The sequence below is a fragment of the Pinus tabuliformis genome, chromosome 1_1, assembly GCF_031772625.1.
Source record: "Pinus tabuliformis cultivar Carrire ecotype Pingquan chromosome 1_1, CPIR1, whole genome shotgun sequence".
Classification (NCBI taxonomy): domain Eukaryota; kingdom Viridiplantae; phylum Streptophyta; class Pinopsida; order Pinales; family Pinaceae; genus Pinus; species Pinus tabuliformis.
In genome coordinates, this window is record NC_142297.1 from 139,103,248 (window position 1) to 139,175,336 (window position 72,089).

Consider the following 72,089-nt stretch of genomic DNA (forward strand, 5'->3'; position numbering starts at 1 on the left):
CAGTGGCTTCTGTTGTGATATTCTTCTTGCAGGCCGCCATAATGGCCATCTTCGAGAACCGATCAACAAACACAAAAGCAAAGTCGTTTCCATGCTTAGTAGAAGGCAGGCCCGACATGTAATCCATGGAGATGGATTCCCAAGGTCGACTAGGGGTAGGCAGCGGGGTATAGAGGCCTTGCTTCTAGATGGTCGGTTTGGCAATGGCGCAGGCAGTGCATGATCTAATGTACTTCCCGACATCCTATCGAATATTCGGCCAATAGAAATACTTCTGCAGTACTGCCACCATTTTCTCGACCTCGAAATGCCCAGTAGCCCGACTGCAGTGTGCCTCCCAAAACATCTTGGCATGCTCGCTTGAAGGAACACAAAGGTGACCCAGGTGGCATAACAAGGTATCCTAGAGGTGAAAATCTGGAACATGCTAACCCTCTAAGAGTGTCTAGTATGTGTGGCCGAATTCTGGGTCACTTTTGTAGAGAAGTGGCCAATCGGAAGTCTCGTGCCCACAAGAGTTAAACATGGTCGTTAACGCCATGATCGGCGGTCGATTGAGGCAATCTGCAATATTATTGGTGCTGCCCTTCTTATACTTGATATTCAAATGGAACTGTTGTAGGTGTGTGGACCACTTCTGATGGCGATCATTTTGCAATTTCCCTTGGGTCTGTATGAACTACAGGGGTTAGTGATCTGTGTGGATGATCATTTCCTGCCCCAAAATGTAATGCTTCCATTTTTGGCAGACCTATACAATGGAATACATCTCTTTGTCATAAGTGGGATACTTTCAGACTGTGTCTGAAAGTGTCTCACTATGATATGCCACTGGATGCCCGTGTTGAGTAAGGACTGCCCCAATAGCATAGTCAGAGGCATGTGTCTTGATCACAAATGGTTGTTGCAAGTCTGGTAATGCGAACATTAGTGCCAAGTAGAGGCAATCTTTCAACTCTATGAATGCCTTCTATTGAGATTCAGACCAAAAGAATTTTTCTTTCACCCCTCCCTTGGTGACTTGACTCAAGGGCCAAGTGATATGAGAAAATCCCAACACGAACCTGTAGTAGAAGTTGGAAAGACCTAGAAAGTTGCAGAGCTCTATCAGAGTGATTGGAGATGGCCAATCTCGAATGAATTGGATTTTGGTTGAATCCACATGCACCCCCATCATCAATAATGTATCCCAGATACTGAGCCTGGGTCATGCCAAAAGTGCATTTCTCCAAATTGGCACATAACTTGTGTTGCGCATTGTTTGGAGAACCTGTCGGATGTGGTGGAGGTGCTCTTCCCAACTCTGGCTGAAGATCAGGATGTCATCCAAGTATATCACTACAAATGAGTTGGTGAATGGCCGCAAGATGTCATCCATTAGCCTCATGAAGGTTGCAGGAGCATTCGTCAATCCGAAAGGCATAACCAACCATTCGAAAAGGCCCTCCTTGGCTTTGAAGGTAGTCTTCCACACATCAGAGGGTTCGATTGATACCTGCTGATATCCTGACTTCAAATCGATCTTGCTGAAATATTTTCCCCCCTTAAATTGGTCCAGGAGGTCATCAATCCATGGGATCGGGTACCTATTACAGATAATGATCTTGTTCAGTGTCCGATAGTCAATACAGAGTCTCCAAGTCCCATCCTTCTTCTGTAACAACATGATTGGGCTCCCACAGGGCGATGAACTCGGACGGTTGTGACCTCTCTGCAACAGCTCCTGAATCTGCCTCTTGATTTCATCGTTCTCCAACACGGAGTGCTGATAGATTGGTGCATTGGGCAGCAGCGCACCTAGGGTCAGATCAATGGAGTGCTTGACCTAACAGTGCAGATGAACCCCTGCGAGGGAGGTGAAGATGTCCTCATACTCCTCCACAACCTTGTCCATCTGTAGTTTTCATGCGGAGGGGCCCTGTCTGGAGGTTGTGGCCACCGTCTTCTTCTTTCCTTAAGGGTGTATCACGAGGAAAACAAATTTCCTGGTTTTGGAAATGAGCTTACTGCATTGTTTTGTAGTAACCAAATAGATGGAAGTAGGCGGTGCTACCTCCGGTATCCCATACAACTTATTTCCCAAAGTAACAATAACAACACGGGGCCTTGATTCATACACAGCATGTCACTTCCAGAAGTATGGTTGTCCTAATAATATATCACAAACATCAAGGGGAGCAATGTCACACAATACCTCATCCATGAAGGGCTTGATGTCGTATGGAAGGTGACATTGTTTTCTTACGTGAAGATCCTATCCTTGGTGAAGTCACCGGATGGTGTATGGTTGTGGATGTGTTATGGTCTGTAAGCCCAGCCACTTCATGACCTCTGTCGAAATGAGGTTCTTTTGCCTCCCGCTGTCGACAATGAACTGTAGTGGGGAGCCCTTTACCCACATCTCGGAGTGGAAGAGATGCTCCTCCTCTGGATCTTCAGGTTCCTCCTTCTGGATCTTCGTGGTGGTAATGGTGGCATTGGGCTCCGCATCAATAATCTGCTTCCCTTTTTCATTCCCCTTGTTGGGTTCTGACTCATGCATCTGATTCTGAAACCCTTAGCTCGACCACTAGTGACTGCTTTGTCTAACACTCACTGACTGCTTTGTCTAACACTCACTTGTGTTGTGTGTGGAGCTCTTATGGAACTCACACCACTTTCCTGTGTCCTTTTTCGGCTTCGCGTCAATGTTCTTTTCTTGTAGCTTTGGTAGGTTGTCTTGGGCTGCCCCGCCTTGGCTTTGTCTTTTGTTCTATGGTTTGGGGGCACCTTTCCCTTGCTTTGGATTCGCAAATCCAAATTCTCGCTTCTTCTGTTTAAATTTTTGTTCAATCTTGACGGCATATCGATATGCCATGCCAAGCGAGGAGATGTTCAGGAATTCTATTTCTTCCTAGATGTACTTGTGCAGGAAGCTGTGGTATTTGAGTACCAAATGCTGCTCTGAATCCTTGATACCGAAATTTGTGCGAATGGTATGGAAAATATTGGTAAACTCTGGCACGTCTTGGTCCCTTCCTTGCTGCAGCATGGTCCAGTTTATGTATTGATCCTCATAGCTTCCGACAGGGTAGTACTGCTCCTTGATGGCATTCCGGAATGAATCCCAAGTGGGTGCGGCTGAAAACAGTGAGGCCGTACTTTCATCCTTCTGCTTGCAGTAGGTTTCCCACTAGTCCTTGACGTGGGGGGCAGCTTTGAGAAGAGCAAAGGTAATCTTTTCCCAACCGTAAAAATCATGAATAGAAAAATACCCTTCTAGCATATTTAACCATTTATCTATGGTGTCTGCATCTATCCGACCCTCAAATATGGGAATGTTAAAGTTAACTTGTACCTTAAATGGTGTGGCACTTCCAGAGTAGCTGCTAGAAGTAGATGTGTCACCCCTGGGTAGCCGCTGAAGGATCTAGGCAAACTTGTCCATCATCGCGTTCCTTTGTCGCTTGAGGGCCTCTTCGAGCAAGATTTTAATAGGATCTCCTGCCCCCTCGTCTTTCTTTTCATCCGCCATGGGAGGCCGTCAAGATTTGCGAGGTTGGTCTTGCAAAGGTTCGACCAGTTCAAGCCATAACTTCTTATATCCCAACCTCATTGGGGACATGCAAGGAAATATAGAGAAAGAGCGGACCGCTTTGATACCACTGATCCAGATTTAAACAGGGACACAAAAAATTACAGATATAACCATACATAAGAGATGCAGCAGAAATAATACTTCATTTCATTACTGTAAAATACTAAAATATGCTTACAAACAGAAATGGAAATAAACTAGCTAGGGCGATGGTAGCTTATCTCTGAGAAGATATGTGGCAGCTACATACCTCTTAATTGTGTTATAATTAGGTTCGAAGACCTATTTATTGTTGAAAAACAATGGAGAACCCTAAACATCCAAAAACCTAACCCTAGAAGATGAAACGCCAAACTGTGGGTCCCATTTGGGTAAATTGGTACATCAAATTACCAGGGTCATAACTTTGGCATACAATATCTGTTTGACGCACACAATATCTCATTAGAAAGATCTATCCAAAAACTACAACTTTCGGATGAGCAACATTTGTCCCTAGACCCACGTTGCTCCCAGGTTTCCCAAAAAATGTCGGTTAGGGCCTCAAAACGACTCCAGAAGTTCAGGAGCCGAAAAACTGCTAAAAATAGTAAAATTGTGCTACAATTAAGAAAACTGAAAAGCTGGAAGAAACAATGGTGGGGGTCCAAGTGGACTTGGCGGGTGGCCACCAATATCTACCTGGATCACGTTTTGAGGTAATAGTTCCCGTTTGATCGGTAACTATGTTTCTATAATTTAGGGAAAAAAGAGAAATTTCGGAAGCTTCCTCTTCCATAAGCTTCCAGAATTGATTACAATCGTTTACCTCAGATAAAACATTTAGATCCTATCCTACCCTAATTTTGATTTTCCATCCCTTATCCTTTGATCCCATCCTCCCATCAAAGGTGGATCTGAAACCTTAGATTGGTAATTGGATGAGAACTCTCAACTTACCCCACTCCTCTATATATTTACAACCTTCCATATGCAAGAGGTTGGATTTTGGAGAATGATTTTACCCTTATGTTGTTGCTGTGAGAGGTTTCATTTAATGCATTTAGGATGACTGGAGATGCACATTGTGACAAGGAAAGGACAAGTTAGCTTGGAGGAGTTCTTCTAGAAGATCAACACCTATTTATGGTTGTAAAATCCTTCCATTTATATTAATGCAAATAATTCTATGTTTTCCTATATGTGATGTTTTTATTTAATATATTTCAATACCATGTTGATCTATTGAATAAAGTATATGGATGATATTGCATAGATCTCATAGTTTCATGGCTTGTGTTATCTAACTGTGCAGGTTCTAATTTTGGCAATCAGCACTAGAATTGGGGCATTCAAGCTAAAGAAGGAGCCAAACCCACGACAGATTCTAGGTAGGCCTCATTCTGTCATCTATTTACTTTAATGAAAGCATTGGGTTCTTTGTCTCTCTGTTGTTCTTGGTTAACACCAAAACCTAGGGGAGATAATTTTTTCCAGAATTATAAATCTTGTATAACAATTTGGTGACTTCGCTAGGGAATGATGTATTCCCTTGGTGGTTCCTTTGTCCATTTTATTTGATTACCTCCTTGATAGACCTTTTCTACTTTACCCAGCCAAGAACAGACCTAGGAAGTGATTTCATTGAGTCTCTTTTGCAATTTTTGTGTCGGAATCCTCTATCCCTGGACCAACGCACCCTTTGTGCCTCTGACAAAGCATTGCACCTCACCTGGGCCCACTCTGTGCTTATGTTGCAAAGAACTGGTGCCTTTTCTGCACAAACATTGGTCCTTGTTTTTGCATAAAACTTGCTCTTGTTATTTAGTGTCTCTTTGATTAGCCTACTTCCAGTTGACCTTCCTTGAGTCTTAAGTGTCTTGTGGTCTCTCTAAAGCCTCCATTTGGTTTTCATTTGTGTTTGATTGCCTTTGGTAAGAATTTATTTTTATTTTTATTTGTTCTTATCATTTAGTTTCTTGCAAACTAATTTTGTTTGGTCATTGATCGCTTGGATGAATTATTATTTTATTCCTCATTCTAAAAAGTGCATTTGAATCAATGATTAAGCATTTTCATCTTAGTTTTCTTCATTTCAAAAATTAAGTGTGGTGAAAATATTTTATTTTTTTGCACTACCATTTAGGGTTTTAACAATGTAAAATTTGAAACAGGAACTATACCGAGTATCCCTTTTTTTGAGGTAGCAAGAAAATCATTCAATTCTGAACAGTGTTGATTTAGAATACACCTTTTTTTAGAATATTTTTGAAACTTTAAATTTTTTTATATATCAAGTATGAACATTTTTTTTAAGTGTTAATGATTTTCATGTTGATTTTGAAAAGTGTTGATGAAGCATCAACCCCTTTTTTTAGAGGGCTTATTTTTGACACTTTAAATTTTCTAATGTATTAAGTGTGGATAATTTTTTTTTTTTTAATTTTGGTAATTTTCACGTGGATTTTGAAAAGCATCAACATATTTTTAAAGGCATATTTTTGACACTTTAAATTTTCTTATGTCCTAAGTATGCACTTTTTTTAATGTTGATTATTTAACAATTTTTCAAGTTGTCTAATTCCTCGACAAAAAAATTAAAAACATTAAAACATTGAGAAAAAAAACAACACAAAAATTAAAAAAAATTAATAATACGTAAATAAAAATATATATTAAAACACAAAAAAAAAACATGGCAAAAAAACAAATATAAAATAATATATAAAAAAATGGACAAAAAAAAATAAAACAACATAGAAATGTACAAAAAAAAGAAAAAAAATTATAAATGATAAAATTAAAAAAAATATATTAAAAAATAAAAATAAAATATTTAAAAATACAAGAAAATGTTTAAAAAAAATATTTAAGACAAATAAAAATAAAAATAAACCCAAAAACAAAGGTTTAAAAAAAGCAAAAGATATTAGATAATTTAAATTAAAAAACATTAAAAGAAATTAAAAAAAAAAACACAAAAGAATAATAAAAACATTAAAAAAAATTAGAATAAAACATTCGATTTTTTTATTTTAAAAATACATTAAAAAAATTAAAAAACTTAAAATCTTGTGACCCAACCGATATAGGGGGTGAGGGATGACTCTCGGAATCAGCCCTCACCCCCTAGGTCGGTTGGGCCATGAGGGTGGGGGGTGGAGGCAAATATGCGCAACCCCCTCCAGACCCCACCCTCGCGGCCCAACCGACCTAGGGGGTGAGGGCTGATTCTGAGAGTCATCCCTCACCCCTATGTCAGTTGGGCTGTGGGGCTGGTGGGTGGAGGCGGCCGCACACAACGTCGTCCATCCAATACCCTCGTGGCCCAACTAGCCAAGGGTATGAGGGTTTTTTCTAAAAATCAACCCTCAGCTCCTGGGTTGGTTTAGCTACGAGGGTGGGGGGTGGAGGCAGTTGAATGCAGTCGCCTCCACCCCCCACCCCCGGAGCCAAACCGACCCAAGAGCTAAGGACCTATTGTAGGCCGGTTGGGCTACTGGGGTGGTAGCACCTTATTCCAAGAATCGATTGAACCCCTAACCCAATTCTCAGAATCATTTTGAGCCTGCCCAGGGGCCCAAGGGGTGCAATTTTTTTTATATAATATTATTATTTGTTTTATAAATTTATTTGGTTTTATGTTTTATTTTTTATTTTTTATTTTTTTAATGTTTTTTGTTTGTTATTTTTTTAATTTTTTAATGCTTTGATCTCAATTTCATTTTCTCTTCTTCGGGTCGGGGGATATGTTGTGGCTAAATCTTGCACCATGCAACACAAGTGCAATGGGAGGCAAGGAAAGCTCCCTAGAGACTGTCTATGGGTTGATTGTAGACCAGTGCCTAGGACATCTTAAGTAAAGGAGTGTTTGTAAGATTATAGGTAAGGGGGTTGCAACACTCCAATTTTCACGTAAATAGAAAAGGTATGAGGGGGGTTGGTTCATTCCTCCAAAGGTATAAGTTATGCATTTCAAGTATTGCCTCACACTCACAGTTCTGAGTGGTATCACATAGGACAATAGAGGTTGATTACTTCAAAGAGGATTACATCTTAATAGGCTTTGTTGAGTAAATGAGAGAGGGATATAATGCAGGTGTAGTTGGAGAGGGTAGAGCTTAGGGTTGATCGATCCCACCAGGCTGGAATATGAACTTGAGCGAGGATTGAAGTTGGCACTAGGGTTTTGCATTAGGGTTCCATGGCGAGACGTGTAGGGGGGAGCACCGCTCCCTCCTACAGTCAGGCAGTCACAGAGGGAGGCAAGGAAGCAGGAGGGAAGCACTTCAAAAAACCGTCGGAAAAGATTTCAGAAGCAAGAGGCAAGGAGACAGTTGGAAGAAACGAATTCCAGGATCAAGAAGGAAATCAACAGGAAACAAGTAAAGAAAAGGAGAAGGGAGGCAGCAGCAGAAAATTGACCTCCACGAGAACTACGGGAGTTTGTAAACCCAAATCGAGCATCATTCCCCAGGTCATACTAAGTGATCCAACGATTCAAGCGCATAGGGACCATATGAAAGAACATGCGATCATTTGCAAGTTCATGGGGTTATGGCCAACAGAGAGGGCATTACATATCTGGATTAGGAGCCATTAGAAGCCAAAGGGAGAAATACATTTTCATCTGGGTTGTAAGGGCTTCTTCACGATTTTGTTTGTGAGCCTAGAGGACAAAGACAGTGTGTTCGAAGGAGGGCTTTCCTTCTATGCTGCGGCAGGACTCTACATGCAGCCATGGATGATGAACTTTGTCCCGGAACGTGAAACATTTACATCCATACCAGTTTGGAATAGACAATACTCATTACCTCTAGATTACTAGCAACCAGATTCTTTGAAAACCATAGGCAACAAGCTGGGACATTTTCTGAAGATATCAGAGGCAACCCTTAAAGGTAAATATACCTCCTTCGCCCGAATATGTGTGGAAATGGATCTATCCGGAGCCCTTCTAGAAGCAATAATTTTAGAGGTATATGATGAAGAATGGGTGCAAACGGTGGACTATGAGTAGATACCATTCAGGTGCTGTAAATGTCATGAACGCGGCCATCTATTCAGAGACTGCCCAAGAAACAATATGGAAGGCAATGGGAAAACCTCTTTGGATAGAGATCACAAAGGTTTCACCAAGGTTGGGGGCAAAGGGAAAGGGGGTAAATGACTAGAAATGAAGATCAGTGAAGACAGATACACAAGATACAACAGCTTCAAAATCCTAGAGGAAGTAGAGGAGAACGTGGAGACAGTCCAGGACAGGGAAAACGTATTTAAGGAGCAGGATATAGAAGCTGAAATGGAGGATATCACAGCAAACAACCAGCAGAAGGAGGATCTACCAAGCTGCATGGAGATCAGTAAGGACCATGAGATGACTCCAAGTGAGGCAGGAATGGAGGACCATGAACTACAGGAGATTCTAGACAGGGAAAATCTAGATCTAGAAATATTTCTAGAACAAGGAAAGAACAAAGGAGTGGACTCCTTACCAAAAGAAGATTATGATCGAGTTCAACAACTCTTTCTATGGAGGGCACAATCGAAGGGAATGGGTGTCAAAAGAAACCACGAAAGCCAGGAGCCAAGTGGGATCAAAATGATGGAGAACTCACAGGCACAATCTCCAAAGAACTCAGGAAGGAAAAGAGGTAGGAAAAGATAGAATGAACTGCTAAACGAATGTGGAAAACTACTGATTAATTTAGGTAAGATGAAAGATCTTACCAGCTATTCCTTTACTAACCTTTCTTAATGAAGCTCACAACCTGGAATATTAGAGGTATAGGTAGTAGAAGGAAACAAAGGAATCTAAGTAACAGAATAAAAGAAGAAAAACCAGACATGGTCTTTATTCAGGAGACTAAATTCTCAATGGACAAAATAAGAGAAGTTCATAACAAATGGTTAATCAAGTATGAGTATTTAGAGTTTAAGGCAAATAACTCGGCAAGTGGGATTCTCATGCTGTGGGACCCACAAAAATTTGGAATCCTAGATTCTTCAATCTATATTTGGTGTGTAATATTGTCGGTGATAAGGAGACATACATGATAACAAATGTTTATGGACCTCAAAAGCAAGTAGATAAACTCAAGCTTCTTACCTCCTTGGAAGGTCTAAGAGCAGGACATCCCAATATGCCTTGGATAGTTGCAGGTGATTTCAATATGATAAAATCTCTTTTAGAAAAAAAAGGAGGCACTAGACAGCTAGGCAGAGACTTTGAAGGCTTCCAAGGTTTCATTATGAACATGGGACTAGTGGACATTGAGACAATTAATGGAACCTTCACTTGGAACAATAAAAGGGGAGGGGCTTCCCAGGCAGCTTCCAAAATTGATAGATTTATTGTTTCTGAGGATCTCCTCCTCACAGGACTAGCCATCACAGCTTCCATTTTTCCCTTTGGAGGTTTGGATCACTGGCCAGTTCAGCGAGAAGCTACCTTTATGGGCACTCTAAGAAACAGGCCCTTCAGATTTGTAAATGCCTAGCTCACACACCCCAAATTCACTAATAACATTGATAAATGGTGGAAAGAGGATTTGAATATTCAGGGTACTAAAATGTTCATGCTCCAGCAGAGACTGAAACATATCAAATCCAAACTTAAAGCTTGGAACAAAAAGGAATTTGGCGATATCCTCAAAGCCAGAATAGAAACTGAGCAGAAACTCCAGGAAATCAATCAGATCAATATCACAGAGGGCTTCAATGAAGAGAGGAAAAAACTAACTAACTCTTTGCAGGAAGAATGGGAGGATTGATGCTTACAAGAGGAAATTTTCTGGAGATAAAAATCTAGGATTCAATGGATCAAAGAGGGAGAAAGAAATACAAAGTTCTTCCACAAATCCACTATGGCCCACAGAGCACACAATAGAATCACAAAGATTAAAGATTCTCAGGGTATTGAGCTTGTCTCTCACAAAGACATGGAATCGAGTCTAGTACAACACTTCTTCAATATTGCAAAGGAGCCAATGGAGGATAGATCTAGGTTCATTGATCAGTTCACTCAGTATATTCCTAAGTTGGTTACCAAAGAGGACAACCACAATCTCAACAGGCCAGTCTCAGAAGAGGAGGTCAGTGAGGTGATTAAGGAAATGCAAAGTGGAAAAGCACTAGGCCCGGATGGATTCAATGTAGACTTCTTCAAAGCCTGTTGGGAAACAGTTAAACAGGACATCCTTGAGGTTGTGAAATACTTGAGAAAATCCAAAAAGGTTCTGAAAGCACTGAACACCTCCTTCAAAGCTTTAATCCCCAAAAAGGAAAATGTTATGACTCTAGATGGATTTCGACCCATATCCTTATGTAATGTGGTGTATAAAATCATCTCCAAAGTGATTGTCAATAGACTCAAGCCCCTACTACCTTCCCTAGTCTCGGAAGAGCAAACAGGCTATGTGGAAGTAAGACAAATTCTCAACAACATCATCCAAGCACATGAGGTGGTACACTCTCTCAAATGAAACAATCAAGAAGGTATGATCATTCAGTTGGACCTTGTGAAATCCTATGACAAACCTAGCTGGTCTTATATCAGAGCTATTCTAAAATCCTATGGCTTTGACCAATACTAGATAAGATGGGTTATGGCACTAGTTACCACGGCCAGTTTTTCCATTCTGCTTAATGGATCTCCTTCAAGTACCTTTACACCTTCCAGAGGGCTCAAACAAGGAGATCTGCTCTCACCTTTCCTCTTCGTCCTCATGATGGAAGGGCTAGGTAGGGCAATCAAAATGGCAAATGTTGAAGGTCGAATTCAGGGTATCAAGCTCACCCCGGATGGAGAGGCTAACACTCATCAACAATTTGTGGATGATACTATGTTGCAGGGCATACCCACAGTTAGGGAAGCAAGAGCAATCAAAAATATCCTAAACGACTTTGCTATGGCAGCAGGTATAGAGGTAAGCCTCAACAAGTCCAAAGTTTTTTTCTTTAATACTAATATTGCTATACAGAGAAACATTACCAGGATTCTTGGTTTTCAAAGGGAACAATTACCTTCCAAATATCTTGGCATTCCTCTTACTGAAAAACCTCTAAGCAAGAAAATATGGGAACAAATTTTAAATAAACTTCAGGACAAGATCAGAAAGTGGACATGCAGATCTTTAAACTCAGCAGGGTGGCTTGTGCTCACATAGGCGATACTGCAAGCCATTCCCATTTTCATGTTTGCAGCTCTCCCTGCTCCTCAAGGTATTAAGCAGCAGATAAGAAGAATACAAAAAGACTTTCTATGGGGCAGAGGGGAAGAGAAAAAGAAGTGGGCTTTAGTTGCCTAGGAAAAGCTCTGCAAGTCCAAAAGCCATGGCGGCTTGGGGCTTCATGACACAGAGACTCTCAGCAAAGTTTCGGGAGCTAAGCTTTGGTGGAGATGGATCAAGGAGCCGAATGCCCCCTAGGCCAAGCTTTGGAAACAAAAGTATGCCAAGCATTGGCAGGAGAAGGATCATATTAGAATGTCAGGACAAATCAGGGGCTCACACATTTGGAACCTTGCTTGGGAGAATAAAAGCATTGTTTAGCAACACTGTTTCTGGGAAATCCGAGCAGGGGACCGTGCTCGATTTTGGGAGGACAGCTGGCAATAGGAACCCATCCTGTACAGGAATGACCTGGCAGCCCTCAAGAGAGACACAGATAGCAAAGGTCTGTTAATGGTAAAATATTTCTGGGACCAGGGAAGGAATAATGAAAAATGGAGGAAATGGAAGGATCTAAGTTACAGTGATGAGAGTCCTTTGAAGGCCAAGGCAGATGCTCTTATCCAGAACTTAGAGCATAGACGGATTCTGGTTTCCTCCTCACCTGACCAATTAAGATGGGGGAAGAATAATGAAGGTAACTTTAACCTCAAAGAGGCAAAATAGGCAGTCACAGGATTTAACTTTGTGAATACTGATCAAGTCTGGAAGGAGCTTTGGCAAACTCCTCACTGGATGAAAATAAAGTTATTCATCTGGCTAGTGCATCAAAGAAATATCCTAACTTGGGAAAACCTCCTATAGAAAGGCTTCAGTGGCCCTTCAAAATGTAACCTCTATGGCTCACATGAGGAAACTATTGAACACCTTCTCAAACTCTACCCTTTTTCTGCTAAGGTGTGGAACTGGGTGGCCTCAATCTTCTGACAAACCGACAGGGACAGTCTCAGCATCTCCAACACTTTAAAAAACTGGAGAAAGAACTTCTCAGCAAATGATATCATTAACAAAGCCTAGATGCTGGTACCAGGCTTTGTCATTTGGAATGTTTGGAAAGAGCGCAATAGGTGGATCTTCAAAGATAAAGCTAGCGAGCCCCAGCACATAATCAATCAAATTCTAAAACAACTTAAAGACATAGTAAAAAGCCTATTGAAGTCGCTTCCTAAGAATCCTCCTCTGCCTCAAGAGGATATTATTATACTTAATTTGGGACTCCAGTCCATCAGTCCTCAAGGATTAATAAAGGGAGTGAGAATAATAAACACAGGGGCCAGTAGTTGGAAGCCCCCTCCACAGGGTTTCTTCAAGGTAAACATTGATGGAGCTTCTAAGGGCAATCCAAGGGTAGCTGGCTTTGGGGGTGCCATAAGAGATCATCAAGGGCAAACAAAATACATCTTCCATGGCCACTTGGGGAAGGGTACCAATAACATGGCTGAACTCCTAGCATTAGAGCAATGCTTGGAAATCTTAGTGGAGGCAAATTTACATAATGCTATCATTGAAGCAGATTCAGAATTGATCATTAGAGCAGCCAAGAAAATACACAATGGAACTTCGCCAGATAAAGTATCGAAGCATTGGAAGCTACTGAAGGTTTTTTACCATATACACTCTCACCTGCAAACCCCTACAACGATAAGATTTGTTCATGTGTAAAGGAAAGCAAATATGTTAGTGGATCGGTTGGCCAACGAAGGAGTGACCAATAGGGATAGGGATTCTCGGCATGCTTGGGAGTCGTTACCTACCGAAAAACTGTGAGAGGATTGTTTCCATCTGGCAACCAAAGATATGGAACTATGGGTGAACAGAACTGATCAAAGGGATTCAGGAGACAGGTGAGAGGATGGGGTCACCTAAATCGTCTACATTTTTTGGTTTTGGCTGCTCTCCAAAACTCTGATCACTTTTGGTTGAATGATGAAGGTAATGAATCGGGCAGCACCACAGATCTAGTTGCCTGTTTGCATTTGGCACAACGGGTATTTGACGGAGAATCCAGGCGGAAGGCTCAAAAATGTCCATGGGAATGGTCTGACGGTCATCGCTTGGCGACAAAGCGCTCTGGTTTTTCCGTGAAACTGTGGATGCAAAACCACAAATGGTATATCGGGCGGGATAAGAATGGTATCTGGTTTTTTTTTATGTGCCTCTGATTCCACTCATCGTGTGACACGTTGCGACGAGAGGTGAGAGAAAACCGCCCTCATCGGATGGTTAACCCCCACGCTTCTTGTCTGCCCAATATCCATGATGGCCGTTGGATCGGGGTTGAGTAATCAACAATGGGATTTGGTTCGTGCATGTTGCTTGAGAGTTCCAGACCCGAAATTGTTTAGTGTTTTTAACCTATAGCTGTCGTCGGGTCCGTTTGTTGGTTGTAGAGTGGTCCGTTGTGGGTCCCAATGTGGACCCTCAGTGGGATACTTGTAGGCTTTGTGTGGGCCTCGGTCCATGGTTTCCAGGGCTTCTTTGGGCTTCTTTTGGGTTTCTACCGGCCCTGTTGGCTGGGACACTCTCTCAGAGCAGGTGTGGTTTCTTGTACATTATGTAATTTTGGCTAGCTTAATAGAAGGTTCTTATATTACTTATCAAAAGAAAAAGATTAAATGAGAGAGGATTATGAGAGAGAATAACTCATCATATATAGCCCAAAACATCCATAATTATATGTTGAAAACATAGAGCCGCAAGAAATGGGAAATTCTACACCTATTTGAGTTACAAGCAAAAATAATGGACTGAAGAGAGGATGGGTGCTATGATTCTTATATAGTAGTTTAAAGATATACTTCAACCCTTCATACAGTTATTGTGCGTTAATAAATCAACACACATGGATCTATAAGGAAGCATGAAATAATTTCTAGTAGCTATTGTAGCACACATGCAAAGAAGAATGTGAACATAACGGAATTAACAGAAAGAAAAGCATATTGTAATACTAACAAGGAGGAATCCACCATTTTTGTGATAGTATAAAGATCTCCCTATGTAAAGTAATACAATCTTAGATAACAGTCATTCACTTACAAAGTTATGAGCTAAATTATGGTATCACAGAGTTCAACCCTCACAGGTGAGAAATTCCGGAACCTCTATATAATGTGCCTTCCCCCTATTTATAAGAAGGAGGGGAGTTGGAGTTACAAAAATATCTAAGAGCCAGGGCTCCAGCTTCCATACTATACTAGATTTCTTCCTTGTAAGGCTCTGCTACCTATAGATTACAATAGGGATCAAATGCCTTTCTTGGAAAAATATAGAAATAAATGCTCAGAGAAAGAAAGTCGAGAGAGGAAGGAGGAGGTGTCCCCTTGTTGCTTCATTGGAGGCCTTTGGTGGAGCCACATCCCTATTGTTGTCATGCTTCTCTTTGTTTTTGAGGTGGTTTACTGCTGCATCGTCCGGATTCTGTCAACTTTCCTTTCACTGCTTTCAGCACCGACTTATGGAGGCGTGTTATAGGTCGAGTCCTTTTCTGTGTAGAGGGATGGGGCACCATGTCATGCCGTTAAGTCCTCCCCCCCTATAATGTTCTGCATCTCTGCCATGCTCCATTAAATATTACTGCTGCTGGACCATCTGCCCATTTAAATTGTTTCAGGACACCATTGGAGCACCACGACTGCTAGTCTTTAAACATTGAAAATAGACAAAACAAGCAGGTGCTTTTAATTTCCCCTTTAGCCCCCTTATCACGACCCCTTTTGTAACTTCTCGCATATGATCAGGGGTTGGAACCAAGGTCTTAGTCCTTGGGTGCTAACGCCTTCCAGCTCTTGTCCGAGGGTTTCTTTCCTTTGTTATTATGAAATCCCGCACTTCGACATGTTGTTGTATTTTTCCTGTGGCACTTCCCTTAATCCTTGCGATCGTCGATCTGCAGGTTTGGGCCTGCCAAAAGATATCACAATTGTAACCGTAGAGAGGGGGGGGCTCTTTACCTTTTACTTTGGAGCGGGTCAACAGTCAGGATGCAGGATCTTTATACAATACAACACATAACCTATTGCATCTGGGGGCCCCCTTTCCTTATCGCAATCATACTAGTGAGGAAACATAGCTGAAGAGAAAGATTTACATTGAACGATCGTCGATCACCGATTTCGATGGGTGACATCATCACTGCCACGTGTCACCCTCTAAATAGTGATGCGTGGCACTAGGGAATGGCCCCATAGGACCCCTGAAAATGCCGAAAACGAGTGACATGTGCCCGCCTTCCATGTCATCATTCATACATGCAACGTCATTGGTGACTTCAGCTGCCATGTCAGCTCTGAGGACCGATCATAGGTTGCCACGTGGCCCCTTGGAGGAGAGAGAAAGAGGCTCGTCGAGCCCATTTTTCCATGCTTTCCTTTGTATTCTAAAAATCAGCCCTCCACGACAATTTTGGTCCATATCACAATATCATTGATTTCTTATAATTTCATACCTTTTGACCCCGTCGATCCGCCGATCACTGATGCCATGTGGATGAGAGAGAAGGGGAGGCCCGACCCTTGGTTCGTGCAGCCATTTCCTTTGTAACTCATAATCAACCCCTCCCGGCAGTACAACTCTGTATCACAATAAACCCCCTACGATATTACATCGTATCGCAATCACCCCCCCCCCCCAAACTATATTACATTGTATCACAATCGGCCCCTCGATGCAGTCTTCAGGACTTAAATCCCTGCCAATACCGATAAATGTGGTGCCTTGACCCATCAACATCGATATATGATATCAATGATTAGCGGATCACAGTTTCTACAATCACCAATGTTCTTTGCCTCCTGGTCCCGTCGATGCCGATATGTGATGCGGCTAGACCTGACAATGCCGATATGCAATTTTTCCCTCAGATCACCAGAAATCTTATTCCGAGCACTATGAAATGAAGAGGGTACCCTTAAGCTCTGATAGCTTTTGCGGCTCAGAATTTGTCATCAAACATCACCGCTATTGACTCTTCAAGCATATAGTGACTCAAAAAGTAGTGGGTGACAACACGATCATTCTCCAATTTGTGAGTTTATGTGGAAAATGGGTCGAACATCACACTGCAGTGCAAAGTCTCTGTGGTGTGATCTACGATCAAGAAAAAAATATTTTTGGTCAGAATCTCTAAAAAGAGCAATAACTTGTTTTGGTCAAAATCCGGTATCTTTTTGGTCACCTCCCTGTAGCAGTTTTGAGGCACATGTATATATTTTCTGAGTAGATTTCAAATAAAGATAATGCCTGCAGAAGAAATAAACCCTAAGTTATATCGATATTTTCCTAAGGTAGGGTAGTCACAACTTTTTATAATATCTAAGGTTATGAAATGGTATGAGGCCCACTGATACAGAATGAAGACCCTAAACATTGAAGCAGTTGGCTCCTTGGAGAACGAGTAGGTCGAGATAATTCTAAGGTTAGACGCGATCCTTTGAATGATGTCTAATATGTTTTGAAGCTATCCAATAGGCCAATTATAATTGTAATAGACCCGACATCATCCTGATGCCATCAAGAGTTCTAGAGAGATATGCAAAGAGTTTCTCTATCCACTCGATGGTTTATTCCCTCTCTGACAGACCCGACTCTCACTGAAAACCTTCAATTCGTTCTGAGATAAGTGCGGGAGAGTTTATCAAGTAAGAATTCGTGCTCCTGTACAAAATTCGGAGTGGTTAGCTGAGGCAGTGCGAAGATCGAGTCAAGGACTGTAACAGACCGAAACTCTTTGAGGGTTTGGAATAATTCTTGAAGGAAGCTAAAGTCAGGAAAGAGTTTGATTATCAACCCTAAAACTAGTTGGGTATTCTCTAAACAATACTCACAGAAAGGTTTTCGCAAGACTGTGGATTGGTTTAGGAATAACTTGGTTTTGTTTAGACAAATCGACAATTTATATGGGAAAATCACGGTGATATCTCTCTTTAGCGACAAAGTATTCTTTCAAACATTTACAATGTTTTTATCTAAAGCGTGGTAATTTGGTACAATACCCCTATGGTGGAGTCTAACATTGGTTTTGTGACACTCAATACAACTCTGACAGGTGCATACGTTCCTACTTACCCTATTGTTATTTTTTTCGTATTTACACTATGAGTACTTCCCCTCATATTTCTAAGCCCCCCTCTTAAATATTTAGAGAGACGAAGAGAAGAAAGAGAACCATTTTAAACTAGAATTTACTACAATGCTTGACAAAAACCACAAACTGTTAGAAAATAAAATAATCACACTCGTGATTGAACTCGAAGAATGAAAGGTAGAATTCAAGAAATAGAACATAGCAAACAAGAAATGGTTAAAGAAAATGACACCTTGAAAAACAAGATTAAAAATCTGAAAGAACAACTACATAATAACTCAACCCTAAATAACACAGAGAATAAATTAGATACTAAACCCATAAAAGAGGAAAATAATAAACTAATTTTACTAAACCGTGAACACCACAAAAGAGCCTTACACCTTATAATTCCTAGTATAGAAGAACAAATCAATGAATACAAATTAGAAATAGTTAAAGCACAATTAAAAACAAAATCTCAAATTCAAATAACTTATCTCACGGAAGCAATAAGGGTAGGAAAGATACTTGAGCATAATCATAGACTAATCCATGTCAAGGTCAGTTGTAATTACCATAAATTGGATATACTCATGAATCGCCAAGCCTAAAAGGAATAGGAATCTTTATAAGTGAAGATCTCATTCCAGACGACCAAGTTGAGCTTAGGAAAGAAGTCCAAAAGGTCAAGGAGGCAAGAAAAGAAGGGAAATGGGAAATCATTAGGAATAGGAAAGCTATTATTAGAGATAGAGTCCCAAACACAAGTGATAAATAGGGACTTGCATCACTCCGGATCCTCTTCTGGAATTGTCATGGTTTTCCATGGTGTAAAGGGGCCTATGTTAAGTTGGATCCAAAGTGATATTTATCTTATTATTTTAGTTGAAACTTGGGAACATGGTGAATCGAGGGTCCCTCACCTTGAAGGATTCACTCTTTGGTTAGCTTAGAATAATAAATCCTCTCGGAGGGGTTTTGCTGTTACAACCTATTAAATAAGGAACATTGTTTCCTCTCACATAAGACTTCATAAAATTGACCCCTTCAATTAGTACATTTGGATCGAGAACTTTGATTCTACCACCGATAGGATCTTTTTTGCAATTTGTTATTTAACTCCTATCAACACTACATCCTATAAGAAAAACAACTTGGATAAGAATTATCCTTTCAATATCCTAGAAAAATACATATACAACCTAAGGAATGAAGGTAATATCCTTTTTCTTGGGACTTTAATTCTATAACTGTTACTAACCAAGATATTATGTTAAGTAACAATTCTAACCCCGACCCCTTGTGGCTTGATGAGGATAGTAACTTATCTAATAGATTCAAGAGAAACTTTGAAGACATAATCGATAACTTATTCAGCATCGAGCTCCTCAAACTTTGTACTTCCCAGGACCTAATCATTTGTAATGGTATTAACAAGTGGCCTCTCTCGAGTCAGATGACCTGTTTCCATGGATTGGGTAGCAGTGTCGTGCATTATGCAATTTCTAACACCCATGTCCTCAATCATATTACAAAATTTGAGCTACTTAATAGTTATGAGCCTGACTCTAACCATAGACCTCTGTATTTATCCCTCAATCTTGTTATGCATACCACACACATGTAGGAGACTAGTGAAAGAAAAAGACATATTCAATTTAATAGAAGTAAGGTAGACATTTTATTAAGGGATTTAGATAGGTATTTAGGCTCCCTGAATTATAATAACAACATTTATCAAATTTATTACCATTTCCACTACTATTAGCAAGTTCTCTAATGAGTCTTCGTATAAGAATAAAAAACGAACTTCCAATCCTTGGTATGACAAAGACTATAAAATTGCCAAGAAAATGATAAGAGATGCTCCTAATGAAATCATTAAGCTTCGAAGTATAAGTATATACAAATATGTCATCAAGAGGAAGAAGAGGTCAATAAGACACAAGAGCATATTCTCCACCTTTCTAAAGTTGCGCCCAAAAAGTTTTTGCGGAATGTGCTTGTTTGTAAAACTAAAGATCATCATTCTATCCCCCTAGAAAATTGTCACAACTATATTAAGAAGTTGTATGACTCTCCGGACACCATGGGCACCATCTTAAACACTCATATTAAGGAAGATATATTTTATCTAGAAGACGTTGAGTCTGGGATTAATAAACTCGCTAATGCGAAAGCTAAAGATATTGAAGTACATGAAGCTAAGATCTTTAAAATGGGAAGATCTATTCGCGTTCCTCATCTCCACAATATTCTAAATTTGGTTTCACAGCATGGCTTCCCTAATATTTGGACGCAAAGCCTTATTGTGCCTATCTTTAAAAATGGGGACAAAATTGTTCCCTCTAACTACAGGACCATTATGATTAGCCACATCTTAGCCAAGATATATGGGCTCATTTTGGAAAAGAAGCTTAGAATTTGGCTTGAAAACCATGGTAAAAGAGATAAAGGGAAAGATGGTTTTAGGAGACATCACTTGACTATCGACCATCTTGTCACTCTCAGGATCATTGCAGAGGAATGTCGCAATAGTAAAGTTGATCTCTTCTATTGTTTTGTGGAATTTAGAAAATATTTTGACATTGTTCCTTGAGATAAGATCTGGTAGAGACTTGATGAGATCATGGTTCCTCTTGAACTGAATATTGGTGTGATCCACCTCTACGAGACTTTCATTGCCAACCTTAGGACCAAAAAAGGGTGGTCTAAATATATTAAATGCAATATCGAGGTTAAGTAAGGGTGTCCCCTATCCCCTACCCTTTTTGGCATTTACATTGATAAGCTTGAGGAGTGTTTGGAAACTGCAGGTTGCAAGGGCACTGAGCTTGATGGTATAATCATTACTCTTCTCCTTTATGTTGATGATATCGTTCTTCTTGCAAAAAGCCATGATGAACTAGACAAGCAGCTTAAGACTCTTCATGTCTACTGCTCCAAGATGGGTATGATAGTTAATACCGACAAGACTAAAGTCATGATCATTAAATAAAAAAAGATCACCCATGGTAGTTTCGTCTATGATAACCATTGTTTAGAGTAGGTTTATTCTTACAAATATTTGGGTATTGACTTTCCTCATCAGCTCAACTGGAATTATAGCATCGAGAAAATGATTATTGGAGGCTAGAAAGCTTATTATGAGCTTGAAAACAATTGTAATCCAGTCGATATTTTCATTTGGAGTAAAAAAAGCTCCCTATTTGAGACTCTCGTCACCCCTATTGTCTTATACAGACGTGAAGTTTGGGGTTGCAATATATCCAGAGAGTTGTGGAGAAAGATTGAGATGATTCAAAATAAATCCATAACCTACAACCTTTGATCAAGGGAAATACTCCCTATCCTATCCTCTTGATCAAAGCTAGCCTATCCCCCATTGAAAGTACAACTATGTTTAGATATCTAATGTATAAGAAGAATCTTTACAACATGGAATCCAAGAGGCTCCCAAAATTGATTCTAACTTCAGTCAAAATCCCCACCTTCACCTCAAGCACGGGTGGCATAAGGATGCCTAGTCTTGACTCAACCATTGGGGGATTAAGGAGGAGATCATCATAGGAAGCAAGGATAGTGTAAAAGATACTATTACCTCCAATTTTAAGGACAAGTTGTGGGATGATAAGGAGTTGAAGGGTAAAAGGAAGCTCAGATATTATAAGGAGGTGATCAACCCCACCCTTGACAACCATAATTATTTCTCTGTGTTGACTAGCACTAAGAAAAAAATGAACATCGTAGGATAAGAACTAATTCTCATGAGCTTCGAAGTGAAACCAAGCAGTGGTCTACTCCCAAGACTCCCTGGGATGATAGAATATGTCATATTTACGATACTAAGAAGGTGGAAGATGAAAAACACTTCCTTTTAGACTACCTGACTCTTACTCACATCCGCTCTCAATTAACTAACATCTTCCAATCTTCTTGACTTATTAAGCCAACTCAACTATAGTGATCTTGGAATGCTTCTTTCACTTTTTTTTATCACAGAAACAAGGTTTTGAAGAATCACAATTAGATTCTTTTTTTTTTCTTGACGTCTGAAAGACCACATTGGTCTTAGTGGGAGTTAATCATCATCATCATTTAATTTTTATTCTTTTTTTTTTATCTTCAATATTTTAAATTTAATTTTTTATTTATTTTTTCTTATTTATTTAAATATGTTTTATAATTGTTTTTTTTTATGTTTTCTTTATTATGTTTTTATTTTTATTTTTAAATGTGTTTTTTTAAATGTATTGTTTTTAATGTTTTTTGTTTTTTTGTTTTCTTTTTCAAATGGAGTCGTCTAACGAGGCAGAGGAATTGCTTGGACAGCCAGAAGTGGCCGGAATCCGGGCAAAAAAAATTCAAAAAATCTTATAGAGCCAGTGTTTGAATCATGTTTTTTGATGGTGAAAATGGATTCAGCACTATCAAAAACGTCTAAGACACCTAAAATTTTGACATTTAACATCTATAACTTGGATTTACAAAAATCCTTACCGGATTTTCTCTAAATATAACTGGAATTTCCATATCTTTCCAGGCAAATCCTCCACCTCATTAGACTACACTTTTTCAAATTGTCCAAAAAAATAATTTTTATTTGTTTTTTGTTTACGAGATATTTTTCGGTGTAAATCACAAGATCTATCATTTTTCAACATGTTTTGAACCAACCAATGTAGTTCATCATCAGGACAAGTTGAAGAAACAGATCCAGCTTTGCATGTCAAATAGTCTGAGCAGAGCCTCCAATGGCTAATTTTGACTTAGGGACCACAGTCAAAATTTATGACTCTGGTCCCTAAGTCAAAATTAGTCATTGGTCAAGTTATCCGTTGGAGGCTTTGCTCAGACTATTTAACATGCAAAGCTGGATCTGTTTCTTCAACTTGTCATGATGATGAACCACACAGGTTGGTTCGAAACACGTCAACAAATGATAGATCTTGTGATTTACGCTGAAAAATCTCTTGTAAATCTGATATGGATCACAGAAGCCTCAATTCAATAATTGTTTTTTGTTTTTTATCTTTTTTTCTTTAATCGTGTTTTTTGAAAATATTTTTTTTATTATTTATTTCTTTATATTTTTATTTTTTATTTTTTATTTTTTATTTTCTTTTATTTTTTAATGTTTATCTTTTATAGGTTAATTTTTAATTTTATTTTACATTTTTATGTCTTTTTTATATATTTTTATATATTTGATGTTTTTTTGTCATTTTTTTAATTTTATGTTTTTTCTAATATATATTTTAATTTACTTTTTATTATTTATTTTCAACTTTTGTTTTCTTGTTTTTTCTTTTTTCATTGTTTTAATTTTTATTTCCATTTTTCTTTCGAAATTTTAAGGTTTTTTTGAGTCATGAGAAAATCTTTTACGCAATTATTTCAAAATGTTGAAAATTTATCCTCAAAGAAAAAAAGCATTATTTCAACATCAACACCTTTTTCACGGTGTTTTTTGCACAAAAAAGATTGGTTTTCACAACCATTTTTATAACATGTTGAAAATTTACCAAAAAAATAAAAATAAGAATAAAAAACTTTTTCCAGCTGTTAGATACCTATACCAATAGGTTTCATATTTCATGATTGGCAAAGGAAATTCCAAATATGCTCTTCTTTGGTGATGCAAAGATCCCATATTTCCAAGAGAATGCAATATGTGTACATAGCTTGATGTTAACTGAATTTGGATGGATGGTCCAACAGCCTAATCTGGATCATGCCATGTTTCAATTTTCTGTTGTAGATTAGAGAAAGAAATCTGTCCAAACAGTTCAATCTTGGCAGATAAAATAGTTAGGTAGAGAATGAAGGTTCCCAACTGTTTAATCTAGGGCCTTGGAAGCAATAAGTCTAGCCTTAGATAGAAAAATCAAAAGAAAAAGGCCAAAGGAAAAGAAAAAGGCACATAAGGGTTTGCAAGTCTAAGTGCACCCTCCTAGAAGTAACAAAAAATGCTAGGCAATAGAATGGGTAGGTAGATGGGGTCGCAGAAGCATGATTTCCTTTATTTCACTGGCCCAACCAAAGGAAAAACAGGGTGCCAGTGCAGGTCCCTTATACAGCAGTTTTTGCAGTAACTCAATGAAGCATGACTAACTTCCAGATTATCCCCCATCACATTCATTGCTAACATCCCAATACTACCTATGCTCATGGAAGAAGTCAAAGTCTTTTGTTGGTTCTTGTTTCTTTAAAAGCCACATTTCTTGTGTAAAATTCTTTTCATTTTGATCTACTTCCTAAACTAAGTTAATTTCATATAAACTTAGTGGTTTTCCCCCTTATCCACCTCCTCCACTCATATTAATTCCTAACTTCTTATTATCTAAATCCCCTCTGTTCCCCTTTTCCCCTACTATTATAAACACTATGGTGTATAAACCCCAAGCAATGTATAAATATTCCCTCCCCTGGCAATTATAGCCATATGCCCAAAAGCAGGGATTAAATTGACCTCTGGTCAGTCTAATAACCTAAGCTACACCCCTTTTCCCTTTACAAACCTTTGAAATCATTTACCCACTCTATTTGCAAAAAAGCCTTGTAAATAACCCACTTTCCGCTTTATCCAAAGTCTTGTTGCCATGCGCCTTTCCACAAAAAACATTGAAAAACCCGCAAATCCGGCAAAACCCAAAGTTCCGCCCGGGCGCGCAGTTCAAAAAATATATTAAAATATTCCCGCCCGATGCCGTATTGTCCTGCTATCTTCTTGACCCGTCGACCGTCGGATCTGGGCTTTCCCATCCGACGGCCCTCATCCATATCGGGTTGGCCCTGACGACCGGACGTTACCTCTCGAGAAACTGTCAGAGGGTTACGTCAGGCCTCCGCCACGCGTCGCCCCCAAATCTCATCGGGCCACCCTCTGACAATACCGCGATCGTATCCAGAGCGGTCCGAGAAAACCACTTACCGCTTATTGTTTACTGCCTATCCCATCACGTCCCTGTCATCGCTACGTCACGCCCACGTCATAACCACTCAGCACCGTGTCAGCGCCCGGCCCGCCACTGCTCCGACCTGTCCGCCACCTCACCAGTCCCCATGGACCACTCACAGGCCGCCACGTCACCCTTCCGTACCCAACCCCACCTGATGACGTCATGCTGACGTCATCCAAAAAGCGCCAATAACCCAAAAAGTCCATATTTTTGCCAAAAATCGCGGTTTTTGTCACTTTTGGCAAAAGAACTATTGCTCTGTTCTGCATGAATATTACGACCATTTCGCCGCCAGCCTGCAAAATTCGACTTGGAGACCGTGGGCACCTGCAAATTCACCTCCATTAGTCACCATTGCCAAAGCTTTACCAGGTATTTATCCAAGTTTCCCCTCCGCACCTGGTTTCGTCTATAATTCACCAGAGCTAGCTTAAAAAGAGTGAAAAACAGTGTGTTTACCAGCAAATCCCTGTCAACCAGCATTCATTTGAGTTCTAAGGTCGAAATTTACCTACACAGTCCACGTTTAGCCAAGTTTTCATTAAAATTACAGTCAGTCCGCGCATTCGTGGATTTGAAACCTGAGCTGCACTAATTCACCGGGAAAACAGTGGTACTAGTCCCAGCAGTTGCTAAGTTATCTCTCTTTGGAGCATCTCGATTGTTCTCACCACAATTCACCCAGTTCTTTCCTTGCAAATTGCCTCACTCTTGCAGAATACCCTTTTGTGTTGCTCTGTCCGGTAGAACAAGTCCTAGTACAAATTCAGAATCCTAATTAGCCATCGAAACTCCAGTAGCATTAAATATTCCACCTCTGAATGCCCCACACAGAGAGTTAGAGTGGAAGGCCCTGGGTGATACAGATTATCAGATGATAGAGACATTTTCAATGAATTCCAAATTCAACATTCATATGCTAAATGAGTTAAAGGCTAAACACCTCAGTGGAGCTGATATTTTAGGGATTTGGGACTCCAATTTGCCCATCTTTAACCTTCCTCAAGTCAATGTCCTTCCAGACTTGATCCATAGATGCTGTGAAAACTATGATCCATGTCAAAGAGCTGTTCTCAGTTCCAAAGGTTCAGTCTTGTTCCATATCACCCCTGAGGCCATAAATGAGATGTTGCACTTTCACACTGCAAAGCCACTAACTCCTCTCTCTATGATGGACTTATTAAAGAAGGGGGGCAAGCTGTCCAGTGCCCAGGTCATCAAGATTAATCAGTTATTTATTCAGCCAAGCTCTGAAGCTGTGAGAACACCTCCTATTGGAAATCCATATCTCAATGACTTGGGCAAAATGCTTGTGGACTTGATCAGTTTTGTCCTTGGGTACAGGGGAATTGAGGATGTTGATGACACTATTATGGCCATGATGTCCATATTTTCCCCTGGAAAGCCTCCTGCTGTGCATTATGATTATGCTACGTACATTGCCAATAAGATTCATGAGCAACTGATGAATCTGGAGAGGGAGAAGGTGTTCAGATACACCTCATACATCTATCATTTGTTCTTATTTTATCAAACTGACAGTTTCCCTGTTCCTCTCAAGAAACTTGATGCCCAGGGAAACCCAAGGTCTGTAGTATTTTGGACTTCAGTTTTCCATCATACCTCCTGTTCACCATACACATACTGTGAATTCATATACCTTTTCATCCATCCAGCTATGAACTTGTTATATGGTGTCCCTCCTCCAAGGTTGACCGATGAGATGCAAAGAATACTCCATCTCTCAAAGGCCTACAGCATTGGTGATTGGTACTTTTACCAACACCACACAGTAATCAGAATATATCGCTGTGAGTTGGACCCTTATAGGCTGCCAAGATATGTCCCTATGAGACTCTTTGCCTTGGAGTATTTCAGGCAATTTGGAAATGCAGACCTGGTCCATTTCCACAGTAAAAACAAGAAGGTGCAACTAAAGGTCAGGAACCAACTAGGCCCATTTCTTTACAACAAAAGGGAGGAGGGATGGAAGGAAGCAGATATGATCCTAGAGAGCCTCCAATTAGAAACCAGTTTCCGCTGGGTACCTTATGACCCTAATCATTTCATTTCTCTCAGGAGGGTAAAACATAAACTGGGTGGCTATGCTCACATCAGATTGCCTCACATTGAAAAATATGCCAATTTACTAAGTTGGAAAGAGGGCACTCTAGAAGAGGCAATCACTAGAGAGAAAATGCTACAAAGAGAGGCAAAGAACATTGAGAAAGAGGCTGACTTGGAAACTTGTGGGCAAGTTTCCTCTTCCTATCAAAGACAACTTGGAGCAGCTGCCTCATCTTCTACAGCCCAGCAGCAATTAGCTAGAACTGTTCATCAGGTGTCAAGCAAGGGCAAGGAAAATTAGATGGAGCAGGAACAGCCACCTCCTACAAAAGAACAGCAAAAAGAGCAGCAGCCAGTGCAGCAAGAACAAACAGTTGAGGCCCCAATATCCACTGGGCAACAGACTCAAGAAACTGTGCCTCCTAGGCAGGAAACGACAGTGGAGGCCTCGGTGCTCCAAACTTCTCAGAATGAAGACAAAAACCGAAAGAGGGATAGAGAGCAGGAGACTCCCCTCACCACCTCCACAACTCAAGGGGAGAAAAGGCAAAGGATGAATCCCTTTTCTGAAGAAGAGATGCCCATTGGGCAATCCTTGGGCATGGGCCCACCAAGCATGGAGGCATCTGCCAGTTCCTTTCAGCAGGAACAAGAAAGAATAATCGGAGGAGAGATCAGCTCCTCAAGTCAGCAAAGGAGAACCGAAACAGGCATCAAGCAACAATTCATCGACATAAAAAAGAGAAATGAGCCACTCAGGCTCCAGATCTATAATCAATTGCTGAAAATGGCCCCTACAAATCAGAAGAGGCTTATGTCAGCTTATGACATAAATGAGGGAAAAATGACCATGAGCCATTTCATGTCAACCATGCTGTAGCCACAGTCAGCTGCAGACTATATAAGGACCAACCTTGAGGTCCTTGCAAAAGACATCCACCCTATGGATCAAATAGAACTTCACAAGCAAAAGGGTGAGATGGTGTATTCTACACTTGCAGATAAGACCTTCTTGGCACATAGGTTGGAAAACAGCCTGAACAATACAACCGCCCAACTTGAGTTGGAGAAGGCATCCTCTCAGGCCAAAGACAACAGAATAAGGTCTTTGGAGGATATAATCATAGAGCTTGGGCATGACCCAAAGGACCCTAAAGCTATAAAGGAGCTGCTAAAGATAAGAGATTCAAACATTGCAGCTCTAAGAAAGATGATAAAGATCCCAGCAACTCTTCACCCTCAAACAGAGGGAGTTGCCCAGCAAAGAAAGGACCAGGATGTATCAACATTGCTGGTAGCACTGCATAAACAACTTGTCCAAACAGAAGGAAAATTGATAGAAACAGAGGCTGCGTTGCAGGCAGCCCTACAGCAGAAAGAAGGAGGCCAAACAGCTCAGCCCCCTCCACAAGTAATCAACCTTGAGGAACCCCCTCAAATTCTCACTCCTCCTACAGTGCAAACAGTTGAGACAGCTCCATCTACATCAGCACCAGCACCAACATCAGAGCAGGCTCCAAGCCTTGACATGCAGAAGCTAATGAATGAGATTCAAGCCCTGGAAGCCCAAATGGCAGAGCTAAATGAGGCCAAGGAGAATTTAGCTAAGTTGAATGAAAAATATGACAAGTCTAAGCAAAATGTAGCTGAAAAGGGAAGAGAAATAAAGGCTCTCAAGGAGAAGATAAAGGAGTTGGAGAAATAGCTCACCCTTGACAAAGTTGTAGCTGAGCTCAAGACAGTTTTATGGGCCAACAGTGGCCAATCAATAACAGATCAGTGGCAATATATAGAGACTATTCATGAGCAAATGGAGCTCATAGGCAAAGCACACAGGGAAGTCCAAAGGGCAAGGGCATCTCTAGGCAATATGCCTGAGATAGCAAATAGAATGATCAACGTTCTCAATAACCGCACAGGTCCTCAGCTGGCAGCAATCGGGATCCCCAATAGAACTGAAACTATCCTGCTGATAAAGAGGGTCCTTACATTGAGAAGCCTGGTACAGACACTGGATAGAAGAAGCCAGGACATGCAAACAGAGGAAAACAGATTCATGGATAAGTTTGCAGCATTACAGAGCAGAGGCCTTCCTGGCTTGCTGAATAGCGCAGGGAGGCTACTTTCACATGAAAATTATGCCAAAAGGGTGAATACTTTTGCCACCAATCAGATCACTGCAGGATCAAGTACCTCAGAGGAAACAGGGCCAGCATCTGGGCAAAGTCTCTATGACAGAGTAGAGAACTTATTTTTTATTATGAATGAGATCAAACATTTGTTTGAAGTGCCTCCAAACTTCTACAAATATACAGAGGCAGATGAAACCTTAGATGCAATTTTGAGACATCAACTGCCTACACAGGAATGGTGGACCAAAATGATACAGTTGTTACTGTAAACAAGAGGCTTTCATCAAGTTTTTTCATCAAAAAATATAAGTCATCAGGTTCAGGAAAATTTGATGCATTCAGTATGTCTGGAGAAGAATGGATTGAGCCAGCTCAGCAAACCAATTCGGCCACTAAAGCAATACTGACAGCTACAGATGACAGGGCCGAGTAAGCTACAGCATGACAAAGCCATAAAGACACATCATTCAGCATTAATGCAGAACGCTCAACTGACTCCGTGGCCTCCAAAGGTCAAAAAGACTTCTGACAGAATTAAAGAGTATTCATTTTGTATTTAGAGCAGTAATAACCTCCTTATCTGCTATTCTGTAAAGTTGGTGAGCGCATTTATTTATCAAGTGACTCAGCGGTTCAGATATTTTTGTATAACCGATTGTATATATTCCCCCTCGCATAAGCTTGCAAGGGTTGTTGATTTTCTCCTCAGGAGATACTATGCTGTAAATGTTCAGAGTTTTAATACAACAAAGCTGATGGAATTTTGAAAGTTCTGTGTTGTCTGATGCGTTTTGGTGTGCTTGCTGAATGCCACAGGATTCCTGCATATTTCATGGAACAATAAGTTTCTTTAACCTGTTCGTTATGTTTGTTATTTTCTTCATAATCCATTCATGTTCTGTTTCACAATTTTAATGGCAAAGAAAAAGAATAGCTTCAGGATTTATTCATAGAATACCCTGAACTCAATCTAAGCTATTATGTATGTTGTCCTCAGTTATAGTTAGAAGAGTGTAATTCTTAATTGCTGCACTTCCAAACTATACCTTTCACAGTGATTGTCGTTCAGGAATTCAAACCTACTCCTGGTCAATACATCTCTTGCTCACATCACTAATTTAGTGGAAATTTCTTAATTGCCTTCCACTGGTTAAACATACTTCATCATTACAATTTTGAGTTTGCCCATGAAATATTTAAATGGCCCTGTTGTTTCAATAATCACACTCAACAAATTCAAACAACCTGCAACCACAGACTCCATTGCCCAATGGTCTAAAACTGTCTGAAGATATCACCTTAGGTACTGAAAGACATCATTCAACCAAAATTTTCAAACCAAACCCTCACCTCATATCTAGCCTAAGATCCTTAAGAACAAAGTTAAAGAGTCAAAGAGAGAGCCCTCTCTGATTACAGGTTGGCTAGAACCTGTGATCCAAAGCTTGGTTAGTGGTTACCCCGGCCGTATTCCCTCAGGAGTCAAAGGGAACAACCTGGGTGTTAACATAAATGGCGACTCCGCTGGGGACCTGGATGAACTTTGCAACCTCCTATTTGATTCTTAATGCTATAGATAAAGCCTGAGTGACAGCCAGATAGCCTTAGAATTTGCCTCTGCTTTGCATTTGCAGGAGTATATAAAAGCTGCCTCAGTCAATCTTTATTCAGTATTATGTTTCATATAGTTGTGCTATAACTGACCAGTCCTTGTCAAAAGATCACTACCTCCTTAGAAATTCTCACAGAGAAAGTTATAGAAGCTGGCTCCTAAGAAGAAAACTTGTTACACAAGATCAAACCCAGATCCTGATCCAGCACCTGAGTTTCAAAATCCAAACTTTATTGCAAGAATCCACAAAAGACACAAATCAGAAGGGAATTTATCAGACTCAAGTTCGGAAGCAGGTCTCCAAACTGACATTCCAACCCCTACTAAGGCTTCTCTACATCCTCATACAACTGGCCCAAAATCTCCTAGTTCTTCATCCACTTCACAAGGTATCCTTTCAACCACTCCATCAACTACACACACCCCTTTCATCCCATTTCCTCCACTTGTCCCATTCATCCCTGTTATCCCTATTATCCCACCAAACATGGCTAATAGATTTGCCCCACTGTAGTTACCTGCTAATCCAGCTCCTATGCCTGAAGAGTACCAAAGCAAGATCTCATACTTTGATGGTACTGGCTCATATCCAGCCCTTCAACATACTAAGAAAATGCAGGACTACTTTGAAAACTACGAAATAGATGATGATGGGGTTAGGATGAAAATTTTTGTGCAAAGCCTAACAGGGGATGTAAGAACATGGTTTAGGTCACTTGCAGCAAACTCAATAGCTGACCCTGAAGCCCTCTATCAAACATTTATCAACAGATGGGAGAAGAAAAAGGATCCTCTTCATATTTTATCCGAATACAATACAATTAAAAGAGGTCCACAAGAAACTGTCCTAGACTACTGTGCTCGGTTTAACAATGTCTACAATGCTATTCCCCAAAATCTTAGACCCCCACCGGATCTAGCCTTATATACCTTTCCTGATGGGTTTGATTCAGATATGGCATATCAATTAAGGGAAAGGGCTCCCCGAACTTTAGCTGAAATGCAAGATATAGCAGTAAGTGTAGAAGCTAACCTAATAGCCAAGAGAAATAGGACAAGAACTGAGAGAAAGACTACCTTTAAAGAAGAGCCTTCAGGCTGGGATCAAAAACTGGATGCAATAATCACTGGTATGCAGAGATTAGGTGACAGAGTAGAATCAGTTGAGAGGAAGTCATCATGGGAAGCACCACAGAATAATCCTATTAGGAATCCCAATTTCAGAAGAAACCAAAATCCTAATGTTGGTAAAGCAAATTCTGAACCAGAGATCAGACCTCCGTTCCAAGAAAATTACACAGAAGCATCCACTTCTAATGAACAGATAGATGACACCCACATTAACCTAATGGGCCTGAATGATGATCAACAAGTTTTTCTGAGTCAAGAAGATCATAAGGATGATGACATTAAGCAGTTCCAAACCAAGTCAGGTGAGTCATTCGAATTTAAACAAGGCTATGACACAGCTGTTTATGAAGTTCATAAGCAATACAAGCTAAGGAGCAGAACTATAAATGTGACACAGCCTGAGAAAAAAAAGGACACTCCTCTGCCTAAGAAAACCATTGTCACAGAGCCAATTGACAAAATTGATTCAATTACAAAGGAAGTAACAGTTGAAGAAATAACTGAAGCATCTTCCCCAAATCAACAAGCAATGGCTACATCACCCTTGCAGCCTAATCCAAGCATTACTTCCCAAAAGATGAGTAAAAAGGACAAGCCTCAATATCAGAGTGAAAACCAAGAAGAAAATTTGAACAACAAAGAAAGGGTTGTCAACCACAATACCAAGGTCCAATCTGAAAAACCCTTTGACTTAGAAGTTGAAATTGGCAAATTAAAGATAGCTATTCCTCTTTCAGAGCTAGCCAAGCATGACATTTACAAACAACAAATCAAAAAATCCCTTCAACTTACCCATAATAAAGATGATGTCAATGTGTTGGATGATACCCCAGAACTGCTTTTCGGTCCAGAGGTTGATGGAAAGACAGCAGTTACAGGGATCTTACCTTTTTATGTCAGTTTGCATGTTCATGATAAAATATTACACAATGCAATGTTTGATTCAGGCGCCTCTCATAACCTTATGCCTAAATCAGTAATGGAGAGACTTAACCTAGACATTACAAGACCATATAAGGACCTATTTTCATTTGACTCCAGCCAAGTTAGGTGTTTAGGTTTGATAAAAGATCTATGTGTATCCCTTGTCCAGTATCCAAACAAAACAATCTTAATGGATGTTGTAGTTGCTGATATCCCACCCAAATATGGAATGCTGTTATCGAGATCGTGGGGGGCTAAACTCCAAGGTTCCCTTCAATTAGACATGTCATATGCCACCATCTTAGTCTTTGGTCAACCCAAGAGGCTATATAGAGAGTCACTTATGAAATACATGGTGAGTAGTGAAGAAAAGCCTCAAAATTTCCCCATTTATGCAGTCCATTCAGATATGGATTCCTTTATTCTGTTCAATGATGATACAAGTCCTGAGAGTGATAATAAATCGGTCACACTTGAACAAAATATGCATGAGAGTAAGCAACCGAGTCCCCAAGAGATCAAAATTGAGAAACCAATTGATGAGTCACTCCTAAAAGATAAACCAGATGAAAAACAAGAACTCCAACTTATAATCCCAAATTATAGAAAGAATGTTGAAAATCCCTTAAAACAGGAGATCTTGTGGTTCATTGAGTTTGATGGATCAGTCAACAAATTAGGGGCAGGAGCTGGAGTGTGGATTCATAACAAACAAAGCAATCATGCACAAGGTCGGGCCTATAGGCTTAATTTCAGATGTACCAACAATATGGCAGAATATGAGGCTCTTTTGCTAGGCCTCAAACTGGTAAAATCATTAGAGGCCACTAAACTTTCAATCATGGGAGATTCAGACCTTATTATCCAACAAGTGAAAGGCAATTTTGTCACCAATGACAAAAGACTAAGGTCATATAGGTCTGCTGCTATTGAAATGCTTAAAACCTTCACTGAATTTCAGATAACCAAAATAGCTAGAGCCCAAAATCTTCATGCACACAGTTTAGCCACATTTGCTAGTACGTGCAAATTGCCTTTTGAACCTAACCATTGTTTTACAGCCGAGATAAAACACAGACCTTCTGTCCCAAACAATGTTAAAGATTGGCAAGTATTTGAAGATGACACACAGATAAATAATTTATTAACCTTGCAGCACAAATTTTCAGGTTTGAATATTGACGTGGATTCTGTGAAAGACATGCAACCATTGAGTGAACAGGACCAAATAGCCATATCACCCAAAACAGCAAGTCAAATGCTTTGTTCAACAAGCTTTGACAAGCAACAAATACAAGAACTTGAACAACTGCATTTGGATGAAATAGCTGGTACAGAGGCTGAAATCATAGAGCTAAAGGATAACTTTCTGCCAACAGGCCTAACTCCATTGGAGGACATTTTTTATTCAAATGATGTCCCTAGAAAACCGAAAATGCAGCCCCTCAATGCTGCCATTGAAGAATGCAACATTGGGACTCCTGAAAAACCCAAAATAATAAAATTGTCTGCATCTTTACCTCCTGACCAGAAGCCTAAATACATTGACCTCTTTAAAGAGTTCCAAGATGTGTTTGCATGGAGTTATGAGGATTTGAAATCCTATGACACCTATGTTATCCAACACACCATCCCTCTCAAGCCTAATCAAAATCCATTCAAACAAAAATTGAGAAGGATCAATCCTATGCTTCTCCCTTCAATTGAAAAAGAGGTACAAAAAATGTTTAAAGCTGGCATCATAGCCCCAATCATGTTCTCAGACTGGATTTCAAATTTGGTGCCCACAAGAAAGAAAACCGGTGAGATTAGGCTTTGCGTTGATCTAAGGAATTTAAACCAAGTATCCCTCAAAGACAATTATCCCTTACCTAAAATGGATCACATTCTCCAAAGAGTGGTGGGGGCTTCAAGAATATCATTACTTGATGGATTCTCAGGCTTCAATCAGATCCTAGTCCACCCTGATGATCAAGATAAAACAACATTCACAACCCCATGGGGAACTTTCAAATATGTTAAAATGCCTTTTGGGTTGAAAAATGCAGGAGCTACATTTCAAAGAGCAATGGACATTGCTTTTGCTAAAGAGATCCATGACTTTCTTGTCATTTACTTAGATGACCTCACACCTTTCTCAAAATCTGACCAAGAACATCTAAAACACTTGAGACAGATATTCATAACATGTAGAAAATACGTGATTTCCTTAAATCCTAAGAAGTCCCTATTTGGTTTGGAAGAAGGTAAGTTGTTAGGTCACATCATTTCTAAGGATGGCATTAGAATTGATCCAAATAGAATACAGGCCATCTTGCAAATGCCCCATCCAAGAAACATCAAAGAAATACAAGCCTTCTTGGGAAAGATCAACTTCTTAAGGAGATTTATCCCAAACTTAGCAGAATTGATTAGATTACTAAACAACATGCTAAAAAAGGATTCAAAAGTAAAGTGGACAGTAGAAGCAAATCAAGCTTTTGAAGGCATCAAATTGGCCCTTACCCAAACTCCAGTCTTAACAAATCCTTAATTTGACAAAGAGTTTATCATTTTCTCTTTTGCCTCCCAGCATACCATTGTTGCGGTTTTATTGCAGAAAGATGACCAAGGAAATGAGAAACCTATTGATTTCTTTAGCAGAGCTCTTAGAGATGCACCTCTGAAATATCAGATCATGGAAAAACAAGCTTATGCTTTGGTCAAAGCCATCAAAGACTTCAGGATCTACATCTTGTACTCCCATGTTATAGCTTATGTACCAAGTCCCATTGTGAAAGACATACTCACTCAAGAAAACTTAGAAGGCAGAAGAGGAAAATGGATTGCCAACATTTTAGAATTTGACATTGAGATAAGACCTACAAAACTGATAAAAGGGCAAGGTTTGGCAAAATTAATGTCTGAAACCAATTTTCAAGCCTTGGACATTAACCAACTGGACAGTGAACCGGAGCTGGCGACTCCAAAGATCAATGCAGCCTTTGAACAATCCCAGTGGTATTCTGATATCTGTTATATATTGTAAAACCTGTGTGCTCCCCCAGGATTGTCCAGAACCAAATCTAGATTTCTAAAAATGAAAGCTTCAAAATTATGTGTTATAGATGGTAATTTACTATGGAAAAATCATGAAGGTATACTGCTAAACTGTTTGAATATGGATGAAACTGATAATGTTATGAAAGAATTTCATGCAGGTGATTGTGGTGGACATTTGTACTGGAAGTCCATTGTGGACAAGATACTAAGAGCAGGTTACTATTGGCCTACACTATTCTCTGATGTTAAAAAATTTACCACTTCATGTCACAAGTGTCAAGTATTTGAGGGAAAGAGAAAATTACTGCCCCTTCCTTTGAGGCCGATTGCAACAGAGAAGCCCTTTCAGCAATGGGGCCTGGACTTCATTGGGGAAATTCATCCTTCATCCTCAGGCCAACATAGATGGATTCTGACAGCCACAGATTACTTCACCAAATGGATTGAGGTTGTTCCATGTAGACAAGCAAATGATTTTACTATCATTCAGTTTCTGGAGACTAATATTCTTTCTAGATTTGGTTGTCCTGACAAGGTTATAACAGACAATGCTGCTGCTTTCAGATCCAAGAAGATGGTGAAATTTTGTCACAAATTCCATATCACTTTGGGTCATTCTACAGCATACTACCCTCAAGGAAATGGTTTAGTTGAATCTTCTAACAAAAGTCTTATCAACATCATCAAGAAAGTATTGGAAGAGAATAAAAAAAATTGGCATAAGAAACTTGTGAATGCCTTATGGGCAGATAGACTAACCACCAAGAGATCCATTGGGGTCAGCCCATATGAGTTAGTCTATGGATTAGAAGCCAAATTCCCTTCATCCTTAGGGATCCCTGTCATGAAACTTCTTCAGGAAAGTCAAGATGAACCCAATGACATGCAAAGAAGAGTAAATCAAATTATATGCTTACAGCAAACTAGAGACCAAGTTTATAGCAGAGTTCAAGTTCTACAAGAAAAGTTAGAGAAAGCTTTTGATAGAAGGACTAAGGCTGAAGATTTCAACATGGGTGACAAAGTGCTTAAATGGGATTCAAGAAGAGAAGAAAAGGGAAAACATGGAAAATTCGATTCCCTTTGGAGAGGACCATTTGTTATCCAAGCAGTGCAAGGAAACAACACTTACTTCCTAAAAAATCTGGATGAAACTGACTTGGATGAAGGTCCTGTGAATGGTAGGATGTTGAAGCACTATTTTGACTACTTTCCATGTATATAGCATGGTTGTTCCCCTGTACATAATCTGTTGTATATAATGTTTTCTTTCAGCATGTGAATAGCCCAGTTTGAAAGGTATTGCAGAATCAGGAAAAGGCTTTTAATTTAGCAAGTTCCACAAGTGTGACAGATTCCAATTTTGAGATTTCAAGGAGGAAAACTCCAAGTTTTGGTAAAAAGAAATCAGGGGCCAAGGCATTCTGACCTGCTGTTCTTGGTCTTTCAAATGGAAAAACCATCCCCCTGTGGAGCCACTGTTAGATACCTATACCAATAGGTTTCATATTTCATGATTGGCAAAGGAAATTCCAAATATGCTCTGCTTTGGTGATGCAAAGATCCCATATTTCCAAGAGAATGCAATATGTGTACATAGCTTGATGTTAACTGAATTTGGATGGATGGTCCAACAGCCTAATCTGGATCATGCCATGTTTCAATTTTCTGTTGTAGATTAGAGAAAGAAATCTGTCCAAACAGTTCAATCTTGGCAGATAAAATAGTTAGGTAGAGAATGAAGGTTCCCAACTGTTTAATCTGGGGCCTTGGAAGCAATAAGGCTAGCGTTAGATAGAAAAATCAAAAGAAAAAGGCCAAAGGAAAAGAAAAAGGCACATAAGGGTTTGCAAGTCTAAGTACACCCTCCTAGAAGTAACAAAAAATGCTAGGCAATAGAATGGGTAGGTAGATGGGATCGCAGAAGCATGATTTCCTTTATTTCACTGGCCCAACCAAAGGAAAAACAGGGTGCCAGTGCAGATCCCTTATACAGCAGTTTTTGCAGCAACTCAATGAAGCATGACTAACTTCCAGATTATCCCCCATCACATTCATTGCTAACATCCCAATACTACCTATGCTCATGGAAGAAGTCAAAGTCTTTTGTTGGTTCTTGTTTCTTTAAAAGCCACATTTCTTGTGTAAAATTCTTTTCATTTTGATCTACTTCCTAAACTAAGTTAATTTCATATAAACTTAGTGGTTTTCCCCCTTATCCACCTCCTCCACTCATATTAATTCCTAACTTCTTATTATCTAAATCCCCTATGTTCCCCTTTTCCCCTACTATTATAAACACTATGGTGTATAAACCCCAAGCAATGTATAAATATTCCCTCCCCCTAGCAATTATAGCCATATGCCCAAAAGCAGGGATTAAATTGACCTCTGGTTAGTCTAATAACCTAAGCTACACCCATTTTCCCTTTACAAACCTTTGAAATCATTTACCCACTCTATTTGCAAAAAAACCTTGTAAATAACCCACTTTCCGCTTTATCCAAAGTCTTGTTGCCATGCGCCTTTCCACAAAAAACATTGAAAAACCCGCAAATCCGGCAAAACCCAAAGTTCCGCCCGGGCGCGCATTTCAAAAAATATATTAAAATATTCCCGCCCGATGCCGTATTGTCCTGCTATCTTCTTGACCCGTCGACCGTCGGATCTGGGCTTTCCCATCCGACGGCCCTCATCCATATCGGGTCGGCCCCGACGACTGAACGTTACCTCCCGAGAAACTGTCAGAGGGTTACGTCAGGCCTCCGCCACGCGTCGCCCCCAAATCTCATCGGGCCACCCTCTGACAATACCGCGACCGTATCCAGAGCGGTCCGAGAAAACCACTTACCGCTTATTGTTTACCGCCTATCCCATCATGTCCTCGTCATCGCTACGTCACGCCCACGTCATAACCACTCAGCACCGTGTCAGCGCCCGGCCCGCCACTGCTCCGACCTGTCCGCCACCTCACCAATCCCCGTGGACCACTCACAAGCCGCCACGTCACCCTTCCGTACCCGACCCCACCTGATGACGTCATGCTGACGTCATCCAAAAAAGCGCCAATAACCCAAAAAGTCCATATTTTTGCCAAAAATCGCGGTTTTTGTCACTTTTGGCAAAAGAACTATTGCTCTGTTCTGCATGAATATTACAACCATTTCGCCGCCAGCCTGCAAAATTCGACTTGGAGATCGTGGGCGCCTGCAAATTCACCTCCATTAGTCACCATTGTCAAAGCTTTACCAGGTATTTATCCAAGTTTCCCCTCCGCACCTGGTTTCGTCTATAATTCACCAGAGCTAGCTTAAAAAGAGTGAAAAACAGTGTGTTTACCAGCAAATCCTCGTCAACCAGCATTCATTTGAGTTCTAAGGTCGAAATTTACCTACACAGTCCACGTTTAGCCAAGTTTTCATTAAAATTACAGTCAGTCCGCGCATTCGTGGATTTGAAACCTGAGCTGCACTAATTCACCGGGAAAACAGTGGTACTAGTCCCAGCAGTTGCTAAGTTATCTCTATTTGGAGCATCTCGATTGTTCTCACCACAATTCACCCATTTCTTTCCTTGCAAATTGCCTCACTCTTGCAGAATACCCTTTTGTGTTGCTCTGTCCGGTAGAACAAGTCCTAGTACAAATTCAGAATCCTAATTAACCATGGAAACTCCAGTAGCATTAAATATCCCACCTCTGAATGCCCCACACAGAGAGTTAGAGTGGAAGGCCCTGGGTGATACAGATTATCAGATGACAGAGACATTTTCAATGAATTCCAAATTCAACATTCATATGCTAAATGAGTTAAAGGCTCAACACCTCAGTGGAGCTGATATTTTAGGGATTTGGGACTCCAATTTGCCCATCTTTAACCTTCCTCAAGTCAATGTCCTTCCAGACTTGATCCATAGATGCTGTGAAAACTATGATCCATGTCAAAGAGCTGTTCTCAGTTCCAAAGGTTCAGTCTTGTTCCATATCACCCCTGAGGCCATAAATGAGATGCTGCACTTTCACACTGCAAAGCCACTAACTCCTCTCTCTATGATGGACTTATTAAAGAAGGGGGGCAAGCTGTCCAGTGCCCAAGTCATCAAGATTAATCAGTTATTTATTCAGCCAATCTCTGAAGCTGTGAGAACACCTCCTATTGGAAATCCATATCTCAATGACTTGGGCAAAATGCTTGTGGACTTGATCAGTTATGTCCTTGGGTACAGGGGAATTGAGGATGTTGATGACACTATTATGGCCATGTTGTCCATATTTTCCCCTGGAAAGCCTCCTGCTGTGCATTATGATTATGCTACGTACATTGCCAATAAGATTCATGAGCAACTGATGAATCTGGAGAGGGAGAAGGTGTTCAGATACACCTCATACATCTATCATTTGTTCTTATTTTATCAACCTGACAGTTTCCCTGTTCCTCTCAAGAAGCTTGATGCCCAGGGAAACCCAAGGTCTGTAGTATTTTGGACTTAAGTTTTCCATCATACCTCCTGTTCACCATACACATACTGTGAATTCATAGACCTTTTCATCCATCCAGCTATGACCTTGTTATATGGTGTCCCTCCTCCGAGGTTGACCGATGAGATGCAAAGAATACTCCATCTCTCAAAGGCCTACAGCATTGGTGATTGGTACTTTTACCAACACCACATAGTAATCAGAATATATGGCTGTGAGTTGGACCCTTATAGGCTGCCAAGATATGTCCCTATGAGACTCTTTGCCTTGGAGTATTTCAGGCAATTTGGAAATGCAGACCTGGTCCATTTCCACAGTAAAAACAAGAAGGTGCAACTAAAGGTCAGGAACCAACTAGGCCCATTTCTTTACAACAAAAGGGAGTTGGGATGGAAGGAAGAAGATATGATCCTAGAGAGCCTCCAATTAGAAACCAGTTTCTGCTGGGTACCTTATGACCCTAATCATTTCATTTCTCTCAGGAGGGTAAAACATAAACTGGGTGGCTATGCTCACATCAGATTGCCTCACATTGAAAAATATGCCAATTTACTAAGTTGGAAAGAGGGCACTCTAGAAGAGGCAATCACTAGAGAGAAAATGCTACAAAGAGAGGCAAAGAACATTGAGAAAGAGGTTGACTTGGAAACTTGTGGGCAGGTTTCCTCTTCCTATCAAAGACAACTTGGAGCAGCTGCCTCATCTTCTACAGCCCAGCAGCAATCAGCTAGAACTGTTCATCAGGTGTCAAGCAAGGGCAAGGAAAAGCAGATGGAGCAAGAACAGCCACCTCCTACAAAAGAACAGCAAAAAGAGCAGCAGCCAGTGCAGCAAGAACAAACAGTTGAGGCCCCAATATCCACTGGGCAACAGACTCAAGAAACTGTGCCTCCTAGGCAGGAAACGACAGTGGAGGCCTCGGTGCTCCAAACTCCTCAGAATGAAGACAGAAACCGAAAGAGGGAATCCCTTTTCTGAAGAAGAGATGCCCATTGGGAAATCCTTGGGCATGGGCCCACCAAGCATGGAGGCCTCTGCCAGTTCCTTTCAGCAGGAACAAGAAAGAATAATCGTAGGAGAGATCAGCTCCTCAAGTCAGCAAAGGAGAGCCGAAACAGGAATCAAGCAACAATTCATTGACATAAAAAAGAGAAATGAGCCACTCAGGCTCCAGATCTATAATCAATTGCTGAAAATGGCCCCTACAAATCAGCAGAGGCTTATGTCAGCTTATGACATAAATGAGGGAAAAATGACCATGAGTCATTTCATACCAACCATGCTGCAGCCACAGTCAGCTGCAGACTATATAAGGACCAACCTTGAGGTCCTTGCAAAAGACATCCACCCTATGGATCAAATAGAACTTCACAAGCAAACGGGTGAGATGGTGTATTCTACACTTGCAGATAAGACCTTCTTGGCACATAGGTTGGAAAACAGCCTGAACAATACAACCGCCCAACTTGAGTTGGAGAAGGCATCCTCTCAGGCCAAAGACAACAGAATAAGGTCTTTGGAGGATATAATCATAGAGCTTGGGCATGACCCAAAGGACCCTAAAGCTATAAAGGAGCTGCTAAAGATAAGAGATTCATACATTGCAGCTCTAAGAAAGATGATAAAGATCCCAGCAACTCTTCACCCTCAAAAAGAGGGAGTTGCCTAGCAAAGAAAGGACCAGGATGTATCAACATTGCTGGTAGCACTGCATAAACAACTTGTCCAAACAGAGGGAAAATTGATAGAAACAGAGGCTGCATTGCAGGCAGCCCTACAGCAGAAAGAAGGAGGCCAAACAGCTCAGCCCCCTCCACAAGTAATCAACCTTGAGGAACCCCCTCAAATTCTCACTCCTCCTACAGTGCAAACAGTTGAGACAGCTCCATCTACATCAGCACCAGCACCAACATCAGAGCAGGCTCCAAGCCTTGACATGCAGAAGCTAATGAATGAGATTCAAGCCCTGGAAGCCCAAATGGCAGAGCTAAATGATGCCAAGGAGAATTTAGCTAAGCTGAATGAAAAATATGACAAGTCTAAGCAAAATGTAGCTGAAAAGGGAAGAGAAATAAAGGCTCTCAAGGAGAAGATAAAGGAGCTGGAGAAAGAGCTCACCCTTGACAAAGTTGTAGCTGAGCTCAAGAAAGTTTTATGGGCCAACAGTGGCCAATCAATAACAGATCAGTGGCAATATATAGAGACTATTCATGAGCAAATGGAGCTCATAGGCAAAGCACACGGGGAAGTCCAAAGGGCAAGGGCATCTCTAGGCAATATGCCTGAGATAGCAAATAGAATGATCAACGTTCTCAATAACCGCACAGGTCCTCAGCTGGCAGCAATCGGGATCCCCAATAGAACTGAAACTATCCTGTTGATAAAGAGGGTCCTTACATTGAGAAGCCTGGTACAGACACTGGATAGAAGAAGTCAGGACATGCAAACAGAGGTAAACAGATTCATGGATAAGTTTGCAGCATTACAGAGCAGAGGCCTTCCTGGCTTGCTGAACAGCGTAGGGAGGCTACTTTCACATGAAAATTATGCCAAAAGGGTGAATACGTTTGCCACCAATCAGATCACTGCAGGATCAAATACCTCAGAGGAAACAGGGCCAACATCTGGGCAAAGTCTCTATGACAGAGTAGAGAACTTATTTTTTATTATGAATGAGATCAAACATTTGTTTGAAGTGCCTCCAAACTTCTACAAATATACAGAGGCAGATGAAACCTTAGATGCAATTTTGAGACATCAACTGCCTACACAGGAATGGTGGACCAAAATGATACAGTTGTTACTGTAAACAAGAGGCTTTCATCAAGTTTTTTCATCAAAAAATATAAGTCATCATGTTCAGGAAAATTTGATGCATTCAGTATGTCTGGAGAAGAATGGATTGAGCCAGCTCAGCAAACCAATTCGGCCACTAAAGCAATACTGACAGCTACAGATGACAGGGCCGAGTAAGCTACAGCATGACAAAGCCATAAAGACACATCATTCAGCATTAATGCAGAACGCTCAACCGACTCAGTGGCCTGCAAAGGTCAAAAAGACTTCTGACAGAATTAAAGAGTATTCATTTTGTATTTAGAGCAGTAATAACTTCCTTATCTGCTATTCTGTAAAGTTGGTGAGCGCATTTATTTATCAAGTGACTCAGCGGTTCAGATATTTTTGTATAACCAATTGTATATATTCCCCCTCGCATAAGCTTGCAAGGGTTGTTGATTTTCTCCTCAGGAGATACTATGCTGTAAATGTTCAGAGTTTTAATACAACAAAGCTGATGGAATTTCGAAAGTTCTGTGTTGTCTGATGCGTTTTGGTGTGCTTGCTGAATGCCACAGGATTCCTGCGTATTTCATGGAACAATAAGTTTCTTTAACCTGTTCGTTATGTTTGTTATTTTCTTCATAATCCATTCATGTTCTGTTTCACAAGTTTAATGGAAAAGAAAAAGAATAGCTTCAGGATTTATTCATAGAATACCCTGAACTCAATCTAAGCTATTATGTATGTTGTCCTTAGTTATAGTTATAAGAGTGTAATTCTTAATTGCTGCACTTCCAAACTATACCTTTCACAGTGATTATCGTTCAGGAATTCAAACCTGCTCCTGGTCAATACATCTCTTGCTCACATCACTAATTTAGTGGAAATTTCTTAATTGCCTTCCACTGGTTAAACATACTTCATCATTACAATTTCGAGTTTGCCCATGAAATATTTAAATGGCCCTGTTGTTTCAATAATCACACTCAACAAATTCAAACAACCTGCAACCACAGACTCCATTGCCCAATGGTCTAAAACTGTCTGAAGATATCACCTTAGGTACTGAAAGACATCATTCAACCAAAATTTTCAAACCAAACCCTCACCTCATATCTAGCCTAAGATCCTTAAGAACAAAGTTAAACAGTCAAAGAGAGAGCCCTCTCTGATTACAGGTTGGCTAGAACTTGTGATCCAAAGCTTGGTTAGTGGTTACCCCGGCCGTATTCCCTCAGGAGTCAAAGGGAACAACCTGGGTGTTAACACCAGCATCAACACTTTTCGTTTTCACGCTGTTTTTCATGTTTTTTGGAGTTTTTTTGCTAGAGTGCTCGTTTTGAGTTTACAGTTCTCATTTCAAAGTTTACATTATTTTTTGTATGTGCATTGATATAGGAACAATTGCACTAAAAGAAAAATTGCATTTAGCATATTGTTTGTTGCATATTTTGTGATGCATACTCATTGTTTCTTCCCTTCCTTAGCTAGATTTTCATTGAAAGAGAAATATTTCCATTTTCTCATGTTAGATTTGCATTTTAGGATATTCATGTGACATTCATGGTGAGCCCAAAACTGAAACTTAATCAAAGATAAACAATAAAATTTATTGAATCAACCTAAGGAGAATTTGTAACATTAACACAAACATTTAGAGGTCTAAGCTAGACACGTGTTCCAGTGTCGCTAAACGTAAGAGTTTTCATTGTTTGCCAGTGTTGCATCCCGGGGGTGAAACTCGTTCCACTTGTGTGTGTGTGTGTGTATAGGATCATTCTCCACGTACCTTTGGGTATATTGGACGGTGCTCCACGCATGTAAAGTATATGGGAATGCTCTCATCGAACAGTTACGCATTAGACAACACTACTATGGACTACACTCCCACGTATTGTCGAGTATATTTTGGGGTCCCCTATAGTTTGTTATTCAGTCATAGTTAACTCAGTCTATCGCCTTGTATACCATGATACACTGAACAAAACATTCAGGAAGATTGGTTTTCGTACGTTAATTGCTCGGTTCACTAAGGTGTATATTGCATTTCACGGTTGCTTGGTAATCTTTTATGCTTAGATTACCCTCTTTTTGATTTATTTATTTTTGTGTTAGTAAAATTTATTATCCAAAGTGGAAGAACCAAATCCCCTACCCTGTTATTCACATAGAATGAAAAATAAGCCTCCTCTTCCACTAGAGGCTACAAACTACCGAATCAATAACTTCAAGAACTACTTATGGCCCTCCTCTTGATATTTCTACGCGAGAATCATCTATCTCTTTAGGTTCTGAGCCCGAGATTACATCTACTCTTGATGGTTACACTGACACAATCGAAATAGAATTCCGTGAAACTTTTTTTCCTGAGATCATAGAACCTGACCTTCTTGAGTTAGACACTATGATTCCTGAGGTTGTTGAACCTAAGGAGCCTCAACCATCTTCACCTATTACTTTAGGACTTTCCTCTTCTCTTCCTTTGTCTCAGAAAAAACGTATATATCTTGGACCCGACAGTGAACCTCTTCCACACGAAAATGTGAGTATTGAAGAGATCCCACAGGAAGAGCCTCATCCTTCTAGTTCTATTCATTGGGAAGAACTCCATTTTTATCAGATTGATCCTTTTCCACCTCTTCAGTGTCCCACATAAACTCCTTTCCTGATTCTTTGGACTTACCTGCAGATCTCTTACGATAATCTTTATTGGGATTTTTAACCATGACTGGAACTGATCCGACCTTTCATCCCGTGTCTACCACTATTGTTGATACATCGAATGTTTCTCCCTCATCAATGTTTGTGAAATCACCAAAAACACATTTGTATGGTGGTATGTTTGTCCTACTGAGTTATCAATCTTTATCGGGTACCTTTTCTGGTGCGTCTTCCAGTCCTTGGACCTCTCCCATGTCATCTAATTCGGTAATAACATTTGGTACTTATCTTATGATTGCCACACTGTCTGCTCCTCTTCCTCCATCTACACCCATGATCGAGTAACAGGCTGGCCCTTATGTTAGTGGGCAAGGCTACCTTTAACAACCTAACTCTTCTTATGTTGGGTACCCTCCATCTGGATCGCAGTTGCCTCCATCATCCCCTCCTTCTTTGGTAGGGCGAGAAACCTGTTTTTGGTATACCTCAAGTTGGTAATCACCCTTATTATAGTCCTCCTTATCTAGGAATGGCTACTACTGTTTAGCAACCTACTTTTCTCGTTCAACCTGGTTCATTTTGGGACTGATTGTTGAATCCTCAACTTGTACCATCTTCGTCTCAAATTCCTATCCATCTATTAGCACCCCAACAACCTCAAATACATGTGAGCCAACCTTTATAGATTTTTGTTGCATCACAACCTTTTCCAACGGTATCTAGAACTTCCCAGGTCCTGCTTACCCAGCTTGTACAAGGTACCTTACATTCTCAACTGCTTGGAAAAGGTACTCCTCAAGTTTCGATAGGTCAAATTATTCATAGTATGGTGCAATCCCAATCGAACCCATCTTACCATGGGACAATGCAAATCCCCATCAAGGAACAGTATGGATTGTATCAAGGTATTCGTCATTTCCTTTCCAAGGCCAGGGAATCCAAACCCAACCATTCCAGTAGATTTATCATCATCCTGGAGTTGGAAAACAAGGTCACTTGTATACTATCTATCAAAATCCTCCCTATCCTGGTAACCAAGTTCCTTATCATCAAAACCCTCCTTATCCAAGAATGTAAGTACATGTTTCTCAAGTTATTCCTTCACATCCAAGTCATCCTCCTCTGGACTTTAATTGACAGTTGCCTTTTGTGGCTACTCTCGAATTGCCAGATTTAACTCAACTCACTAATGACCCCATTGATCATTTGACACGATGGCAGATTATTCCCACTAAATTGCCTTCTCATATCCCAAATTTAGATGGGAATCCAAGAGAATACCTATCGACGAGCATTATGACATATCATATATGGTGTTCTTCAAACTCCCTTAATTATGATTCTATCTGACTTCGTCTTTTCCAAGGAATGATTACAGGTACTGCAACTAAATGGCATATTGGATTACCTAGAGCTTCGTTTCATTATTTCAGCACTTCAGCCACCACCTTCCTCACACATTTCTAGTTTCCAATCAAATATTAAACTATAAAAAAACTCTTGGCCAACTTCAAACAATCAGATTCCACTCACATCTCATATCACATTCATGAGTGGAGATGTCATCGTCAATTAGTCAAGACTTATGTTCCCGATCAATTGTAAGCGTAATGCTTTGACAAATTTCTGTTAGCCCCTATAGCAGAAGATGTGGCTAAAGGTGGAGTCATGACCGAAGAGAAATTTATTTCTCGTGCATGATATTTGGACCTTGTTTATACCTAATCAGGCACACTCTATGATAATATACCAAATGCTCCAAGACCTTTGAATATTGTTCCTCCTCAACCTGGTAAAGAATCTCATGTCGCTAATGGCGTGATTGGTTCTGCTAGTTTGCAATCGGTGAGTAAACCATCTAGTATTTCTCTTACTGCACCCTCTCAAAATCCTCAATCCCATTCTCCTACAGTTGCTGCTTCCGAGATAAATTTTGTTTCATCTGATAAAGGAAAGTCTCAACAACAACCTCGAAGAAAGAATAAAGGAAAAGGTAAGAAGAAGAAAGACCCTAAACCACAAGATAAACAAACAAATCAGTCCTCCGATGAGAAATGAAAGCATTGATACCCATGATTGATTTGAAACGAGGATCACTTTACACGTGATTTTCCATGTCGCGCAAAAGTGAATCAATTTCTTAAACCTTCCACTTCTCTCGTTGTGTTGACCGAACCGTTTCCCAATCAGGAGACTCATATGGTTGCCCGAGACCCTTCTTCCTCTAACACAGTTTTGTTAATTTCCTCCTCAAAGATGAAGTCAGATGTCATGGTGGCCACTTGGAATAAGGACTATGGTAATGTGAATCCATTGAACGATCAAGATACTAATCAACCTACCAATTTAGCATCACCTTTATTTGATCCTACTCCACTTTTGATTCTTGTAGAATTGATTATTAAGCCTCTGAAGGGCATTATTCATAAGTCTAATTTCAACCCTCATTCAAGAGCTGCCCAAAAATATAACATAGTTGAAGAATTGGCTCAGTCTCCATCAGTTATGTCGACTCTTGAGGTGTTGCAAAACTGCCTCAGTCAAAAGAAGGCCTTGTTATCATCTATTGTATGTGTGAATCCATCGGATTCCATCCTAGTTGTTTTCTCTCATGAAAATTATACCCCTCAACTTCCAGCTTAGTTAGCCTTTATAATCCAATTCTTCATCTGTGGTAAGAACATTCATCTTTCTATTGTGGATGAGGGAACCTCGACCTGCATTATGTCCATGTTTTGTTAGAAGGTGATTGGTTCACCTCAACTGAGTCAATCAACAACCACATTTAAAGCTTTTGATGGAAGAATGTACAAACCTTGTGGGATTTTTAATTCCCTTAAAGTAGAGCTAGGAGGAAACACCAATTCCATAGAAGTCGAAGTTATTGACAAACCTCTCAATTATAATCTTCTACTGGGACATACGTGGGTTTATGGCATGGATGTCATTATTTCTCCTTACTTCCGTATTGTCGCATTTCCTCACAAAGGCGCGATTGTATCCATAGATCAACTCACCTTTTTAGCCTTTGATTCTCATGTTACTAGAAGTGTCCCTCTTATAGGGGAAACTCTACTCTCTTATCAACATGTCAAAGTTAGATTGTTGAAGGATTCTTTTCTTATGGGAACCTTTTCTCTCCGTCCTCATGTCCTTCCCGACAAATCACCTTTGGTTGCTTATATCAACATTATATCATCCTCTACTATCTGGGCCAATCCCTGGATTGTACCTAATGAAACTAACATCCAAATATTTGGTGACTGAATGTTGCTTATCCCTGTTGATTTAGATTACGAAGCCATCTATTCGGCTTGTGTGGCTTACACCTTTTCTTTGATTAATTGGGTAGATCGATCACTCAATTATGACACGTATTCTAATCCTTTCTTTTGAGTATTATCGGCTGATGAGAGCATCATGGAGATCATGATGCTAGATCACAGGTCATGGGATGAACATCACCATCATTTCTCCTTACCAGATCACATTGACATTAATCTCAATGATGTATATTTACCTAATTTTCTCTAGCCTTTTACGAATTTTGTCTCCATTTATGAGGTCAAATCTGAAAATAACCTTTCGAATATCGAAGAGACAATACCTCTCAATATCTCTGTCAGACCAAGAATTGTCAAAAATCTATACATGGTAGCGTCTTATTCTTCATCTGATATCGAGATTTATAGGGCCCTATTTCAAGAGTTTCAAGAGGTCTTTGCCTGGACTTATGAAGAAATTGCAGGTATTGACCCAAACATAGTAGTGCACGAGATTAAAATGTATCCTGATGCCAAGCCCATCCGACAACGCTCCCATCTGGTCCATCCTAGGAAGGCTGTCAGGATTAAGCATGAAGTTGAAAAGCTTCTTCATGCTGGTTTCATATACCCTGTTCCTTTAACTGATTCAGTATCGAACGTTGTCCATTTCATGAAGAAATAAGGCACAATCTGATTATGTGTCGATTACTGGGATGTGAACCATGCTTTTCCTAAGGACAATAATCTAACCCTATTTATTGACCAGATTGTTGATGAGTGCATTGGTTGCGATATTTATTCATTCATGGATGGATTCTCGGGCTATAATCAAATCAAAATTCTCTTGGCAAACCAACATAAGACTGCATTTATTTGTCCCTAGGGTACTTTTTCTTATCGAAATCTCTCATTCGGTTTGAAGAATGTTGGGGCCACGTTTCAATGTGCTATGGATTACGCTTTTCATGAAATTAAACACATCATGCAACCCTATTTGGATGATCTCCCTACTCATTCCAAACATCGGGTTGATCACCCAATGCATTTAAAGGTTATTTTCCTCCATTGTAAGCATTATATCATTCGACTTAACCTGCACAAATGTCTGTTTTGCATTTTTTCTGCTTGACTCCTGGGTTTTGTCATTTCAAAACAAAGAATTCATATAGATCCCGTGAAATCACAGGCAATCACTGACTTGTCTTCACCTTCTTCTCTAGTTCAGTTACAAAGACTCCAAGGGAAAGCTAACTTCCAACAGAGGTTCGTCCCTAGTTACACTGAGTTGACCAAAGGATTCACTCACTTGCTGAAAAAAGGGGTCCCCTTCCATTTGTACGACGTTGCTCAAAAATAATTTGATGACGTAAAAGATGTACTGATTTAGGAATCTCCTTTATACTCCCCTAATTATCAATGTGATTATTTCCTACACCTCGTTGTTGCCATTTCTACTATAGAAATGGTATTGGTCCAAGAAGACAATATAGGGACTAAACATCCCATTTATTATCTGAGTAAGAACCTTAACGATATTGAAATCAAGTATTCTCAAGTAGAAAATTTGGCTTTGGCAGCCATTCAATCCATCCAAAGGTTTTGCCATTACATTTTGCTTAGGAAAACTATGGTCGTTTCAAATATTGTCAAGTCAATTGTTGGGGGTGGAGGAATTGCAGCAAGGGTGCCCGAGGAAGTAAGAGCTACACAACAAAAGACCATTTTTGGAGGAATGAAAAGAATGGATTCCTAGCGAAGGAGGCATAACAACGATGCACTTTTCAAGCCTCATTTTTAGCACAATTTACAACATTTTTTTTTCGGAAAAACATATATGTTTTGAAGGATATTTTACATGCATGTACCTAAATATATACATTGTTATTTTTAGATTACTATAACTAAGTATATCTAGAAATCTATTGGTTGTGTATCTTCTATATAAACCATTTCTAAAGAACAAGAAAGGGTTGGAACTTTTAAAAGATAGCCTTTTATATTTACTGTGTGATCAGAATTATAAATAAAACAGTTTATGTGAGTAGTTTTGAAGAAATTCCTATGTTACAGTTCCCTGTCTATCTCTTGGTGTTGTATTTTCCTCATGTCTGAGTGCCAAGTGTTGAAATTGGAATTCTTTGTTGTGCTCCACTTTCTTATGATTCAGATATTTACATACTTGTCTTTTTTACATATATATCACATTGCTTTTCCTCCATCATCCTCCAAATTTCTTAAAACTTGTCAAAGGAAATGTTGTTATCTTGCTTCATAATTCTTTCTCACTTAACCTATGACTATATAAGCTTGATTGGGTTAGACTCCATGCCAAATGGTTATATTTTCCTACAGTCCAACCAACCCTAGTTTTTCTTCAATAAATCTAGCCATAGGACTTATTGTAAACTCTCTACCACCTTGACCTTGGGTAGCTAAGTTTAGGGAGAGACCCCTCTTCAAGTTTAAAGGGTCAGCTTTTCAACCTCAAAGTGGTTTGAGGTTAGCTTAGAGTTTTTTCCCATAGCGAGGGTTTCCTCTAAGAGATAACATTTTGGCATTGTTTTGGGGGAACAAAAGATACATTCTTCGTAAGCGATTTCATTGTTTAAAACAAATCTCTGACAACAAATCGAGATTTGGACATCAGTTTTTGGCTGCAAGGTGTTTTCTCTGGCGACTCCACTTTGTAATTTTGAGGTGATCCTATTGACAAATTTCTAGCACAAGGGTCCATACTCAGAGGAACCCTGATCTAAATCCACCACAGATCTTTTCAAGGCTAGAAACATTATTCAAAAGAATAGCTCCAAACAAATCAAGTATTATTCACTTAGAAAGGTCTCATTCATTACTTAGAAACATAGAAGTTGTTGAGAATTTACAATTTGATATTAAATTCGAAAGTAATTTATCTAGATCTAAGTATGAAAGTGATATTTTATACATTGTCCTTAATCAAACCAATTTAAAGACAAATTTTTCTAGTTTTTCCATCCCTAAATTAGATTTAATACTGCAATACTAAGAGATTTAGTTTCATTTTCAGAAGCTATAACATAAATTCCATGAGCTCTAGGTAGTTGCCTCCAAATCTGCAACCTTCCCATTTTTCATTCCATCATTTTCTGCTACAACCACTCCTCTATTTTCTGTGGGGTTTCATAATCCCATTTCACTGGCTTCTACAACATCAATCTCATTACCCTTGACATCTTCTCTTTAAATTCCTATTATCATTATAACTTAATCTTACAACGCTATGGTTGTGAGATATGCACATTTAAATATTCAAGGTCCATTACATGACCTCCCCTTGAATTACGGACAATGTTTGATCCAGTTTGATGGCACTGGACCTCTCACAACCCAGCAACATATAGACAAGCTTAATGATTTTATTGATTTAGAGGAGGTTGACCATGAGGATGTCAAGTTGAGACTTTTTGCACAAAGTCTGTTAGGAGAGGTGAAGAAATGGTTTAGATATTTACCTGCAGCAAGCATTGCTACTTTCCAGCAGTTTGAACAACAATTTCTTGCCAGGTGGGAGATGAAGAAAAATCCCCTGCAGATATTAGCTGAATATGAAGGTCTAAAAAGGAATCTAGGAGAGTCAGTCCAAGAATTCACAACAAGATTTAACAGAGTTTACAATTCAATTCCAACTGAGATAAAACCCCCCTAGATTAGCCTTGTTGCATTATCCCGATGGTTTTGATGCCGAATTGGCTTATCAACTCTGAGAGAGAAATCCTACCACCTTGGAAGCAATGCAGAGTAATGCTATTGGAGTAGAAGAAAATTTGCTAGCCAAGAAAGAAAAAATGAAGTCTGAGAGAAGGGTGGTATTCAAGGAAGAATCATCTTCTTCACCGAATGTGAAGTTTGATGTAATGTTGAAAACAATGGAGAAGCTGGTTGATAAATTGTCTCCTTCCAGGAGTGAAAATCAACCTCAAGTACAAAATCCAAATTTCAAGAGACCACAAAGTTCACAAAATCATCCAAAGGAGAAAAGGAGGCTTGAATATCAACTGTCTGTCAAAGCCTCTTTTCCAGAGAGCTTTGTTGATGAAGATGTCACTAAGGAAATAGACCAACAAATTAGATGTTTTGATGATAAAGAAACACAAGTGTTTTCTACCAAGGAGGAGCATGATATCTTTGTTGGGTCCTCAGGAGAAAAGGATAACATCCACATTTGTGATTCAGTAGTTTACCAATAGGGTTATAACAATGCAGTAGCATATTTTTAGAGATAGTATAATCTGAGAGGTCGGGTTATTCCTATTAATACTCCACCAGAAAAACAACAGAACAACAAGCTGAGTCAAGGAAGGAGATACTAAAGAGATCAGAGGAACCCAAAAAGGATAGTCTAAGAAAAGAAGAAGAAGCTAAGAAGGATGTCAAAGAAATGGAGAAAATATAGTCAACATTCAATCTGGAGAGTGAAATCGGTAAGCTGAAATAACCATTCCTTTTGTTGAACTTTTAAGAAATGAACAATACAGAAAAATAATCTTTTCCATGGTTAAAAGTTCAAAGAATGATCAGGTTAATATCAATTCATAGGATTCCTTAAATTTAGATGATGATGCTCCTGAATTTGTTTTTGGTCCACATGTGACTAGTATAAATGATGATGTTCCCCCATTATATGTGAGTCTAAACATACACGATATGATCCTTCATAATGCTATGTTGGACTCTAGAGCTTCCCACAATCTAATGCTTAAGTCAGTTATGGACCATTTAGGAATTTATATTACCAAGCCTTATAAGGACTTATTCTCATTCGACTCAAGAAAAGTAAAATGTTTAGGATTCATAAAGGATCTAGTTGTAACCCTCAGACAAATACCTACCAAGAGTGTGAGAATGGATATAATGGTATAAAATATTCCAACTAGGTTCGACATGCTGCTATCTCAGTCTTGGGAAACAAGATTAGGAGGAAAAATGCAGATGGACATGTATTATGCATCAATTCCTTTGTTTAGTGAGTTAAAAAGGTTATACAAAGAGGTTAAATGGCCAATACAATAAGCAGTAGAACTCAGCCAGATAATCATCCTATATATGCAGTAGATACAGAAATTGGATCGCATATTTTCTTTAATGATTTTTGTATTGATGGGGAAGTATCATGATGGGTTGAGTTTGATTTATAGCAAGATAAGGTTCAAAAATTTTCAAATGAAGTCTGGAATTTGTATTTTGATGGCTCTAACTGTGAGAACGGTTATGGAGTAGTGATTGGGATTGTTTCGCCACATTGTACCAATCAGCTACATGTTGGTCAATAATTTCCATTGATGTCAATATGAGCACTATTTAAGGTCATGATGACATGGATGATTGTTGGAGGCCACACTTGGATCCCTAATTAATATGCCTTAACCCTTATCCTAGTCCCAATGACCTTATGCATGAAGAATCCTAAAAAACCCCAAGGTCTGTACTATAATTCATGAACATTCATAAAGAAAATTATTTTTTGACATCTTGAAGACATCATATTACAATGAATCCTTCACCATATTATAGAGGACTCTTTCCCCTTTCTAATGAGCCCTCACTCTCCCTCTAACTCCCCTTATTCTAGGAGAAAATGAATTTTTAAGATGATATATCATATTATTTCCCCTAGCCGACCTATGCCTACCTGTCTAAGTCAGCTTGACCACCATGAGACGTGTCCATTCATGTATAGTCAAAAATTAGTATAAATACAAGTCTAAACCTTCATTTCAAATCATCCATTTGGTGAAGATCTATTACAGAGACACATTATAGTTCACAACTCGTGAACTAGGAACATCGAGAAGGAATTGAAGGATTAAATTGTTTGGGGTATATATGTTCTAGAGTTGAGAACTATATAAAAGAAGAAACAAACCTCATGTGTCTCGGTGCTATTGGTGCTAGGACTGCTAAGAGAACCTCATTCCAGTATTAATAAGATTCTATACCCTCGGATCTATGACTAGAAGACCTGTGAAAACCAGATCTCTAGAAGACCTATAGAAACTGGATCTATGGATGACTAGCATTCAAGAGGTTTAGAAGCTCAGTTTTTAGGCTCATACAGATATGTTGGGTGCCTCAGACCACCTCGGCACTTCACACCTGTGACTAGATAACTCAGTGCTGGAAAATGATAAAAAATCAGTGTTGGGCAGTGATAAAAACTTGGTGTTGACAATGATAAAGCTCAAACTAGTGACCTGTGTTATGAAAGTAGCCCTCAAATCCAAGTTATGAATTGCAGTCAAGTTTTAAGGCCCAGTCGTGTGGTTTTTAGCCCATGAACAACTTCGACTTACCTTTGTTTCAATATCAATGTGATAACACATCTGTGAAGAATACTTGAATATTTGACCAGTACTTCTTTAGAGCTCAGATAAGTGTTTCTTTGGAGGTTCTATGGAATATTAGAGATACAAATGTGGAGGGCTTAATGCTAGTGATGAACAGTCAACAGTAAAGCTTGAGGTGATAGTTGGAAGCTTGTACAAGTCAAAATTTGAAGACCTTGGACAGTGGAGCATTTGGAGTTTTGGACAAGTGAAGTATTGGATAGTGAAGAGAATTCGGTGCAAAAATTGAAGGTACGGAACAAACTTGTGGAGAAATTGATGTAAGTCACTTATTCATTCTATTTATTAAAAAGTTGAAGGGTTGGATCCCTAGGGGTTAGAGCCTTGAGGAAGATAGGGTAGGAGCCCTAGAGGTTGGAGCCTCATAAATCCCAAGTTGGAGCTTGGAAATAGGTTGGAGCCTGGTGAATTGAAGGGTTGGAGCCCTCAAACATTATTGTACACAAACTATTGTAAAAAGAGGATTGGTGTCCTCATTTGTTCATAATAAAATTTCTATTATTTATTTTCTTATTACAATTGTGAAGAATCTTAACTGGTAAAAATAACAATTGAAAAGAAATATTGATTCAACCCCCCCCCCCTCCTCTCAGTGTTTCCAACACTACATTAATACAAATTTTATTTTGACTGCACAAATAATGTACCAGATACGAAGCTTTGATTATTGGGCTGAACTTGTTGAAAGAGCAGGAAGTGAAAAAAGTTCATACTTTTGGAGATTCATATCTAATTGTGAAATAGGTCAAAGGTATCTATCAAACCATATACTCAAGTATGAGGGCCTACCAGAACGAGATATGGGAAATGTTTTCCAATTTCTTCCCTGAACATGAAATCTCTCTTGTTTCCAGGGAAGAAAATGGAATTGCAGACTCTTTGGCTACTGCTTCTAGCACATTTAGAATTCCTATTTACCCTAATGAAAAATATTAAATAAATGTGAGACATAGACCTTCTATCTCAGACAATACTAGGCACTGGCAGGTTCTTGAAGGCTATCAATACATTAGAATATTTCTTAAAAGGACTGATGAATTTCTTAGCACTCCAATTGATAGAAACGAGGATAAGGTTATGGAGGAAAATACTGAAACAAAAGTTTTCCTAAATATTGTTGTTGGGCAAGATATAATTAAGTTAAATAATAACATAATCCCTAGAGGTTTAGTTCCTTTAGAGAGATTGTTTGATTCAAATGATGTGGTTGTTAAGCCTAGAATTCTACTAAGTGAAGGGGAGATGGAAGACTACAATTTGGGAACTGAAGAAAATCCAAAATTGGTCAAAGTTTCTAACACTTTGAAAATAGAGCAGAAGCTAAAGTATGCAGAATTGTTGAAGGAGTTTTCAGATATATTTGCATGGAGGTATGAAGATTTAAAATTCTATGACAAGGTTGTCATTCAACACACTATCCCTCTCAAAGAAAATGAAAAGCCTTTTAAATAGAAGTTAAGAAGAATTAACCCAAAGTTGTTGTCACTGATTGAAAAAGAGGTTAAGAGACTGTTAGCTGCAAAGATCATCATCCCTCTGATATTTTCAAATTAGATAGCTAACTTGGTACCAGTGAGGAAGAAGAGTGGGGAGATCTGGTTGTGCGTGGACTTCAGAAATTTGAATAAAGTTTCATTGAAGGATAATTATCCTTTACCTAAAATGGACCACATTCTATAGAAGTTGGTTGGATCAGAGAGGATTTCTATGCTTGACGGGTTTTTTGGATACAACCAGATACTGGTTAATCCAAAAGATCAGGATAAGACCGCTTTCACCATGCCATGGGGCACATTTATGTACTCGAAGATGCCTTTTGGGATTATGAATGCTAGCACTACATTCCAGAGAGCGATGGATATAAATTTTGTTGACGAAAGAGATATGTTTTTTGTAATTTACCTAGATGACATTACTATCTTTCCAAATCTAAATTTTCCCATTTGAAACAGTTGAGGATAGTCTTCACTAAGCGCAGAAATTTCGAAGTTTCCTTGAATTTGAAAAAAAAAAAAAATCTCATTGCGCCATGACGAAGGGAAAGTTTCTAGGACATATAGTATCGAAGGAGGGAATTCAGATTGACCCCAGCCGAGTAACAACTATACAAAGAATTAAGAAGCCAAGAAACAAGAAAGAGGTACAGTCATTTCTAGGTAAAGTAATTTTTCTGCGCAAATTTATTCCCAACTTTGCAAAAATTTTGAAAGTGATATCAAACATGCTAAGGAAAGGAAATGAGATTAAATGGACTAAACAAGAAAAATAATCCTTTGATGATTTTAAAAAATCTTTAGTTTGGGCTCCTACACTTACTAGTCCTGATTTTTCTAAGTAATTTCTTATTTTTTCATTTGCTTCCGAGCACACCATCTCTGGTGTTTTACTTCAGAAGAATGTAGAAGGATAGGAACAACCAATTTCCTTTTTCAGAAGGGCATTGAGAGATGTTGAACTAAAGTACAACATAATGGATAAACATGCATATGCATTGATAAAGTCACTCAAATATTTTAGGGTCTTTATACTTCATTCTCATGTAGTTGCCTATGTACCAGATGTTGCAATAAAAAGTATTTTGATCCAGCCTGACAGTGATGGTAGGAGGGGTAAGTGGATTTCCAAAATGCTTGAGTTTAATTTAGAAATTAAGCCCACCAAACTGATCAAAGGACAGGGATTAGCTAAATTGATGACTGAAACCAATCTTGAGACTTTTGGTGTCAATCTGATTATGGAGTTATCAGATCTGTCAGAAAATGAAACAATGGTAAGAGTGGATGACCGTTTCAGAGATTGTTCATGGTACATTGATATCATTTACATTTTGCAAAACCTACAGGTGCCACCAGGGATGAATAAGACTCGAGCCAAGTTTTTGAGGCTTAAATCTGCTAAGTATTGTCTTTTGGATGGTTATTTATTTTGGAAAGATCCACTAGGCATTTTATTGAATTGTCTATTAGAAGATGAAGCCAAAAAAGTGATCAAAGAATTCCATGAAGGAGCCTGTGGTGGTCACCATTACTGGAAGGCCACTGTTGATAAAATCTTGAGAGCAGGGTATTATTGGCCTACAATTTTTTTTGATGTTTGAAAATAAGTTGCAGCATGCCATAAATTTCAATTGTTTGAGGGCAAGGCTAAGTTGATGTCTTTACCCTTAAAACTTGTTTATGTAGAAGCACCATTTCAACAATGGGGCCTTCATTTCATAGGTGAAATACATCGCGAATATTCAACACATCACAAGTGAATTTTAACGGAGATGGGCTACTTTGACAAATAGATTGAATCTCTCCCAAGCAGGCAAGCTATTGATCTTGTTGTTATACAATTTTTAGAAAACATCCTTTCTAGATTTGGTAGTCCAAAAAGAATTATTACTGATAATGCTCAATGTTTTAAATCCAAAAGACTAATAAAATTATGTGATGAGTATCATATAAATCTTAGTCACTCCATAACCTATTACCCTCAAGGTAATGGACTGGTTGAGTCATCAAACAAAAGCCTTATCAGGATCATCAAAAAACTATTAGAAGACAATAAGAAATCTTGGCATACAAAGCTCAAGTTTTCTTTGTGGGAAGATAGGATTAGTACAAAGAGGTCAATAGGTACCACTCCTTTTCAGTTAGTATATGGTGTTGATGCAACATTCCCAGTTTCAATAGGGATACCAGTTATGAGGTACCTACAGGAACTAGGAGAAGAACCAAATCATCTGCAAAGGAGAATAAATCAGTTGATAGAGGTACAGGAGAACAGAGAAAGGGTATATGAACAGTCTCAAGATTTCCAAGATAAATTCAAGAAAGTATTTGATAAGAAGACTAAGGAAGATGATTTCAAATGCCTAGACTTAGTGTTGAAATGGGATGCTCGCATTGAAGACAAAGGTAAGCATGGGAAGTTCAACAATATTTGGAAGGGTCCATATCAAATTGCAACTTTTCGTGGCAAGAATAGATTTATTCTAGAAGATTTGAAAGGAGAATTATTTCTTGGTGGTCCAGTCAATGGGTGATTTTTGAAACATTGTATCTCATGAAAAAACAACATGTTGAAAAAAATGCAACAAGAAAAATCCTAATTTAATTTGTCCTTGAATTAAATTAGGAATTAAATTGTAATTCTAATTCTCATAAAAACTTGTAATAGGTAACTAAGTTAAGTTGACTTAGTTGGCTTAGTAAATTCAAGTTGGGAGTCTATCTAGAGTCATGTAGAGTGATCCATAAATTTTAGGGGCCCAGGTTGAGTTCTGATTGAGTTGTAATTATTTAATTCAATTTAATTGAGTTAAATTTAGTTAAACTAGTTCCAAATGATGGAGGAATTAGTGGGAGATCTGGTAGTGGGGTGTAATCAGCACCGATCAACTAGTAAACTAAAGATTCACTCATAAATAAGTCATGCATGTCAGATCAAAGAAAGATCCAATTGATATTAGAGTTTAGGGACAGTGTACTATCATTTGTAAAATCATCTAAATTAAACTGATGGTGCATGAAATCAGAGGAGGGCCTATTAATGGATTGCGTAGTTATGGATGAGGAATTTCCCAATTAAATACGAGATAACTCCCTAGGAAACTATGCAAGGAAATAGGAGCTTGAAAGGCAGCAGATTTGGCTAAGTATTGGGTGGAGCTTGTTTGTGAAGTAGTGAGATAGATTGTGATAGTGCAGAGTTTGGTCAGGCTTGAGAGAATCATTGTAATATTCTCAAATTTTCTGATTAATGTAATATACATATAGAAGGGGTTTTTATCTGTGGATTTCCCCAAAAAATTATTGTTTTATGTGTGATTGAATTCTTCCTTTCCTTCTTTGTGATGTCATCGATCAATTTTTGTTTTTGTTGATGACTAGAGTAATTCAAGTCAATTATTTTAGCATATTAGAATCTATAGTTTGAATATACAAGAAAATTCTACATGGTATCGTAATTGAAATCACTATAGAAGAGGAGAATACAAGTTTGTACTTTGCAAGAGAAATTGAATTTGCAATATGATACTTCAGAGCCAACAAGATGTCGTTCTATGGATTGAGGCTCGAATATGCCCTTGAGGGCAGTTCAAATTATATTTCTTGGAAGGATAGGATGGAGGCAGTGTTGGAAGACAACAAGCTTAAGGAATTCATAGACAACGACATTCCTAAGCCAGTTGATGCTCAGGATCTAGAAGAATGGAGAAAGTGTGTGGCAAAGGTGAGAAGGATTATCCTAGAAGGAGTTCGAGATCTTATTATCTCGAACCTCCATGGTAAGTAAACTTCATTTTGAGTGTGGAAGGAGTTGAAAAACCTATTTCAAAACAACAGTGATCACATGAAGCTGGCACTGAAGGACGAGATCATAAAGATCAAGATGGAGAAGGGTGATAAAATACCAAAGTACTTGACCAAGTTCACCGAATGTTAGGATGAGCTTGGAAGTGTTGGTGTTACGATTGGTGAAGACGATATGGAGATCCTAACACTTCTAGGACTTCCCAAGAGCTGGCACAACTACCGGGACTAAGTTAATGGGACGGAGAAGCTACCAGAGTGGGAGCAATTGTGGTCCGACTTGGCACAGGAATAGATCCGATGGAACACAAAAGATGGATCCTCATACAAGCATGATGATGAGGAGAATTGTGTCTTAGATGGAAAGGCAAATAAAGGGAAGGGGAAGTCAAGCCATCCCAAATCTGATTCCAGTCAAGGTGGAAAGAAGAAGGACATGTCAAAGATTAAATTTTTTCATTGTCACGAGCTAGGACACTATGCCACAAAGTGTCCGCACAAGAAGGTTGATAAGAAGCCCTCAGGAGGAGTGGCAGGTGAATCTCTTGCTTCACAATTTGAACTAGATTTCACTGTCATCACTTGCATGGGGACATTAATGATGGGTAGTGTGTGGTACTTGGATAGTGGATCCTCATTCCATATGACTAACAACAAAGAGTTATTCAGTGACTTGGAGGAGAAGGGCCTCCATATGCACATTGAGATGGGAGATGATGGGAGGTATAGTGTGACCGACATCAGTATTGTTACCTTTCAGTGGGAGTTTGGTTCTCCCCTCACATTAAAAGATGCATGTATGTTCCAGGTTTGAAGAAGAACTTTGTTTCTATTGCCATGTTGTAGGACAGTGGCTATGATGTGATATTTAGAAAGGGAAAGGCGTTCCTTTGTCACATAGCCTAAGGATAGGTGAAGCGGATTGGTGTTCAGGTGAAGAACCTCTACAAATTTGATGTAGAAGATTGCGTTATTTTGAGAACTAAAGCAGAGAAGCTATAGAGCTAAGACATCGGTGATTTGTGGCATAGAATATTGGGTTACTTGCACCATGGAGCTTTGAAGATCATCCAACAAATTTCTACAGGACTTCCCAATGGTACATTAGAGCAGAGAGACACATGCAAAGGGTATACGTTGAGAAAGTACACCAAAGATTCCTTTCATGATAAAGATAGTTGAACGCAAGTGATCCTTGATCGAGTTCACTCAGATGTGTATGGACTATTCTCGACAAAATCCACAATCAATCACATGTATTATGTAATATTTGTTGATGATTTTTCTCGTAAGTGTTGAATTTTCTTCATCAAGAAGAAAGATTAGACGTTTGCTAAATTTTTTGAATTTAAAGCACTTGTCGAGAAAGATGCTGGAAGGAAAGTTAAATCTCTCAGAAGTGATAATGGATATGTATCAAATGAATTCAAGAAATTTTGTGCATCAAAAGGCATTCAACAAGAATTAATAGCACCTCATAACCCATAGTAGAATGGGGTGGCTGAAAGGAATAACAGAAGTGTTGTGGGAGTAGCACGGTGATGTTACATGATCAGGGCCTATTGTTGCACTTGTGGGTTGAAGCATGCAACATAGATGTTTATTTGGATAACAAAAGCCGTCATCGAATTGTTGGGATGAGTACAACATAAGAAGGTTTTTCAGGTAAGAAACTAGATTTGGCACACTTCAAGATATTTGGTTCATCATTCCACTATCATGTTACCAAGGATGCATGGAAAAAGCTAGAGCCAACAACTAAGTTGGGAATATTTGCAAGGTACACTGATACAACTCACAACTATCAGGTGTACCTTCCTTCCAATAGGATGATAGTGGTTCGTAGAGATGTGAATTTTGATGAAGACAAGGCCATGAGATGTTCCCATCTGAGGGAGCTTCAATTACATGTAGAAGAGGAGATTTTAGCTCCAAATGAGGAACATTAGCATGATGTGGAGCAGCCACATGCAGAGGAGAAGAGAGTGGAAGCACCCATTCATGCAGAGACTTCTAGATATGGAAGGAAGAAGACTAGAGAGGTTGACAGATTGATGCATGATTCTACAGAGAATGTGGGAGCACCCACATCACAGCAGAGGTAGAGGAGGTCACCAGATCAGTACACTGGGTACATGGGTCTTATGGGCGAGAGTGTAGAGATAGATCCATCCTCATTTGAGGAAGCAGTGAAATAACTAATATGGGTTGATGCAATGGTTGAGTAGTATGAATCCATTATCAAAAACAGTGTTTTGGGAAGTGGTCCCAAGACCAGAAAACAAGTCAGTGGTGAGTTCCAGATGGATTTACAAGGTAAAGCAAGCAGCAAAAGGGAGTGTGGAAAAACACAAGGCCAAATTTGTGGCCAAAGGATTATCTTAGGTGGAAGGAATTGATTACGATGAGACTTTTTCTCCAGTAGCAAGGTACTCATCAATCAGATCTATTATAGCATTGTCAGCACAGACGGGATGGAAGATACATCAGATAGATGTAAAGAAAAAATTATTCAATGACATGATTGAGGAAGAGATGTATATTGACTATTCAGAAGGATTTGAGACCTTCAACCGAGAGTCACATGTGTGCAAAATCAAGCGAGTATTGTGTGGAATGAAACAAGCACCCTGTGCTTGACACACTAGGATTGATAGTTATTTCACCGAGTTGGGCTTCACCAAAATTGAAGTAGATGTGAACCTTAACCATATTGTGTTTGAAGGTAAATTATTGATTATAGTATTATATGTCGATGATTTGATTTTGATAGGTGATGAGAATCTAATAAAATCTTGCAAAGAGGATCTTGCAAGAGAGTTCGAGATGAAGGACCTAGGGCTCATGCATTAATTTCTTGGTATGGAAGTATCACAAGGAGATGAGGAACTGTTTGTCTCTTAGGGAAAGTATGCCAATGAGATAGTAAAGAAGTTCTGCATGGATAGAAACCAACCCATGGAGACTCCTCTAGCAGGTAATTGGAGGAAGGAGGATGCTACTTCAGGTGAAGTAGTGGAGGCTAGTAGTTATAGACAGTTTGTGGGTTCACTTATGATCCAGCAGGATCCTGGAGGATTGATACAGATGGATCTTCAAAAAGTATCAGTGCCATGGTAAAAGGCTCAAAACTCAAAGTGGCAGAATCTGGATAAAATTAGCATCAGATTGAAGTGCTCGTCATCCTAATTCCAATAGTGCAAACGACACTCAAATCTGAGTTCATATGAAGAAGTTAGAGTAAGTCAAAGTTGATGTTTGACTTGTCCAGGTGGCAGGAGGAGTGACGTGGTAGACACTCTTAGTGAATGGAGAAGTGCCAAGTGGTAGGCTTCCATTGGTCTCGCATTTCACTTATCATAGAAAAAGAGGTTGCAGCTTAAGGAGAATCGGCCTCGGCAGGATCCTGGCTGCGATTGCGATATCGCATATCGCAAGTCGGAGGAGGAACGAGTACTTAAGAATCAGCCCCTGGTGAAGCCAGGTTGTGATGCGATATAATCACGATCACATATCACACAAGTATCACGTCGATATAGATGCTATCGATGGACTCCACCAATTGTGATTTGCCAGGAGGATCCCGATGCAATATTTTATAAATTGCATTCTATGATCCTAAGGGGTCCGCAATCATCACAGAGTGTGGGTCTTCCACCGATTGTGATTGCGATGTGGTCCACCAGATATGATATTTTATATTCGCGATGGGTCCTTTGTATCGTAGAGTGGCTATTTTTTGGGCCTGGGACTGTCCGCTAATGGTTGGAAATATTGATAGTCTTACCGCTGGTTTAAACACACAGTTAAAAGAATTTTTCCATTTTTGTAAGGGTTTTTTCGACATACTATTCAGGGGTCTGAGAACCTCTGTGGAATATTCCTTCTTGCTTAACTTAGTCTATTTTTTGAACTTCTCGGGTATTAAGGGATTGTCGCCATGCTTATAAAAGGCCATTTTTGTGTCAGAAGGAGGTATAGAGGATCAACATAATAGTTTAGAAGTATTGTACAGCAGACCCTGACCCTAGAAGCAGGCTGGTACCTTGCGTTGAGCAGCAGGGAGGTTCCGAGAAGTTGTAGAAGGCCCGATTATCTAAATTGGGTGTTTGGATAGGCCTGTTTTATGATTTTTCGCTAGGAGTTCAGTGGTTTTGTCTATTTCTAAAGCTGGGCTCTCCATTCTTTGTCCATCTTCCAGTTTGGAGGTATAAGGATTGTAAATAATGTTGCTTATACTTTTATCTATTTTTATGCCACTTAATGAATGAAGGCCTCCCCATTATTTAGAAGGGCCCAAAGACGTAGTCCAAATTGGACGAACACCGTAATAAAATCATTGTGTCATGGTTTTTTGTGTTCTTCTGATTATTTCTGCATTGTTTACGTTCTTTTAAGTTCCATGGTTAATTAACTCTGTTATACATAATACCGATGCATCTATAAGTAAAAGGTCTTTGATAAACTTATGTATTTGGTGAACACATGACCAAACAAGTTTTTTGCAGTTAACCAGCTTAGTCAAGCCATGGTTAATCCAACCAAACTTTATTGGAAGGAAGCTAAACATGTGTTCAGATACCTCAGAGGCACCACTCAGTTTTGTCTTTGGTATAGACAGATAGAGAGAGTGAAGCTTCAAGGCTTCATAGATGTAGAATGGGTAGGGAGTTTATATGATAGGAAGAGCACATCGAGGGGTATTTAGTATTGGTTCAATAGCAATTTCTTAGTAAATCAGGAAGAAGATATCAATTGCACTTATTTTAGAAAAAGTAGATTACATGGTTTCTATTCAAGCAACTCGTGAAGTTATTTGGATAAGGAAGATCCTTGTTGGGTTGTTTGGTCAATAGATGGATCCAACGGTGATTTACTGTGACAATCAAATTTGTATCAAACTCTATGAGAATCTAGTTTTTTATGATCGATCCAAGCATATCGACATCTGGTATCATCATCTATGAGATTGTGTGCAGAGGAGAATCATGTTGTTGGAGTACATTCCTACAGAGGAGCAGGGTGCAGATATTTTGACAAAAGCATTGTCAAGATGCAAATTCGAGTTTCACAGAGGTAGGATAGGGGTAGAAGATAATACCTTTCTTGTTGAGAGGGAGTGTTGAAAAGAATGCAACAAGAAAATCCTAATTTAATTTTTACTTGTATTAAATTAGGAATTAAATTCCAATCCTAATTCTCATAGCAACTTGTAATAGTTAACTAAGTTAGGTTGACTTAGTTAGCTCAGTAAATTCAAGTTGGGAGTCCATATAGAGTCATGTAGAGTGATCCCTAAATTTTAGGGGCCCAAGTTGAGTTGTGATTGAATTGTAATTATTTAATTCAATTTAACTGAGTTAAATTTAGTTAAACTAGTTCCAATTGATGGAGGAATTAGTGGGAGATCCAGTAGTGCAAGATCCAGTAGTGGGGTGTAACCTGTAGTAGTGGGATGTAACCAGCATTATCAATAAGTAAACTGAATATTCAATCATAATTAACTCATACATGTGAGATAAGAGAAAGACCCAATTGATATTAGACTTCAGGGAAAATGTACTATCAGTTGTAAAATCATCTAAATTAAACCAATGGTGCATGCAGTAAGAGGAATACCTATTAATGGATTGTGTAGTTATGGATGAGGAATTTCTCAATCAAATATGGGCTAATTCCCCAGGAAACTACAAAAGGAAATAGGAGATTGGACAGAAGAGGATTTGGCCAAGTATTGGCTAGAGCTTGTTTGTGAAGCAGTGAGATAGATTATGATAGTGCAGAGTTTGCTCGGGCTTGAGAAAAGCATTGTATTCTTCTCAAATTCTTTGATTAATAAAATATACAGAAAGAAGGGGTTTTTAGCTATGGATTTCCCTATAAAATTATCTTGTTATGTGTGATTGAATTCTTCCTTTTCTGCTTCATGATTTCATAGATCAATTTTTGTTTCGACTGATGAGTAGAGTAGATTCAAGTCAATTGTTTTAGGATGTTACAATTTGCACTTTGAATCTACAAGAAAATTCTACGCAACAAGTCACCTTTTTCATTGTAAATATCCATGTTATTTGAATTATTTTTGTAGGTGTGGATAAGCATTTTGAAGAGCTTGAAGCCTGAGGAGAAGGCCCTAAGGTTTTGACAAATGTTTATCAGAGAATAAAATTGTTTTACATCAGTTGTGTTATTTTTCAAAACCCAACAGTCTGTAAGAAAAGAAAATGTTTTTGGGAGATTATTTTTCTTATTTAGAATCAGTCAAAGTATTGCTGTAAGAAAGCTTATTGTAATAAATAGGCCTCTGGTCTGTGGGGTTCTTGTTGCCATCGATGATCGACAACATCCCTGTGGAGCCAACTATTATCACATTTGTTTAAGTTTGAAATTTTTTAATGCTGACAATTGTAGTATCAGTGAAATATTTGTAATAAACAGGAAATCATGTTGATAATGGGACTATCAGCGCTATTTTTATTTCGAAATTTTTTGAAAGAAATAAACTAACAATGGGAGTGTCAGCATTATCAGGTTTTTTAAACTGAAAACCAATGAAAGTTGAGGGTAACCATGGTATCATCGCCAAAAAGTTCAAATTTGAATTCCCATTTTGAAATGCACTGGCATGTTCCATGTCAGCAAAAAGGTGATTATGATATGATCACGCTCTGTTAAATCCAACAGGAGAAAAAACATGTGTAGAATGGATTATTTTCGCTGCCAAAGAGGTAAGTGGGTAAATTTTAATGATAGAAGGGTTAAATATTTATTTTTACTGTCAATCGGTTATGATAGTATACCGAGCAAAACACAATGATTAATGAGTTTCCCCATATAGAAAATTTATTTGTTTGATTGTAATTATCATAAGATTTTATCGCTAGCTCTTTCTATTGAGTTACCTGACGGAGGTCCAAGATTTAATCTTAGTCCTTTGCTCTCTGCATTCATTAGGCCACAAAAAAGCCATGAGGAAAGGTGGGAAGTTCAAAAAAAATGAACCAAAGGGTCCTGAGCTTCTTGAGATCTACCCAAAAATTCAGTGGCAGTTTTGACGGCTGAAATGGGAGTATTTCTTCAAGCAGTGCACCGATTTTCACGATGAGGTAGCACAAGATTTTTCCCAGGGTTTCAACGAACAACGAGTGGAGGTTGGAGGAATTTCTTTCCAAGTGATAGAGGAGTTAATTTCTGAGGTCACAACTTTTCCCACTGATGGAGAGAAGGCCTTTAGGAGTCACATTCTATCTGGAATTGATGTTCCTTTCTTCCTAAAGGAAGAATTCAAAGAGAAGGACTAGAGGGCAGGAGTGCATAGGGCATGGATAAAAGATGAATGGTTTGTGTTGTTGTGAATTGATCAGTCCTATTTCACCTATGAGGGGTGATACAATAGGGTCAACCTCTACCATTTCCATTTTATTTCTGATTTGGCAGGTCAGATAAGAATCAACACCTCTTACTTTTTATTAGAAAGTTTGAAACATATGGTTGCTTGGGTTTGAGCTAGGACAGACCCATCTTCGCATTTTATCTATCATAAAGCATTGATAAAATTATTAATTGAAAACCAGTTAGCAAAGGTCGGGAGAACATGGGGTCATTTTATTTTTTGGGGAGGGTTTCAACCCCAACCTCCTAAGTTTAAAAGGGGTAGGAAAAAGGGTGCTAAAAAGGAGATCAAACAGGTAAAAGACCCTAAGGTCAGAACCTCCTCTCAAGGAGATTCTACTATGCAAACTAGAAGTTGAAATAAGACAGAGAAAACCTCTCCACCTGTTCATCTAATGCATAAGGTTTATACTATAAGGAGTGATGGGCTCTGGAAAAGCACAGCAAACCCCCCTCCTCCTACTAAAAATCCACCTATTGAAAAAACCCCATACTGAAAGCCCTCTTGCTGAAAACCCCCCTACTGAATTCCTTCCTACTAAAAGCCTACCTACAGGAAGCCAATTGCCATAAAAAACCAAAGGAGAGATAACTAAGGTGCATGATGAAGGAGTTTCTAACGAGAAGGAGCATACCCTATTTGAGATGTTCAAAGGCGGGAAAATTCCCACACTAGACCCTGGAATAAGCTCATATTAAACATTAAACTAAAGCAAAACCCAAAATTTTCTAAAGAATTTATAGATGTGGACGATAACCCATTAAAAGACCTAATCATAAACAGGGAGAAAGCTACAGGTTCCTGAAAACAAAAGAAAACAAAGGCCACCAACAAAAGGGTTCCCATGGAAACCAGACAAAAGCAAAATATGTAGGATGGCTAATGTAGATGTTTTGTTAGAATAAACCAGTACTCTTAGCTGAAGATTTTTTTTTGCCTTTTGAATTTTTCGACCCCATGCTATCAAAAATAATTTTTGGTTTTTGGTCAACAAAGCGCTTGTCATGGTTTTAGGATAAGAGAGCACAGAAGTGCACTCACAATTTCATTGTCAGCGTGTTTATGGTGGATAGTTTGGAGAAAAAAGATGATAGTCGGCTTGCCAACATGATTGTTCTAGTAGGTATGGATTGTCAGTGAATTATTAGTTTCAGAAGCTACAGATTAACAGTGGGATTATTAACGAATTGTAGGAAGGGTGACCAAGGAAGCAGGAACTACACCATAGAAGACCATTTTTGGAGGAATGACAAGGATGGATTCCCAATGAAGGAGGCATAACAACAATGCACTTTTTCTTTCTCGTTTTTAACACAATTTATAGCAGGCTATTTTTTTTTTGAAAAAAAATATATGTTTTGAAGGATATTTTACATGCATGTACCTAAAGATATACATTGTTATTTTTAGATTATTGTAACTAAGTTTAGCTAGAAATTTGTTAGTTATTGTATCTTCTATATAAACAATTTCTAAAGAAGAAGAAAGGGTTGGAAATTTTGAAAGATAGCCTTTTGTATTTACTATGTGATCAGAATTATAAATAAAACAGTGTATGTGAGCAGTTTTATAGGAATTCCTGTGTTGGAGTTCCCTATCTGTCTCTTGGTGTAATATTTTCCTCTTGTATGAATGCTAAGTGTTGAAATTGGAACTCATGTTTGTTGTGCTCCATTTTCTTATGATTCATATATTTACATACTTTTTTTTTACATATATATCAGACTACTTTTCCTCCATCATCCTCCAAATTTATTGAAACCTGTCAAAGGAAATGTTGCTATCTCACTTTTGTAATTTTTGCTCACTGAACCTATGACTATATAAACCTGATTAGGTCAGACTCCATGCCCAATCGTTAGATTTTCCTACAATCCAACCAACCCCAATTTTTCTTAAATAAATCTAGCCATAGGACTTATTGCAAACCCTCTACCACTATGACCTTGGATAGCTGAGTTTAGGGAGAGATCCCTCTCTAGATTGAAAGTGCCATATTTTCAACCTCAAAGTGGTTTGAGGATACCTTAGAGGTTTCCCCGCATCAAGGGTTTCCTCTAAGAGATAACATGCATAATTCCGGCATGAGTTGCGAAACTATCTTGGCACCCGTTCCTAGTTGTAGTGACCCTCTATCCTATTCCACATTTGTACATATTTGACCTTCTAGCTTGCTTCATGGAAAAGGGGAAGGCAACAACTGGTAATAGCCATAACTATTCTTTTATTCTGCTAAAACTCTATATAATTCTTACTATTCCATTTATATTCACGTTACTCTTTCTAAACATTGTTTCATGTTATGATACTAGTGATTCGTCATTGTGCCTGTTGGATGATGGAATTGACGAATGAAAGAGTTACCATGGACTTCTTAGAAGGTAACTTGGCCTTTCATTAAGTCCTTATTTTTTCCTGTTATGAGATCTACCCTTTTTCCAATTAATGGCTGTCACACGGAATGAGTCAATCTTGTGGACAAGATCGACCTCCCTAGTATCTAATGATATCTAGTGACAAGCAAGCCAATCAAAAACTATCTTTCTCTAAATATGCAATTATAAACAGAGGCAAACAAGTGTTTTAGGCCTACCTTGGGTCCAATGCAAGTTTGTGGAAGCCTCGCTCCTTTGATCCAAATGAGCTCCCTTGTCGCAAATCTGCAAACACAAACAAGCAAACAAATTAAATAGCACCTAAAAAGCCAATGTAATAAAGCATACTTAACATGATGATCAAGGAATTCATGAAACAAATGACATAAGACAATTTTTTGAGAAAAAGAATCCGATTGTATTAATTCAAATCAAAGAAGAACCTTACAACCTATGCCTTGATGCTATACAAGCTCCTCCCAGGGTCCAACAAGAAGTCTCCTCTACTTTGACAAGTTTCACTCTCTTCCAAATGAAGCCAAAAAAGGTATGTTATCTCTCCTCTCAAGCTCAACTAGGAAGTCTCAATTCCACAAGCATTTACCCTCAAAAATGTTCAGCTTCTAACCTTCCCAGCAACCAGCCCAATGCCTTAATTTATAGTGCAATGGAGGGAAGTTACTAGGTCCTCCTTCAAAGGGATAAAGCCCTCCTTCAAAGGGATAGCTCCTCTCATCAAGGGATTAGTTCCTTCTCTTTCGGGATGCATGAACCACCTAAGAGCGACCAATCCACGTCAAAATTCCTTCTAGAATCATCTAGAATTAACCCAAAGTGATTTTTTTATAATAAACTTGTGCCTTTTTTACTTTCACAGGGGTCCGCACCCACTCCCACTCCTTTAGGGACAGAGCGGGCAGGTCCGCAGGTAATGTGAACAGGGGGTGCGGGACCGCAGGCAACAGTGAGAGAAATTGCGAAACCAGAGCTTTATTGATTTTTAATGTCTTTCTCTCATTTTCAAAGCTTGACTTGAAGAGCTGAGGTCTGAGACTTGCTTAGGAGGACAGTACAAGTGATGATAGACCCATACTCACTGCAAATAGTCATGGTGACGATATTTTTGTGTAACAGATTGCCCCCTAAAGTGCGAAGTCTGTAGTAGATGAGGATTTCATTTATCATTTAGGAAGAGTGAAGTACTTTATCATTTCAAGGATTATCTTGTGGAGAGCCTGGTTGGAACCTGTAAAAACATTCAATGCAAAATATATATATGAGATCATATCATCGTTGAGGTAGGCATTCCCATACTCAGATCAAAACTAACTAGAAAAACTAACTACTGCTCTGATATAGGAATGATCTTGTAATACATCACAGATATAGACACATGTAGACACAGTATGGGTGCAATCATCTGTTTATGAATAGTCCACAGTATAATGAATACAAAATTCCTCGCAGCCTGGATGGCAGAAACTAGATCCAGGGTCTTCATTTCTACTTCCCGAAATAGTACGATTCTATCCATGAGAATGAATGTGTTGAAGTCAAACATGGTAGAAACCACTTGATTACCAGTCAATGATGTAAACTATTAACAAGTGTTAGAGAAACCACCAGTAATGTCAATGGTTCTCAAAGTACTCAGTACAATCCATGAAATGTGAATAGATGTGTTGATGTCGAACATGTCACGAAATCCTTTGATCGAAGGCCAATGATG